The sequence below is a fragment of the Salvia splendens genome, chromosome 19, assembly GCF_004379255.2.
Source record: "Salvia splendens isolate huo1 chromosome 19, SspV2, whole genome shotgun sequence".
NCBI classification, from domain to species: Eukaryota; Viridiplantae; Streptophyta; class Magnoliopsida; order Lamiales; family Lamiaceae; genus Salvia; species Salvia splendens.
In genome coordinates, this window is record NC_056050.1 from 16,421,827 (window position 1) to 16,492,470 (window position 70,644).

General features: G+C 38.3%; 6 protein-coding genes and 1 pseudogene across 18 annotated transcripts; 5 read left to right on the forward strand and 2 right to left on the reverse strand.

Annotated features, from left to right (window-relative positions):
• Positions 1-7,223: 7,223 nt before the first annotated feature.
• On the forward strand, positions 7,224-11,795 carry LOC121779084 (annotated as a pseudogene).
• A 10,519-nt stretch (positions 11,796-22,314) lies between these two features.
• LOC121780313 (protein MAIN-LIKE 1-like) lies at positions 22,315-26,255 on the forward strand. Of its 3 annotated transcripts, XM_042177873.1 has the most exons (8): positions 22,315-22,477; positions 22,704-22,791; positions 22,914-23,034; positions 23,365-23,518; positions 23,821-24,682; positions 24,754-24,841; positions 24,920-25,366; positions 25,447-26,255. In XM_042177873.1, the coding sequence occupies exons 5-8, from the start codon at positions 23,826-23,828 to the stop codon at positions 26,161-26,163; spliced, it is 2,109 nt and encodes a 702-aa protein (XP_042033807.1). In that variant the 5' UTR covers positions 22,315-22,477; positions 22,704-22,791; positions 22,914-23,034; positions 23,365-23,518; positions 23,821-23,825; the 3' UTR covers positions 26,164-26,255. The 3 variants fall into 3 exon arrangements, with proteins under 3 accessions (XP_042033807.1, XP_042033806.1, XP_042033808.1); XM_042177872.1 differs by having other exon boundaries at positions 22,315-22,791; XM_042177874.1 differs by having other exon boundaries at positions 22,315-22,791; positions 23,826-24,682.
• A 642-nt stretch (positions 26,256-26,897) lies between these two features.
• Positions 26,898-29,216, reverse strand: LOC121779085. The gene is made up of 2 exons (XM_042176427.1): positions 28,925-29,216; positions 26,898-27,967 (listed from the first exon to the last, which is right to left on the reverse strand). Exons 1-2 carry the CDS (start codon positions 29,214-29,216, stop codon positions 26,898-26,900), a joined length of 1,362 nt encoding a protein of 453 aa, XP_042032361.1.
• A 956-nt stretch (positions 29,217-30,172) lies between these two features.
• Positions 30,173-33,523, forward strand: LOC121780314 (probable RNA-dependent RNA polymerase 5). Of its 3 annotated transcripts, none has more exons than XM_042177877.1 (5): positions 30,173-30,355; positions 30,684-31,264; positions 32,025-32,137; positions 32,661-32,809; positions 33,027-33,523. In XM_042177877.1, the coding sequence occupies exons 2-5, from the start codon at positions 31,166-31,168 to the stop codon at positions 33,068-33,070; spliced, it is 405 nt and encodes a 134-aa protein (XP_042033811.1). In that variant the 5' UTR covers positions 30,173-30,355; positions 30,684-31,165; the 3' UTR covers positions 33,071-33,523. The 3 variants fall into 3 exon arrangements, with proteins under 3 accessions (XP_042033811.1, XP_042033809.1, XP_042033812.1); XM_042177875.1 differs by having other exon boundaries at positions 31,193-31,264; XM_042177878.1 differs by lacking the exon at positions 30,684-31,264.
• Positions 33,524-42,308: 8,785 nt separating this feature from the next.
• Positions 42,309-45,524, forward strand: LOC121780315 (probable RNA-dependent RNA polymerase 3). Of its 9 annotated transcripts, none has more exons than XR_006045994.1 (4): positions 42,309-44,598; positions 44,715-44,801; positions 44,893-45,056; positions 45,122-45,524. XR_006045994.1 is itself a non-coding variant. In XM_042177881.1 (4 exons), exons 3-4 carry the CDS (start codon positions 44,904-44,906, stop codon positions 45,365-45,367), a joined length of 399 nt encoding a protein of 132 aa, XP_042033815.1. In that variant the 5' UTR covers positions 42,311-43,468; positions 44,454-44,598; positions 44,893-44,903; the 3' UTR covers positions 45,368-45,524. The 9 variants fall into 9 exon arrangements, 5 of the variants coding, with proteins under 5 accessions (XP_042033815.1, XP_042033814.1, XP_042033816.1 ...); XR_006045992.1 differs by lacking the exon at positions 44,715-44,801 and having other exon boundaries at positions 42,309-43,288; positions 43,407-44,598; XR_006045993.1 differs by lacking the exon at positions 44,715-44,801 and having other exon boundaries at positions 42,310-44,349; positions 44,454-44,598.
• Positions 45,525-54,245: 8,721 nt separating this feature from the next.
• On the reverse strand, positions 54,246-54,659 carry LOC121779087. Its single transcript, XM_042176429.1, has one exon. The coding sequence runs from the start codon at positions 54,657-54,659 to the stop codon at positions 54,246-54,248; it is 414 nt and encodes a 137-aa protein (XP_042032363.1).
• A 5,267-nt stretch (positions 54,660-59,926) lies between these two features.
• LOC121779088 lies at positions 59,927-62,165 on the forward strand. Its single transcript, XM_042176430.1, has 7 exons — positions 59,927-60,075; positions 60,478-60,577; positions 60,839-60,904; positions 61,017-61,110; positions 61,303-61,385; positions 61,709-61,815; positions 61,904-62,165. The coding sequence occupies exons 1-7, from the start codon at positions 59,927-59,929 to the stop codon at positions 62,025-62,027; spliced, it is 723 nt and encodes a 240-aa protein (XP_042032364.1). The 3' UTR covers positions 62,028-62,165.
• Positions 62,166-70,644: the final 8,479 nt, after the last annotated feature.

The following is a 70,644-nucleotide window of genomic DNA, read 5'->3' on the forward strand; positions in this document are numbered from 1 at the left end:
TGCAGATGAACAGGATTGGGACTGTCATGGAGAGGATGCTGGAGGCAGTGCGTGATCTAGCCAGTGCCCTAGCGCGACAACCGAACACAAGGCACCCACCACCTCCAGCTACTCGTTCCCCTCAAGGAAGGCATGCCACTGCTCCTACCAGGCCAACCTCTACTCACCCTGCCCAGCCATCAAGGAGGAAATAGTATACCATCTTACCCAGCTCATTTCAGTTTTCAAACACTTTCTGTTTTATTTTTATTTTTGGTCTGTAATTATATGTTTTTATCCATTTCACACTTAGCCCAGTGACTGGTCTAAGTGTGAGAAGTTTATGGATTTCGTGTTCCTTTTATTGCCTGAGTATTTTTGTTTTATTCTTGTTATTCTTGTTTTTTCAGCATGATTTTGATTTGGAGCACTATCTCCCACTTAGCTCAGTGTCTGGTCTAAGTGTGAGAAGTTTTACTTAGTTTTTGTTATACCTGTGCCGTTGCCTAACCCTTTTTCCACTTCATCAAGTCGCTCGAGGGGGAGCTAATATGCAGTGGGAGGGGGAGGGTTAGCCTAATTGAAATCAAACATGTCAAATTTTAAAATAAATAAAAAAAAAACAAACAGACAGACATAATTAATTAGGACAGTATGTATGGAATTTGGTAAATGAAAGATATGAATGCTTGGGGAAGAGTTAGAAAAAGGATACAACATGTTTACGTTTGAAAACGTAATTGCTCAACTTGATCAGTTTGGATGACGTAAGTATGATGGAAATGCTCAATTTAAATCCTTCTGTGAAGCCTCTCTAAAATGTGAGCTACAAGCCAAAGTAGAACACTTTCTACTATTTTTACAAAAAAAATGATAGGCTGCTTTTTGATATTTAGATGAAAATTGCACAAGTAGTGGGGACTAAAGGCATTAGGACTTCAACATTTGAGCCAATTATTTATTTTTCTTTCACAAACCCGCCTCATCAAACAAGGCACACCCCTTAGTAAACCAAGTTGAGCCTGTATACACTTTACCCGTCTTTTGAAACCTTAAACCCAAATTTTTACATTTTATAAACACATGAGAAAAAGGGGTAGAGAGATGGATTATTTCAAAAAAAAGGGGATAGTGATAGAAGGGCCGAAAAAAATGGGTAGCCAGGTTGATCAAGTGAATTAGCCAGGTTGATCATGTAAAAAGGTTAGGTTGATCAAGTGAGTTAGGACTTTACCTAAACACATTACAACCCTAAGTCCCGTTACAACCATAACAAAGACCTTAAGGAACTATCTTGTGCAGTCCGATTCGAGGTATTAAATGTGCAACAATTACTGAGTGAACAGTCCTAACATCTCTGGTGAGAAATGAGTGACTGAGTGAATCCAACAGTTGGTTTAAATTTGAGCTATCTTGACGAACTGACACCTTGATCAAGTGAACGTGAAAGGGTGGAAACATAAGCTGCTGGCAAATGGATTGACCTCGACCTCGGGTATGATTGTTGGAAGTTTATTCGGTTTTATGCATCTATGTGAATATCTGTCTATGTTTTGAGTCTTGTGTTTTTCTTCTTCTTTTACTTTCTTGAAACGAGAAACCATGCCTGAAATCTGCCTTCTCTTTTTCTTTTCTTTTTCTTTATACTTGAGGACAAGTATATTTTAAGTGTGAGCAGTTTGATAAGGCCTATTTCATGCATTGATTTAGAGGGTAAAATGTAGGCTACTTGATCAGTTTTACGCAGAAAGCGAGTGTTAATTGTGCAGGAATGCCGATTTACCAAGGCAGCAAGGCCAAACTGATCATGTTGGCGCAGAAGGCAGAAACGGCTAAAAAGAGTGTGGGTTAATCAAGTTGACGGTGATGTAAATCAAATAATGTTAATTTTACTCCAAGATTTCTCCTAGTTTTTATATTAAATTATATATCAATTAATTATTGTAGTTTAATTATTATTCGTTGATATATATGTAGATGGAAATTGGAGATAACTTAAGTTTGATTTGTTTTTCATGTACATGCTACACGTATGCTACCAATTAATTAAAAAATAAATTAGTTGAGGATTTAAGGGAGATGGGCATAGAAATTAATTAATAAAAAAGTAAAGTAGTTGAGGAAAGGAGGGAGACGTGACCTACTTGGAGAAGGAGGAATTCAAAGTATAAAAGGGGACGCTAGACTTGCCCACGGTTCGAAAACCGGCGGTTCCGGTTCGGAACCGTCGGTTCCGGTTTTGGCGGAAGCGGAACCGGAACCGGACCGTGAGGCTATTTCACGGTTCCGGTTCCGGTTCGAAAACCGGGCGGTTCCGGTTCCGGTTCGGAACCGCCGATTTTCCGGCGGTTTTGGCGGTTCCGGTTTTTGAACCGGCGGTTTCGCCGGTTCAATTATTTTTTTATTTTTTTTAAATTTGAAATTTGGCTTTATACAACAAATCGGAACAAGACAATGCATAATTCAAGCACAAATAAGACGAATAAGGAGAAAATGAAATAAATTTTATTGATTTTGAGTTGTAACGGACAACGATACATTACAATTTACAATACATAAGTATACAATACAACAACATACAACAATGTAATATAATTTACAAGTGTCGTCGGCTCGTCGCCTCGTCGGACTCGGAAGGTAAATTAAAAAAAAATGAAATGGGGGGGAAAAAGGAAAAATTGAAAAGGGCTTGAGATCAACTTAAACTTTCAAAGTTAAACTTTTCAAATTTAAGTTGAGTTGCCTACGTATCCACAATTTTATTGAGGAATCAAAGCCCACGTAGTTCTCTTACCTTGGGATCAACCCTTTTTTCTTGCAAAATGTTGCCCATTTTCTAAGCAAACACATATCAGCACGCTATATACACATTGCTGCATTTCTAATAGGGGCAATTTGATCTTCCAAAGCAATCAATGCATCTCGAACACACATAGTCAGAATATTATTCAAGCATCTAGCATGGAAAAAATTAGTACTAATAGATAGTTTGTTCTGATTTTTTCCATGCTAGATGCTTGAATAATGTTCTGACTATGTGTGTTCGAGATGCATTGATTGCTTTGGAAGATCAAATTGCCCCTATTAGAAATGCAGCAATGTGTATCAGTGTATATAGCGTGCTGATATGCGTTTGCTTAGAAAATGGGCAACATTTTGCAAGAAAAAAAGGTTGATTCCGAGAAAAAATTTCATAGATCATTCAGGATGCGGCTAAGTTGTACTTGAAGATCATTAAAATATATTCCGCATTTGATATTTATCAAATGGGGAATATATTTTAATGATCTTCAAGTACAACTTAGCCGCATCCAGAATGATCTATGAAATAGGGGGGGAAAAAAAATTTGAAAAGGGCTTGAGCTCAACTTAAACTTTCGAAGTTAAACTTTTCAAATTTAAGTTGAGGTGCCTACGTATCCACAATTTTATTGAGGAATCAAAGCCCACGTAGTTCTCTTACCTTGCTTAACTTTTTGGTCGGCAGTGCTCGCCGTTCACCGCCCCCGTCGACTCATTGCTAATGTTGAGTGCTATCGCTTCTGACCTCGTCATCGCCATCGGAAGAAAATTCTTCACCATCACTCTCTACACGGAAGTCGAAATGTCGTGGGGGTGGCATTTCTTGAACCTCTTCTACCTCCTCCCCCTCCTCCTCGTCGTCATCATCATCATCGTCTTCATCAACATTCACAGGGGTTGGACTTTGTTGGGAATAGGCACCGCGACCGGGAGCACCACTACCGGTACCAACATAAGCATCGCCTTGGTATTGAGAGCGAGAGAGAGCAATAGCATGTGCCACATCTTGCTCTTCTCGAGCCTACAAAATAATATTTGTATTGTAAATACAAAATAAAATTATGAACAATAATGAAATGTAATTCAAAATTAATGAAATTAGTAGATAATAAATATTAACCTGCCACTCATCCATGTTCATTTGAGAAATTTCATCAATAACGGATCTCCGAGATGGCCTCTTGGCCTTTCCCTTTCCCTTATCAACACGACCTTCTCGGGATGAAGACATATTGGAATGGTATGTAGAAATGTAGAAATATGGAATAATATATTTTTTTTTGTTTTAGTAATTGAGAAAGAAAGACAACTTATAGAACTACGGGAACAAGTATAACTGTATAAGTGTATAACAATGCGTAATAAGAGTAGCACTTGCGTAATTAAATGGAAGCACAATAGCACAAATGAGAAATTGGAGACAAAGAGAGAGAATTGGGAGATTGAAGAGAGAAACACTTATTAACACAAGAGTGGGGTGAATGTAAATGAGGATAGAGGGGGGTATTTATAGAAAAAAATGAGGGGGAAAATGGAAGAATTCGAATTTGAAATTTAAAAAAAAAAAAAATTTGAAATTTCACAAAACCGGCGGTTTTGGCGGAAAACCGCCGGAACCGCCGGAACCGCCGGTTTCCGGGCCAAAACCGCCGGTTTCCGAAATAAAACCGCCGGTTCGGTCAACGAACCGTCTGCAAAAGCTGCTCCATTGTCGCCTCGTGCTCCGCGCCGCCTCGAAAGCCACTAAACCGGCGGTTCCGACCGGTTTGGAAGATCAGCACCGGCCCCCATCCCTCTGCCTCGATTTAAGCGCCGGAACCGGCGGTTCCACGGTTAACCGCCGGTTCCGAACCGTCCCGAACCGCCGGTTCGGTGACGGTTCCGGTTCGAAATATCTTGAACCTGAACCGGACCGCGAACCGAATTGCGACGGCTCCGGTTCGGGAATATTGCGCCGGTTCCGGTTCCGGAACCGGAACCGCCGGTTCCGGTTCGGCGGTTAACCGCCGGAACCGGAACCGGTGGGCATGTCTAGGGGACGCCACTTTTGGAGCAGGGACTTTTTTTTTGCCAGACGATTTTTGGAGAGCTGTAACTTTGGGAGCCACTTTTTGGAGCAGATTTTGACAGTGGAGAAAAAGAGAGCAGACGCAACTTGGAGAGAAAAAAAACGGCAGAAGCTGGGAAGAATTTTAACGTGAGAAAGAGAGAAGAGAACGGAGAAAATTCCAACCATCATCTGCTCCAAATTTACTCCATGGTTTCTAGGGTTTTATCTCCATTTATCATTGTTCTTGGTTTAATTATGTTAGGCTAAGAATCTTGTGTTGCTCCAAACACATAGTATGACATTTTGATTTCGTGATTTATTCTATGCTTGTTTTTATCTCGTGTTCGTTATTACTACTTATTTGATTGAATGAATTTATTACTTTAGGTGCATCTTTAGTGATAATTCTATAGTCTTGATTTAATGCCTCTTTAGCTTGAATTGAGATGGATTGTGGTGGTAATAAATTATCAATTGGAATTGTTTAGATGACAACTTGATAATGGATTTTGATCTTAGTTACAATTGTACTTTGAATCTCGCGCTTTCGTATGGTTCTTAGGATTATTGAATTTGGTTTAAAGAGTAAGTGTTTAGCTATTCTTTGACTAGTTGATGTTTAGCATGTTTAGTGCTTGCATGTTGATTTATTTTAAATTGTTCCGAACTATGAGATAGAATTGAATGCACAGGATAAATCCGTGTCTTGTCAGCAAGTGTTTGGAGTAACAATTGTCTCACTTGTGTTAATTTGAATTCAACTTTATTTTTCATTATTTTCAGAAAACAAACTTCAAACAAAAACATTCATCTTTACTGTTATTTTTATTTATTTGGAGTTAAACGAACTTACCTTCCCTGTGGATCGACACCTTAAATTACTACACACGAAGCTGTACTCTTGCAGTGAAGTGGTAATATTAGGGATAATTTTGTGAACTTGTGTGCCTATCTATTCTGATTTAAAAAGACCTAAAATTACACATCAAGTTTTGGCGCCGTTGCCGGGGAGGGCAATAGGTTGTTTAACTTTTGTATTTTTTTTTTATTTTATTTTATTTTATTTTATAGGTACCTAATTCGTGTTCTTACGCGTGATAGCCATCTACCACGTCTGGACTCGAAGACGAATGAGTGTTTTATTTGTGGTAGTATCTTTCTAACTCCTTGTGTTTTTTTTTCTTTTTCTTTTTTCTTTTTTATCTTTTAAAGTTTGCTAGTACACATTCCAGTACACACTTTTTCTAAGACTAACCCCGAAGTTGTCGTGAGTCTCGCTTTCGGTAGAATTGGTATATTTGAGTTGTGCTTGGTTTCTTTTCTGTTGTGTAGGTGTTCTAAAAAATTGAAAACAGGAGAAAAAAAACAGTGGATGCGAACCAGATCTAAGGGTACACCGTAATTTGGGTTATTGATACATCATAGAAGAGGACAGAATTCAGCTGTGATTGATACACATCAGGACTATCAGAGTCCAGTGGGAGAAAATCCAATTTTTGAAACAAATTTTGAGAGTAGTAGCAGTGATTCAAAAGCTGAGTCGATGGCCGAAAATAATAACAATGCTCCTACTGTCAGATCGGGAGTTGATCACCCGGGAAATTTCGCCTATGCTACGGATAACATCAGCATCCCACCTCACTACATCAGCTTGGTGAATGGTGGCACCTTGTTCCATGGCCGTGAAGACGAAGAGCCCATAAGCCACCTCAATGCACTCTATGAGTTGACCATGAACCACAGACCTGCGAATGTGCCACATGATAATATCAAGAGAGCTCTCTTTCCTTTTTCGTTGAGAGACAAAGCACGAGAGTGGTACGACTCACTTCCAGGGTACAATGTGGCGACTTTTGAAGATCTGAAATCCAAGTTTCTCCTGGAATATAATTCACCAATGAAGATCGAGAGATTGAGGGATGCCATCACATCTTTTCGGCAGCAAGATGATGAATCTTTTGCTGAAGCATGGAAAAGGTTTACTGAGATGTTGAGAAAGTGTCCCAGCCATGGTCTTGCTCCTGGCCGTGATCTTGTCAAATTTTACCAAGGCTTAAACAACGAAAGCATGGGACTTATAAATGCAAGTACTGGTGGAGATCTTGATAATAAGACACATGAGGAAGTAAGGACCTTGTTTCAAAAACTAGCAGATAATCAAAGAAACTGGTACAATCCAAGGAGAGCGGTTGAGAAGAAAGAAAATACCTTCGGAGCTTCAGTAGAATCTGAAAGAATGACAGCGGTTGAGGCACAACTAGCTAATATTAGCACCCAAATGACATCGGTGGTTAAAGCAGTATCTTCCATGCAGTTGAACCCACAACCTCAAGTTGTTGCACTGGTTAAATGTGGACTGTGTCAAGGTGGACATCACACAGAATAATGTCAAATGATCCAATCCCAAGAAACAGTTGAAGATGTGAATTACATAGGCAATAACCGCCAAGGTTTTAGCCAAGGGGGTCAATTCAATAACAATCATCAGAACTGGAAGCCTCAACAACAAGGGAATTGGAACCAAGTTGGGTCTAATAACAATGGTGGGAACCAATGGCGAAACAACTCCCAACCCCCTGGTTTTGATAAGAAACCTTCTCTAGAAGATCAGATGGGACAGATATTCTCTTTCATGTCAAAGAGTCAAAAAGAGAATGATTTCTTCAAAGAGAAAACAATTGAGAAGTTTGGACAGCTCGAGGCTTCTATGAGGAATTTGGAAACACAAATAGGGCAGCTTGCTACAGCTTCTCATACAAGAACTCCCGGCACCATTCCAAGTGATACAGTGCCCAACCCCAAGGGAAATGAACATTGCAAAACAGTCACCCTGAGAAGCGGAAGAAACTTGGATTCAATGCCTTTAATGGACGACCAAGGTACTTCCGGCATCTCACACGCAGGGGCGGATGAGATGTTAGGCTTGCATTCCTCGCACACAGGGGCGGACGAGGCATGTGAGGGAAGTCCCGCGTTGGTGCAGGATGCCCAACATGGTCAAGAACAGGCTGCATCCGGCAGCAAGGAACAAGGCGATGAATCTAAGTTAAATGGAAGACTTACAACAGGAGAAAAAGACAAAAAGGTCAATGAGACAGAACCTACGAAGAGCAAGTCCAGTATTCCTAACGACATTCCACCGCCTCCATATCCATTCACGAGAAAGAAGCGAGTGCGGCAAGAAAAGAGTTTTGAGTGGATGATGAATGTGATTAGAAAGGTGAATGTAGACATCTCATTGGTGGATCTTTTCACCAATTTCCCGAGATTCTCCAAGTTCTTCAAAGACATGATGGCGAATAAGGAGAAACTTCAGGATGAGGGGATTGTGGCATTGAGCACGAATTGCTCACAACTGATATCTGGAATCATGCCGACGAAGAGAAGAGATCCAGGAGGTTGCATCATACCATGTGAAATTGGTAACACGATTTTCACAAAGTGTTTATTGGACCAAGGTTCAGGGATCTCATTGATGGCATTGAAAACTGCTCGTGCCATTGGTTTGGATGAAAGAATAGAGCCTATCGACATCGCTCTACAATTGGCTGACCACTCCATAGTGAAGCCCACTGGAATTGTTGAGGATGTCTTGGTTAAAATCGATAAGTTCATCATTCCCGTTGATTTTATTGTGCTCGACATGCCAGAAGATAAAGAAGTGCCAATTTTATTTGGTAGACCATTTCTAGCAACGGGAGATGTATTGCTTGGAGCAAAGGATAACTCGGTTACATTCAGAATTAATGGTGAGTAACTAACCATCAATGTTGAGAAGGCGATGAAACATCCTACTGATGTAAAAGCATGTTTTCGAGTTGATGTCTTAGACAGATGCATCTTTGATAAGTCGTGCTATACTGCTAGAATTGAAGGAAGTGAGTTTGAAAAGGGAAGTCTGGAAAGAGACTTTGGATCCACATTCAAGATGAGTATCGATGACATGGATGGAGAACAAGTCGATCAATCGAGCTTAGAGAAACAAGTTGTGATTAACACATGTGTTGCAGATTTGAGACCATCAATTGAAGTGTCTCCCAAGCTTGAGTTGAAACCACTCCCAAACAATGTCAAGTACGCATTCTTGGAGAAAGATGAAACCTTACCAGTTGTAGTTTCGGCAGAACTTAGTGTTGAAGAAGAGAAAAAATTGATAGAACTATTAAAGAAGCATAAACGAGCTCTAGGATGGTCTATAGCCGACATTAAAGGAATAAGCCCAGCAGTATGCATGCACAAAATTCTGCTAGAAGAAGGGGCTAAACCAGTTAGAGATAGGCAAAGAAGGTTGAACCCACTCATGCAAGAAGTGGTTGAAAAAGAAGTTAAAAAGCTATTGAATTTTGGGATGATTTACCCCATATCTGACAGCGAGTGGGTAAGCCCGGTGCACTGTGTACCAAAGAAAGGGGGAATAACTGTCACAGTTAATGAGAAGAATGAAGTCATGGCAACAAGATTGGTTAATTCATGGAGAGTGTGCATGGATTATAGGAGATTGAATAAGGAAACAAGAAAAGATCACTTCCCTTTGCCATTCATGGACCAGTTGCTTGACAGAATTGCGGGATATTCCCATTATTGTTTTTTGGATGGATACTCAGGGTACAATCAGATCACGATTGCCCCGGAAGATCAAGAAAAGACGACATTCACTTGGCCAATTGGTACTTAAGCTTACCGTCGTATGCCATTTGGCCTATGCAATGCACCAGCAACATTTCAGCGGTGTATGATGGCGATATTCAATGACATGAATGAAGATATCATGGAAATATTCATGGAAGACTTCTCTGTCTTTGGGTCATCCTTCGACCAATGTTTGGACAATTTGAGACGAGTTCTGCAAAGATGCGAAGAATCTAATCTCGTTCTCAATTGGGAGAAATGCCAATTCATGGTAAGAGAGGGCATAGTGTTAGGACACAAAGTGTTAGAGTTGGGGTTGGAGATGGATAAGGCCAAGATAGATGTGATATCAAAGTTGCCACCACCAACGAACGTGAAAGGCATCCGTAGTTTCCTAGGCCATGCGAGATTCTACAGAAGGTTTATTAAAGACTTTTCAAAGATTGCAAAGCCATTGTGCAACTTACTTGAGAAGGATGCCAAGTTCGTCTTTGATGATGCATGCCTTAAGGCATTTGAACTGTTGAAAAAGAAGTTGGTCGAAGCACCCATAATAGTCGCACCAGACTGGTCGAAGCCATTTGAGTTGATGTGTGACGCTTCTGACTATGCGGTGGGGGCCGTGTTAGGCCAGAGAAAGGATAAGATCCTTCATGTTATATACTACGCCAGCAAAGTACTCAATGATGCGCAGTTGAATTACACAGTGACGGAGAAGGAAATGCTAGCAGTAATATTTGCTTTTGAGAAGTTCCGTGCTTACTTATTAGGCACGAGGGTGGTGGTCTACACAGACCATTCGGCTATCAAGTATTTGATGAACAAGAGGGATGCCAAACCTCGTTTGGTGAGATGGATCTTACTATTGCAAGAGTTTGATGTTGAGATCAAAGACAAGAAAGGATCTGAAAATGTGGTAGCCGACCATCTTTCAAGATTGGAAGGATTGCAAGAGACGCAAGAGGAAAAAGAAAAAGTCATCAATGAGAAATTTCCTGACGAGCAAGTGTTGCAAGTGACAACTCGGGAAACATACATGCCGTGGTTTGCTAGCTTGGCAAATTACCTTGTCACGGGTATCACACCAGAAGGGCTCTCTTCAAACCAAAAGAAAAAGTTTTTGAGTGACACCCGCATGTATGTATGGGAAGATCCTTTCCTGTTTCGTATTGGCAGCAATGGAGTAATTCGGAGATGTGTGGGAGAGCATGAACACAATCAGATTTTGTCCGCTTGCCATGATTCTGCGTATGGCGGCCACTTTGGAGCACGTCGCACTGCATTTAAAGTGCTCCAATCCGGATTCTTTTGGCCATCGATCTTCAAGGATGCAAAGGCCTATGTTGAGAGATGTGATAGTTGCCAAAGAACAGGCAATATCTCGTAGAGGAATGAAATGCCAATGAACAACATCCACGAAGTAGAACTCTTTGATGTGTGGGGAATAGACTTTATGGGACCATTTCCCAAGTCTAATGGGCAACAGTACATTCTTGTAGCTGTTGATTATGTATCTAAGTGGGTAGAGGCAGTTGCCTCAGCAACCAATGATGCCAAAGTTGTCTTGAAGTTCATCAAGAAACATATCTTTAACCACTTCGGGACACCACGAGCTATCATTAGTGACGGAGGAACACATTTTTGCAATAAGCTTTTTGCAAACCTCCTTAGCAAATACGGTGTTCAGCATAAAGTTGCTACCCCATACCATCCTCAAACTAGTGGCCAAGTGGAAGTTTCGAATCGTGAGATCAAGAGGGTGTTGGAAAAGGTGGTTAAGCCGTCTCGCAAAGATTGGGCGGAAAAGTTAGATGATGCATTGTGGGCATATCGAACGGCTTACAAGACTCCAATTGGAACTTCGCCATACAAGATGATTTTTGGAAAAGCCTGTCACTTGCCGGTTGAACTCAAGCATAAAGCTTATTGGGCTTTGCAAAAGCTCAACTTAGACTATGAGGCTGCAGCCGAGAAAAGAATGTTCGATATGAATGAGATTGATGAGTTTAGGCTACATGCTTATGAGAGTGTTGATCTCTACAAGGAACGTGCTAAGAAGATACATGATGCAGCTATTAAGCCTCGTCAATTTCATGAAGGACAGCTGGTTCTTTTGTACAACTCTAAGCTAAAGCTCTTCCCGGGAAAACTTAAGTCAAGATGGTGGGGTCCCTATGTGGTGCACAAGGTTTACCCTTATGGTGCTGTTGACATTCAAGACCCGAAAAATGACAATTTGTGGAAGGTTAATGGCCAACGATTGAAGGCCTATGTTGGTGGTGAAAGTGGTAAGGAAGCAAGAGAGATGGTCACACTAGAGAGTCCGAAAGAGTAGGCCGAGGATGAAGAAGGTCGAGCCAACGACTATAAAAAAAGGCGCTGATTGGGAGGCAACCCAAGTCTTTAATTGTTCTTTTGTTTTTGCTTTCATATATTGGGGGTTTTGTTTGCTCAATTCTTTCCCTCAATATTTATTTTGAATTGAGCATTTTTTATTTTTATTTATTTTTGTTTTCTTGTGTAGGAGTGAAGATGGAGGTCGTATCTCTGATGTTGGAAAAAAGAGTCACCCAACCCACCCACCCATGAGCTTCACAATGCCAGGGGAGTATCTTTATACCCACCTTATATTTGTCTTCTACCTTGGGGACAATGTAGAATTTAAGTTTGGGGGAGTGTTGAAATTCTGAATTCTGTGTGTGCATGTTAGTATGATTTCCTACTTGCTCATACTTGTTGGGAGTCACTAAGTGGACTTTGCTTTTCCTGTGAACTTGTGCTATGAACTTAGTTGTCACTTATTTGCTTCTGGAGAACAAGGAGTCTTACTTATTAATTTAGGAAAGAGTAGTGTTCTTTGGTGTCCGATTTCTTGAGCTAAGGAGAGAGAACGATTTCGGTTTTGAAAAATGAGTTAAAAATCTATATGGTTAATTTGCATAATTTGAGTAGGACTTGACTATATTTTGTTGATATCGATGCACAAAAATGATCTAGGCATTAGGACTAAAAGCCTCATTGCCAAAATATCACATGCCTGACCCACATAAACCCCTAGCGAGCCAGTTTGAGCCTTATAGCCTAATTTCTTTGTTAAAATTTTGAAGTCACTATACTAGCCTACATGATATATCCTTTTGTTAGCCCTTCTTTTCAGTCCTTGTCACGAAAATTGAGGTGCTAGCACATCTTTGGTTGGTTTCTATTGGTGGCAAGAAAAATGGCATAAGTTTAGATGCTTGTTATGTAATATCCCATTATGCTCGAGAGATAAAGTGCAAAGTTGCTAGGTGAAAAAAAAAGAAGGCGGCCTGTTTATAGAGAAAAAGCCAAGGCTAAAAAAAAGAAAAAAAAAAGAAAAGAAAAAAAAACTCAAATTAGTGCTCGAAAGAAAAACTTGATATGTTATGTTGAAAAATCTTAAGTTTGGGGGTGGTGAGCTGTGGAAATTTCATGCTTAATTATTGTGAAGCTTTGGGAGATGTTGTCCTATGGGATGTGCTAGTATTCTTGATTTTGGTGGAATGAGCTACTAACCAAATTTGATATCCCACCTCAACCAAAAAGCCCCATTACAACCAAAAAAAATAATAAAGACCTTTTGATTTGTGCAAAAGTATTGATATTTTGTTGATGAGTTCTGCTTTGAGTTTTGTGGAAAGACCTTATAGATTTAAAATAGAGAATAGCCGAATGAACTTCTTTTGACGATTTAGCAACGATGGTTTGAGACACTAGAGTCATTGCTTGGACTTGGATTGCTTGTTGGATAACTAGATCTTAGGAAGCTAGTTTGTGTTCATACTTTATTCTAAGTCATGTTCAAAGGAGAATGTGGAGTTAGCTTAGGTAATCTCTTGACTTGTGAGAGTTTGTATCATATGAATTTGGGGATTTCATGAGTCTCGTCAATTTTTGAAAACATTTGTGCTTGATTGCTTAACTTGCTCGAGGACGAGCAAAGACTTAAGTTTGAGGGTATTTGATGTAAATCAAATAATGTTAATTTTACTCCAAGATTTCTCCTAGTTTTTATATTAAATTATATATCAATTAATTATTGTAGTTTAATTATTATTCGGTGATATATGTAGATGGAAATTGGAGATAACTTAAGTTTGATTTGTTTTTCATGTACAGGCTACACGTATGATACCAATTAATTAAAAAATAAATTAGTTGAGGATTTAGGGGAGATGGGCCTAGAAATTAATTAATAAAAAAGTAAAGTAGTTGAGGAAAGGAGGGAGACGTGACCTACTTGGAGAAGGAGGAATTCAAAGTATAAAAGGGGACGCCACTTTTGGAGCAGGGACTTTTTTTTTGGCAGACGATTTTTGGAGAGCAGTAACTTTGGGAGCCACTTTTTGGAGCAGATTTTGACAGTGGAGAAAAAGAGAGCAGACGCAACTTGGAGAGAAAAAAAACGGCAGAAGCTGGGAGGAATTTTAACGTGAGAAAGAGAGAAGAGAACGGAGAAAATTCCAACCATCATCTGCTCCAAATTTACTCCATGGTTTCTAGGGTTTTATCTCCATTTATCATTGTTCTTGGTTTAATTATGTTAGGCTAAGAATCTTGTGTTGCTCCAAACACGTAGTATGACATTTTGATTTCGTGATTTATTCTATGCTTGTTTTTATCTCGTGTTCGTTATTACTACTTATTTGATTGAATGAATTTATTACTTTAGGTGCATCTTTAGTGATAATTCGATAGTATTGATTTAATGTTTAGATGACAACTTGATAATGAATTTTGATCTTAGTTACAATTGTACTTTGAATCTCGCGCTTCCGTATGGTTCTTAGGATTATTGAATTTGGTTTAAAGAGTAAGTGTTTAGCTATTCTTTGACTAGTTGATGTTTAGCATGTTTAGTGCTTGCATGTTGATTTATTTTAAATTGTCCCGAACTATGAGATAGAATTGAATGCATATGATAAATCCGTGTCTTGTCAGCAAGTGTTTGGAGTAACAATTGTCTCACTTGTGTTAATTTGAATTCAATTTTATTTTTCATTATTTTCAGAAAACAAACTTCAAACAAAAACATTCATCTTTACTGTTATTTTTATTTATTTGGAGTTAAACGAACTTACCTTCCCTGTGGATCGACACCTTAAATTACTACACACGAAGCTGTACTCTTGCAGTGAAGTGGTAATATTAGGGATAATTTTGTGAACTTGTGTGCCTATCTATTCTGATTTAAAAAGACCTAAAATTACACATCGTGGAGAACTCTCAAGCCCATCTGGTGCAGATGAACAGGATTGGGACTGTCATGGAGAGGATGCTGGAGGCAGTGCGTGATCCAGCCAGTGCCCTAGCGCGACAACCGAACACAAGGCACCCACCACCTCCAGCTACTCGCTCCCCTCAAGGAAGGCATGCCACTGCTCCTACCAGGCCAACCTCTACTCACCATGCCCAGCCATCAAGGAGGAAATAGTATACCATCTTACCCAGCTCATTTCAGTTTTCAAACACTTTCTGTTTTATTTTTATTTTTGGTCTGTAATTATATGTTTTTATCCATTTCACACTTAGCCCAGTGACTGGTCTAAGTGTGAGAAGTTTATGGATTTCGTGTTCCTTTTATTGCCTGAGTATTTTTGTTTTATTCTTGTTATTCTTGTTTTTTCAGCATGATTTTGATTTGGAGCACTATCTCCCACTTAGCTCAGTGTCTGGTCTAAGTGTGAGAAGTTTTACTTGGTTTTTGTTATACCTGTGCCGTTGCCTAACCCTTTTTCCACTTCATCAAGTCGCTCGAGGGGGAGCTAATATGCAGTGGGAGGGGGAGGGTTAGCCTAATTGAAATCAAACATGTCAAATTTTAAAATAAATAAAAAAAAACAAACAGACAGACAGAATTAATTAGGACAGTATGTATGGAATTTGGTAAATGAAAGATATGAATGCTTGGGGAAGAGTTAGAAAAAGGATACAACATGTTTACGTTTGAAAACGTAATTGCTCAACTTGATCAGTTTGGATGACGTAAGTATGATGGAAATGCTCAATTTAAATCCTTCTGTGAAGCCTCTCTAAAATGTGAGCTATAAGCCAAAGTAGAACACTTTCTACTATTTTTACAAAAAAAATGATAGGCTGCTTTTTGATATTTAGATGAAAATTGCACAAGTAGTGGGGACTAAAGGCATTAGGACTTAAACATTTGAGCCAATTATTTATTTTTCTTTCACAAACCCGCCTCATCAAACAAGGCACACCCCTTAGTAAACCAAGTTGAGCCTGTATACACTTTACCCGTCTTTTGAAACCTTAAACCCAAATTTTTACAATTTATAAACACATGAGAAAAAGGGGTAGAGAGATGGATTATTTCAAAAAAAAGGGGGTAGTGATAGAAGGGCCGAAAAAAATGGGTAGCCAGGTTGATCAAGTGAATTAGCCAGGTTGATCATGTAAAAAGGTTAGGTTGATCAAGTGAGTTAGGACTTTACCTAAACACATTACAACCCTAAGTCCCCTTACAACCATAACAAAGACCTTAAGGAACTATCTTGTGCAGTCCGATTCGAGGTATTAAATGTGCAACAATTACTGAGTGAACAGTCCTAACATCTCTGGTGAGAAATGAGTAACTGAGTCAATCCAACAGTTGGTTTAAATTTGAGCTATCTTGACGAACTGACACCTTGATCAAGTGAACGTGAAAGGGTGGAAACATAAGCTGCTGGCAAATGGATTGACCTCGACCTCGGGTATGATTGTTGGAAGTTTATTCGGTTTTATGCATCTATGTGAATATTTGTCTATGTTTTGAGTCTTGTGTTTTTCTTCTTCTTTTACTTTCTTGAAACGAGAAACCATGCCTGAAATCTGCCTTCTCTTTTTCTTTTCTTTTTCTTTATACTTGAGGACAAGCATATTTTAAGTATGAGCAGTTTGATAAGGCCTATTTCATGCATTGATTTAGAGGGTAAAATGTAGGCTACTTGATCAGTTTTACGCGGAAAGCGAGTGTTAATTGTGCAGGAATGCCGATTTACCAAGGCAGCAAGGCCAAGCTGATCATGTTGGCGCAGAAGGCAGAAAAGGCTAAAAAGAGTGTGGGTTAATCAAGTTGACGGTCAAGCAGTTAGCCGGGGGACCACTGCAAAGCAGAAAGAGGGCACGTATAGCCGATATGCTGGAAAGCAATCCTCAATCAGTTATCCAAGGACCACGGCGAAACAGAAAAGGGGACACGTATCGACGGATAAGACGCGCAATTCCAGCAAGGATGAAGATTCGCTGCCAAATTTGTTATCACAGCTGGAGGTTGTTACGAAGAGCCTATAAATAGAGGGTGCATCGCCATAGCATGAGAGCTTTTTGGCAGTTTTTTAGCTTTTTCTGGATCTTCTTTCTTCTCCCGTTTATTTTCTTTTATCAATAGTTTTAGTTTTGTTTTCGAGTAGAGAGTTAGAATGGTAAACTAGAGAGTAGAAGGGAGCGCGACAGAGAGATCTGACCGAGGACCTCTCGGATTTATAGCTTTCTTCCATTTCAGTTCTAGTTACTTAGTTAACTTTCGCATTTGTTATAGTAGTTGAAAACGATCGCTTTTGTTTTGTGTTCCGCATTTTCCAAGATCTGTTCTAAGTTCTGTTTTAAATCAAAGTTGTTTGTTTTCGGAAATCTTATTGACTGTTTGAGCTCAGTTTAGTCTTAAATACCCAGATCCAAAGTTTGAGCTTGCATAATGTTGAATGGAAAAGTGTTTCGTAGATTCGTAGCATGTTAAAGTAGCTAAGTCATTTATTTTAAGTCTGTCGCTTACCTGATCAGTTTACGGTTTTTAGCATGATTTGTTCCTTGATCAAGTAGATAGTTACATTCTGCCTAGTTTAATCCAGTAGTTTAAAACTCCCAACTTAATGCGTGGCAGCAGCCAAACCCTGTTCACTAAACACACACTCAGCGCACCAGTTTCTCTATGGGATCGACCCCGTACTTGCTGCTTTACCGTTAAAAGCAGGTTGCATGTTAGGGAGTTATAAATATTTTTGTGAGAGAGAGAAGCGTCTTGATCAAGTCGCAACGATATTTGCAAACTGATCCAACCGGTCGGTTATTTTTCCATATAACTTGATCCGCAAAATCTTCTTCTTCCACCAGGTAGGCTGGTAGTGGTTATACTGGTTAGAATGGATGTGGTTGTCTTGGTGGAAAGGTTGTTGGTTCAGGAAATTTTGGTTTTGCGAGTGTTGGGGGTTCTGGTTCGGGTAGTTCTGGTAGTTCCTCTGGTGGGGTGGTATATATGCAGAACTCGAGTTTAGATTTTGCGGGTTTTGATTTTGGGATTGGTTCTGTTGTTGTTGGTTCCTTCCTGCCCAGTTAGATTGGTAGTCTGAATTCGCAGGGCCACAGTTAAGGTTCTAACCTGGAGGGGGGTTCTGGTCTTGATTCTGGTTTCTATCTCTCCATCTGAAATTCGGGTGGTCCCTCCATGGTGCATCCTTGTTCTTCCAAGGATTCCAATTGTTGTTTTGACTCCAATTCCCTGCTGCATTGACTTGCGCTATCGCTTCCATATCCTCCGGTGGGTTATATATAGGACTCTGCCCTCTTTGTTCAGCGATTTGTCCAAGTGTTGGGGAGGGTGGCCCATTCTTCTCTATCGTTGTCAAAAGCGCCTTCTCCATTCTGTCCATTCTCATCTCCATTTTATCCTCCTTCTCTGCCGCCGAGGCACTTGCCACTCCCCATCTCAGCTGGGGTCTCGGGGGTTGTAGTAAGCTCTTTTTGCACTCAAAAGTTTCCCCAGGACTTCCTTAGCGGAGTTCTTCACTGTCAAAAAATGGGCAGTGAAATTTATATTGAAATGTTTAATGATCTCTATGGTGTTTATACAGTATTCAAAGATGAACTGAGGAAGGCAAAGAAAAACAAAGTCGGGAGGGACAAGGAGTCTACCCACTCTGATGTGAAGTCTTATTTTGTCCATTTTGACTCCATTTCGTCCCATGATCATGAGGAAGATTATATTTTGTTTCGAAAATCTGTCAATGAAGCAAGGGGCCTCTTCATGCATGTACACAAGCTACCAACCATAGAAAAGTACATGGCCAGGTTGGCATCAATTATTTTTTCCTTTATTGTTCAGGTAGAACATAAATTTAGACATGTGGAAGAGAAAATAGTAGTAGTTCATTATTATCACTTCACAAAGCACCTATATTACAAGAGACTAAGCCTAACTAGGATAGATAATCAATGTGAGATATGTAGCTACAACCCCCTCAAGCTGGAGCATATATATCAATCATGTCCTGCCTGGAAAACACGATGTCCTGATAAATGTTTCCCCCGACAATTTAGTGAAGACATCTATGATAGTAGCAATAGTAGCAATAGCCGTAGTAGTAACAGTACTAGTTGGAAACATTCAATATGATAGTGATCCTTAAATTAAGTTTGGAATCAAAATTTGGCATTAAAGATGATTTGATGAAACCAGAAACCAAAAACCAAATGAGAAGTTGTAGTAGAAACCGAGCAACGGCAGTAGAGTAGTTGGTGGCAGCGGCAACGGAACATGACTGCGGTGGCAAAGGCAACTGAACAAAGTCGACAGAACATAATAGGGCAGGGAAGAGATGGTTTCAGGCTATTGAGAAACCTAGACCAAGTCATGATGGAGCAATCATTGACAGACCAAGTCTCGTACAGTGCTATCAAAAGCGCGCCCCAGGTTTACCCAGTGCAGGGCGCTCGAGGCTTCACTGGAACTGCCCAGGGTGGCTAGGGCGAGCAAGATCCCGGGGCGAGGGTGGGGCAAGCAAAGCAACTTCGAATCTTTTGTTCCGGTAGCGATGAGGACTTTAGAACCGTTCTTTCTTCCATTAGGGACGTTGACTCCAATTTCTTCCAACAGTAAGACTAGGCATGCACAAACCGACCCGGCCCGGCGGTTAACCGCCGGTTCAGGCCCGCCGGTTCATGAACCGGAACCGGGCTCGGAACCGGCGGGTTGAACCGGCAGAAGGGTTGAAGGGTCGGAAGGGCCGGTTCAGGTTCGGCAATATATTGAACCTGAACCGGCGGTTCAAAACCGGCGGTTCGGCGGTTCGAACCGCCGGTTCAAAGGGTTAAATAGTGTTTCGTAGGTTAGGGGTTCGTAGGGTTCGCGTAGGGGTTTAGTATAGCCGTTGGAACCGGCGGTTCGCGGGGTAAACCGCCGGTTTGAGGGGTAAACCGCCGGTTTGTCGGGGTAAACCGCCGGTTCGGGAGCCGTTTTCTGACGGTTCCGGCACTTTTTCAGAGGCTAGGCCGTAGGGTCAGTGTGTAGGCCTGCAAAACCGGTCAGAAACCGCCGGTTTTCGGTCAGAAACTGGCGGTTTTCTGACGGAAACCGTGGACAACCCGCCGGTTTAGGGTTGAACCGCCATATGTTTTTGTATATGCAAAAACAATTACATAATTGTATTTGTATATACTCTAGTCGATGAAGTATATTTCTCTATACGGCTAAATGAGGGAAACTTTTGACAATTCTACTATATTTGTTGATTGTTAGACGAAACTCAACATTTAAAGTTGAATTGCTAAAGGTGTCCTTAATTTAGTTATGTAGAAAGATCTTCTTCACCGGTTAAGAGTATATATATAATACACTTATACGTTTAAGAACTTCAACATCGTTTCTTGTCATTTGTAATTAGTTCTTCACTAGTAGTCTCATCTGTATTTAAATTTTGTTTAAGACTTCAAGACCGCCATATGTTTTCAATTTGTAATTGTTGTAACTTGTAACGTGTAATTTGTAAACATGCAATTTCAATAAAATTGCAACTTTATCCGTATTTTTTTTCAATTTTATTTACTCACATTTCATAAAAAAACAAACTTGAAAAGTGTAATGTAAGTTGATTAAAATTGAAAAGTTGTAAAATGCAAAAAAAAAAAAATCGTCGAACCGTCGAAAAGGCCCGGAACCGGCGGTTCAAGCCGAAAACCTGCGGTTTTGAACCGCCCCGTAACCCGCCGGTTTTTTGAACCAGAACCGGAACCGCCGGGAGCTAGGCGGGCAGGTTCAGGTTCATACATTCCCCGACCCTTGAACCGCCGGTTCATGACCCTGAACCGGCGGTTTTCGACCCTTGTGCATGCCTAAGTAAGACGATTCCATTTTTATTTGCAAGACTGCAAAAAATTTTCCCTTTTCAACTTTTGCTTTAATGCTTTTTACTTTTTATTATTTTCAGCCACCTTTCTTCTGTACCCTAGGTAAGTTTCTACTTTTCTTAACCGATCTTTAATTTTTTTCTTTAACCCACATGAACATTATTGGTTTTTTCACCCTTTTTTAGCATGTAGGTGTAGATATTCCTTTTATAATTTTTTGTGCAATTATGCAAGTATAAATGGTCTATATCAAAGCATAAAAAAAATAAAACAAAGATGCGCCCCAGATCATCACCATGTGACAAACACAGGTTTTGCATGTTTTTAAGTACTAGATTTGACTTGTTTTAAATGTCAATCATGCAAATTATGTTCTTAAATTGCATATGTTATACATTTGGTATTTTTGACGTGTTTGTTGATAAATGATAGAAAAAGATAGAAAAATGTGAAAAAAGGCCAAAGTGCAGCAGCCTCTGTTCGAGCCCATTCTTCCAGCGATTTTGAAGTCCAGTCAGTACTTACTATACGCCATTTTCTTCGTCTTCGAAAGAGCTTCGCATGGATATCTTGCATGTCTCAATCGGAGTTCTGTGGAGAAAGTTATGACAATTCTACGAACATTGCGCAGTGCAGTCAAAGCTGGCGGGAATTTAGGCGAAAATTCACAGAAGAAAATAAATTATTATATTGTGAAGCCAAATCTCTCCTATCTCTTGTAGGGCACGAAATTTATCAAAAATAAACCTTTTTCCAGCCTATAAATACCTCTGAACCTAATTCATTATCTTCATCACAGAGTCTCCAATCCTTCTCCATCTCTACACCTCTTTCCATTCCATAATACACACATAATTCATCCATCTTCCATTGGAGCGGAGCTCTGCAGATCCAGGCAAGAGAAGACTGAAGATTGAAGATTCAACCTTGGGTTTTATCAATTTCTTTCATGTCTCGTACTTTAATTGTAGTTTTTACTTGTCTATGAGTAGAACATCTTTTGTAGAATTTTTGGTAAAGATATTCGATTGATTTTTCTTGTTAGCTCTTGCAGTTATTTGATTTATCTGGCGCTTTCTATGTTCAATTGATTAGCTACCTCTTGAATACATGTTAGAGTTGATTAGAGTATTCGGGAGACGAAATAGTTGACTTGGAAAAGGGATAATTCACAACTTAATTCAATAGAACTCGGGAGAGTTGAGGTTTTGAGTGAGGTCTTTGATCTTATATGCTTTTAGGAGTTAGGGGTTTAAGGGTTAGAAGGGGACTTCAATCCTATCACCTAATCTACAGGTTTCTCACCTCGGGAGGGGATTTAATCTATAATTGTGATCGACTTAATAGCTCTGGAGACCGTAATTCAAGGAAGTCGATTGTGTTTTGGATCCTAATATTCTACATTCCTATGCCTGCTTTGTATCATTGTTTATATGCTTTCTTTTTATTTGTTTATTTATTTTTTTGTCTAGTTTAATAAAATCAAACCAAAAAACATCCGTGTCTTTAAATAGTATATGACGCTTAGTATATGATAGCCAATTGCAATCTTATTCCCTGTGTTCGATATCCCGGTACTGACCTTTAGCTATACTAGATCTACCCTGTAAACTTGCAGGTATTTTTAGAGCTAATAAATAGTGCATCACCATGGAATATTATCTCATTGCGCTGGTATGCCTTGCACCCCTAACAACACTGTCTTGACATCCGTAGTAGCACGCGTTCCAATCCCAATAGATGGTTTATAATCAGACTCGATAAGAAAAAGGGGAGAGCTAACCTTAAGCAGATCAGCTGGAGTCGTAGAAACGATCTGAGTAGAGCAGCAAGCACACAGTGGAAAAAATCCTAATTTGTCTAAATTAGAGATTGGTTTGAATCCAACTGATACCATGTAGAACAATAAAATATTGACATAGATAGAAAAGTGTGTAGACATATTAGAGAAGAGTAGCAGTTTTGTTATCACTTTACAAAGCATCTATATTATATTACAAGAGACTATGCTAACGAGTATACATAACCAATGTGGGGTACTTATTTTACAACAATTCATATCTATTTAGAGCTTGATCTTCATTATCTTGATGCCCTTCAGGCTTTCCCTTATTCTGTCCAAGACCACAAAGATCGATCTTGATTTTGCTGCTATCATAGTGGAGATAATCAAAGATATACCTTTCCAGGTATGGATGTTGTGTTTCAGCTTGATTTTCGTATGTTCAGCTCCATGATTTTGGTAAAGTTTCTTATTACCCATAGGAGTTGCATAACTATACAATTTATCTTTCTTGTTCCATATGTTTAGGATGAGAATGGCTCTATTATTCTTGACGAGGATGGAAAGCCTATCTTACATACTGATGGAACTGGATATATCTCTGAAGACTTGGCAATGAAGTGTTCGAAAGATTTACTCGCCTCAATGCGTGGGTTTTTTCTTCTTTAGTTCTAGAGTACATTAATCATTCCTCGTTTGTACTGCGTTTTTTTTTTTGTTCCGGATTTGGGAGAGACGCATGACCCTCATGCGTCTCTTTTTAATGAGACGCATGACCCTCATGCGTCTCTTTTTAATGAGACGCATGACTGTCATGCGTCTTTTATAGAGACGCATGAGGGTCATGCGTCTCTCATTTTTTTTCCGTTTTATTTTGACGACGCATGAGAGTCATGCGTCTTAGAAACAGACGCATGACGCTCATGCGTCTTTTTTTTTTTAAATTTGACTGACGACGCATGATTCTCATGCGTCTTAGGGAGAGACGCATGAGCGTCATGCGTCTCTACTTCGAATTAAACCAGCGGCGAAGGCAGTAGCTCCTCATTCACGCACGCAGACATCAAACACTCACGGAGGCGACGATTTCTTCCTAGATTCGGCGAAAGAAGACGATTTCGACTTGTTTTCCGGTAAGTTTCGTTCAATCATTCTACTTGCCTTCCTTATTTGTTGTTAATTTGCATAGATTATTTAGATTTCCCCTAATGTTTGTAAATTAGGGTTTAAAACGAATAGCTCCAATTTGGTTGATTTTTTTGTTGTTTAGTTAAATGTCTACGATTTTAGTGGCTAAATTCATTCTATTGTATAATATTGGTATGTTTTTGATGATTGGTGTTGTGATTTTGGTTGTAAATTAGGGTTTATAACAAATAAGCTAACACATGTCAGGGTTGAGTTTGTAATTGTTGTTTTGTGAATATGTACTTAGATTAGATGGCGACTTCAAGTTCTACTCGACATTTATTGTATGGACTCGAAGACCCGTCCGTGTTAAATATGCAAAAAAATCACATTTCAAATAAACTGATGAAAGGGGGAACAACCCAAGTATTTAAAGTTCGAAGGACTGAAAGTAAGACTTGGGACGCCGTGATTCACGAGAATGTAAGATATTGGCTTGACGTCTTTGGTTTCAAAGGCGTGATCGATTGTGGGAAGCCAATGAAGGTCGACAATGAGCTGATCACGGCGTTGATTGAGCGTTGGAGGCCGGAGACACACACATTCCATCTACCGATCGGTGAGACGACGATCACCTTGGAAAATGTGCAAGCCATCTGGGGCTTGAGGGCGGATGGCGTCGTTTTCACGGGTCGTGACTATCATGACAACTTTCCAGATTGGACCAGCAAGTGCCGCGATCTGTTGGGATGGATACCAGATTCTTCCACAGAGACAAAGCAAGGCGGTTTGCTGATGACCGCGCTGATCAACCAGACAAGGATGCCTCTGGGTGATGACCCGCCTACTTACGTATACATCCAAAGAGCACGTATCCATGCCCTAATTTTATTAGGAGGTCTCATTCTACCGGATACCACGGGGTGTAAGGTGCCATTTATGTGGTTGAATGGGCTTGGGGATCCGGAAGAGGTGAAGAATATAAGTTGGGGAAGCGCGGCATTGGCCTACCTTTATCATTATCTATGCGAGGCTTCCATGGATAAGAGAAAAGAGTTAGGCGGCCCTATGATCCTCCTGCAGCTATGGGCGTGGGAAAGAATGCCCACATTGAGGCCTGCGTTCATAGGACCAAAGGTGCACGAGCCATATACACCATGTGGCGCCAGGTATATATCGAAATATTTATTTATTAATGCATATTGGGTGATTTTTTTTCTTACATCAATTTTATGTATAGGTGGAGAGGAACAACGCAGATAGGAAATGCTCCAAGACACTCGGTTGAGCATTACCGTGACCAATTATCTCTGATTAGACCTGGCCAGGTGAATATTCTTTCGGTTTAGACTTCGTTTATGAACTTATTATGAAATTAATTTGGCATTTGCAATGTTGTTTTGTAGTTTATCTGGACGTCGTACGCACCTTTCACACTGCCTGACTACTGCAATGATGTGAATGGATGCTCTTTGTGCGAAACCTACTTGGTATGTTGGGCCTATGTTGAGGCCCATGAGCCTGGAAGAGTACGCCGACAGTTCAATCGGTACCAGGATATACCTCAGTCCGTAGACAGGATGCTAAGGAACGCCGATCATTTGGGCAAAACTGATCGGCGTGGCAAGAAAGGCAACAACTGGGCAAACACGCATCAGTTCTACATTGGGGAGTGGGACATGAGGTACGAAAGGTTCCAAGCTGCCCAGTATGCCGCATCGATGTCCATGGATATCCCCATGAACCCGGGGTATATGGCGTGGTATAACAGGATTACCGTGACGTACATGACTCAGCCGGGGACACGGGCCACTACTGGGATGAACGAGTCGGCTGCTTCGCTGAGACTATTTGTAAGTTTGTTATATTAAAACATATGCTTTCATGTGATATAGATTGTTTAGTACTGATAAGTGTATCATTTTTTGTCTAGGTTGAGGGGTTTCAGCAGGTTTTCCATTTAACTACGGAAGACGAAATGGACCCACGAGTGCGCCAGATTCGGGAAATTGTTAAGAATGTCCTCGAATCTACGAACAACACGGATGTCATGGAGTACCCCGCTTCTCAACATCAGGATGTGGTCATGCCTTATGAACCAGAAGTAGTTCCACGACGTCGTGGAGTGCCTGGTGTTCGGACTGGGGGACACGGCTACACAAAGCAGTTCAGGATGTCCCAGCCGGTGCCCGATTATGTAGCACCAGAGCCGCAGTATCAAGTGCATGACCCACCCCAGTGGTATTCATACCCGGCGCATGAGTCACAGTCACAGTGGGAGCGTCCCCAGTATTCTCCTAGCCAGCCTGAGCCCGATTGGCATCGTCGCCCATATTCACAAAGCCAGGACGCGCCGCAATGGAGTGGGGCCCGAGCCTCGGTCGATTCATTCTTCCAGAATTATCAGGTAGTGCCTCCTGTACAAGCTGAAGAAGAGGATGATGATGAAGGAGTAGGAGAAGATGACAACATTGTCGAGGCACATGAGGAAGAAGACGTTCAGAGCATCTGTATCCAACCTCGACCTGCTGCAGAGGGTTCATCACGAGGCGGGGTTGGGAAGCTCGTGAGCAAAGTGTACAAGAGATTGTCCTCCAGGAAGAATAAGGGGGTTGAACCGTCAAAATATACTCCATCAGCGTATAAGTAGCAATTTTTCAGCGTATAAGGGGGTTGGATATGTATGTTATGGTTTGGTGCTCAAATTCATGTTATTTATGTTCAATTATGTCATGTTTATCTTATATTCTTCATCAATTGCATCAGGATTCTATCTTGGTGAATTAAATAAAACTAACTATAATTTGCCACAAATGACAGCTTAAAAAAAAGTAAGAAAAGAAAGCTTTAAAAAAAGTAAAAAAACAAGAAAATATATAATTACAGTTTAGATTAAACATCGCCGAGCATACAAGTTAGAGACGCATGAGCATTATGCGTCTCTTACAGAGACGCATGAGGGTCATGCGTCTTATATAGAGACGCATAATTCTCATGCGTCTCTAACTTGTATGCAGGCAGAGTACAGAGAGTTCGCCCAATCGGGCGATTATACTTCAACTATACCTACATTTTTCTTTTATTCAGTGGAATTGATATAAATAATTTCCATTTTTCAATACAACCATTTATTTAGATTGCAAACTCAATCAGTACAAAATATGTCCAAAGTTCAGTTAATACAAAGTCTTCAATTCATTCCAAAGTCTTCAATCCATTCCAAAGTCTTCAATTTCTAACACGCTTTTTGTCCAACACTGTCTTCACGTACACAAGCCCTGTTACAACAGAAAGTGTACGATTTCTCATAGAACGAAAATATAAAATATACAAACATAAAAAAATAAGGTACAAAAATACCTGCGCTGCAAATGTTAATAACCCCTACATAACACGACCGACTGTGCAGTTTCTTCGGTCATGTCCTTCTACGCCGCAATTCCTGCACTTGCGGGGCGCTCTCGGTTCATCTTCCTCGCGGATATCCATTTTATTAGGAATCCTCCTTGTTCTGCCTCGTCCGCGCTTTCGAGGAAGCAACTGCTCAGGGGTGATACGCAATTTCCATCCAGGATTTGCCCAATAGTCTTGGTGTCTTGGTGCTTGAAATGAGACACCATAGTACTGTGCTTCCCATGTAGCTTTGTGGTTGTGTTTATCAATGAGTTCAAAAATAGAGTTACCTCGATCTCTGGCAACGGTGCACGCATGTGAACAAGGGACTCTCCACATCTGCCACTTCCCACAACTGCACTTTGAATCCATAAACTCGACATCTTGTCTGTTATCGCCCTTTGACTTTCCATTTTCAACACGTGGACGACTTCGAATTTGGTAATGACCTAATTCTCGGGCGACTACTGAACAGTAATGCATTTGCCCCTTCGCATCATTCGCAACAAGTTTGTCCCTCGCCCAGGGGGTCAACCGACCTTCGGTTTGTTGTATTTCTGTCTTTCTATCTGCCCACCATTCAACTGTTCGCCAAAATGTCAGATCAACCAAAGCTCTTATTGGCAACTCTCTTACACCTCTCAGTACGTTGTTGTAGCTCTCTGACATGTTTGTCGAGGGCACCCCCCATCTCAGTTCATCATCGTAGCAAAGAGACCAGTTCTCTTTTTTGGCTTTGTTGAGCTCGTGTATCGCAATAAGACTTTCCTCCCGTAGTGCACGTCGCCTTCTCACGTACTTGCGTACTTGAGTTGTGACACCCAATGCCCATATCATGCCTTTTGCTTTTCCTCCCTTACCCTTTAGTTTTGTCAAGATATTTTTCCTCACATGGATCAAACAAAATTTGTGGTGACATATCGGCGGCTTTTTCCATTCATCTGAACGCATAGCCTTGAGGATTCCTTTGTGCCTATCCGAAATGATGCATACCTCCCTTTCGTACTGCACCACATGAATTCTGACATGATCCAAAAACCACTCCCAGCTGTCGCCAGTTTCTTCATCAACAATAGCATATGCAATAGGCAGACATTTCTTGTTAGCATCAACACCACAAGCAACAAGCAGCTTACCTTTAAATCTTCCTCGGAGGTGAGTTCCGTCTATTGTCAAAACTGGTTGGCACTCCTGGAAAGCATGTATAGCAGGCCCAAGTGCCCAGAACACGTAATAGAAGACTTTAGTACGGCCCTGGCTCAACAACTCGTTATGCCTCCACTCAACAATGGTGCCTGGATTCCTATACTGCAGTTCAAGCATGTAGCTTGGCAAATCCCTAAATGACTCCTCCCATCCACCAAATACAATCTCTAAAGCCCTCCTCCGTGCATACCATGCCTTCTTATAACTGACTACCACATGAAATTTGTCATGAACAAAATTTCTTACGGCGGCGGCACTAAACTCGGCATTTTTTAGCAACTGATGGCGAATACACAAAGCAATCATTGGTGATGAAAAGTTAGCATGTCCTCTATCATTACGATGACCTTCACAACTATGACGTCCCCGCCACTTCCTAATCTCCCACATATCATCATGGGCCATGTGTGTAATAGACACTTCCCACCGACATTCATTCGCTTTGTCAGCGTCGGTCTCGCTGATAATAGTTGTCCCATCTTCTGTCTTCCCATTTGGATATTTGCACACGGCATGCCACCTTCTTAATTTACTCTCAACCACCCTAAATTGCCGGTGTTGCCTCAGACTCCACATAGTAATAGCAGTCTTCACATGCAGCTTGCTATCAAATTTTGTTCCACCATTAATCCGATATGGGTGTTCTTCATCCCAGTACATGGTACTGCGTTCATTACCAACTTCAGGTACCTCAGTACGACCACTTGGCAGTTTGCGAAAATATTTCAACCCAGTGTGAACATATTCTGGAAGTGGTTGTTCACCTTGTACGACGGGTTTATACACTACCTCCTCATCACTAGAGTCAGCACCGGAATCATCACTTAAAATATCATCAGACGATGATGACGACAATTCTGGATCTGCAAGGTCTCCTCGTACAACATCAACATCAGCATGCTCTTGTACATTCTCTTGAGTATTCAATCCAACATCTGCAACGTCTGTTTGCTCATTCATACCGCAGTCGATGCTCATAGGTTCAAACCTCGTAGATGATCCAACACCATGATCAACAATTGGTGGGATTAAGGCATTTCCAACAGACGAATACTCAACAAATAATTCAATATGCCGAGTAGAATTTAGAGCCGCATTGAACATATAAAACACACTTTGATCACTGTCAACCGCAGTACATACATAACTCGTACCGGTACCCAAGAAACAATGCCTCCAAGATATTTCGATGATGTGTTGGTTGGAATCTATTCTTATCTTAGCACATATCATTCCTACTAATTCAGATAATGAAACACATGAATCCAATACGATGGAAGCTCTCGCACGAGGAGGATCATAACAAATGCCCACATGAGGAAGTTGATATATTCTACCACCCCAATATAAACTCACGAATACTTGCATGATTTCTGCAAAAATATATATACAAACCAACAACAATTAAAGATAAATTTTTTCAATAAACCCTAAAATAGTAAGTTTACATAAATTTTTCAAAAACCCTACTAATATGCAAATAAACAACAAATAAGGGAGCAATGTTGAAAGATTGAAGGAAACTTACCGAAATATGACGGGAATCGCCAAGAAATCGCCAAGGAAATCGCAACCTTTGTTGTCTGCGTGCGTGAATGAGGAGCTACTGCCTTCGCCGCTGGTTTAATTCGAAGTAGAGACGCATGACGATCATGCGTCTCTCCCTAAGACGCATGAGAATCATGCGTCGTCAGTCAAATTTTAAAAAAATAAAAGACGCATGAGCGTCATGCGTCTTAGAGAGCGTCATGCGTCTGTCTCTAAGACGCATGACTCTCATGCGTCGTCAAAATAAAACGGAAAAAAAATGAGAGACGCATGACCCTCATGCGTCTCTATAAAAGACGCATGACAGTCATGCGTCTCATTAAAAAGAGACGCATGAGGGTCATGCGTCTCTCCCAAATCCGGAACAAAAAAAAACGCAGTACAAACGAGGAATGATTAATGTACTCTAGAACTAAAGAAGAAAAAACCCCTCAATGCGTAATACGGACATTAGTTTTGAGGTCAGTAATCGCCTTTCTTTTAGTACAACTTTTCCATTTTGTTCTCTGTTGTGACTCATTGTTAGAGAAAAGAAGCGAATGGGAAATTAAATCTAACACTAAGGAAATGAAATAAAAAAAATACGATTGAAATGAACGATACTCCTTCACTAACTTCTTGCGCTTGGCTTTTCCTTCACGGCTCCTTTATGAGTGATGCGTATCACTCGTGAGGGGAAATTGGCGCGGTTAAAGGTATTTCAACTATATTTAATTTGTGATGTGTGGAAATTGTGTTCTAAATTTGTGCGTCCAAGTACAGTGGTATGAGTATGAGTGAAGAGTTCAAAGCATTAAGCCTCATGTCATGTGTATTACTTCCTTCTGCGTCTGATCTGTCCATTTTTAATTGGACAATGGATAAATTGTCTATCTTGTTTGTTGATGAAGTTGGCCTTCTGGATAGTTCATAGTTGGTTAATCTAGTTTGTTGGTGCCTTATACCAAGAAAAAATGATTAGCATGTGAAATTAGCATTTCAATTTGGCTTTTATTAACTCAATTTTATGAAATTTCCCCGCAGCTTCAATTTCTTTTCTTGGATGGGCCTGGTTGATATGAAAGCTTCGACCTTTTTTTTTTGCTCTCTGCTCTGTTTTCACCTGGAGAATCTGTGCATTACTCTTTAATTTCCATGGTTTCTGCATTATTAAACTTAACCTTTCCTCACAGGTGTTTAATGACTCCTTCGTATAGCTAATATTTTCCGTACCAGATCTTGAAGCAGTTGTGTTACTTTATCTCACACTTCTGTGAACTTAGTCTCATAATAAAATTGCAAAGATTGATAATGATAAATTCTGAAGGACAATCACACTCCAAAAACTAAAGATGGACAAATTCATCCTGTCCTCTTTATGAACGGAAAAACTAGTAAACTAAAAGTAACCTACCATTGTTTTGTAATTCTATCTTCTGGCAATTCATTCTATTTACCACAAAAAGTTTCTTGTTAGACAGTTTTGACAATTTTAAGTTCAGCATTCTCTATGCTCATATTCAGCTATGTGCTGTTTGGTTTCAATCTTTCAGCCTCTACTGATTCAATGCCGTTTGTTTCATGATGGCTATGCTGTCAAGGGAACTCTGCTTTTAAATAGAAAGGTAATCATACTTCATTTGGTTCTGCAAACACCTAAATTAATTCAAGGGAGCATAAACATAAGGTTAGCAGCCAGAATAGCACCTCCAATGTGGGCCTTTCAGTCATAATCTCATGTTCTAGAATTGGTGCCTTCTATGTAAATTTGCCTGACACCATAATTTTCTATGATATTCTTTTCTGCAAATTGCGGAATACTCCGTATAACCTGTTAAAGGAGCTCGAACCCTGGAACTTTTTTCGGCTGCTTAATAAATTTGTTTTTGATTAAATCCCTGGAAATGGTAAGTCAGTCTAGAGTTATGGGAAGTGGTATTTAATTGTTGATGGGGCTTGGAAGCAGATTTCCTCGTATGTTACTTGGTGGTTTCAAATTGTAAGGATTTCAGTGTGACCTTGCATTTGATTGTGTTGTTTATTATAGTTCGTTTTATATTCTTTATTTGGGTTCCTCATCTTACAGTAACACAGAAAAGAGGGTCACCCTGGTACGTATCTTTTACATTTATTTATTTACTATTAGTTCTGCAGTAGACTATTATGTGCTAGTGCTCAGTGTATCAGCTTATTAACTTTTATAGTCTCCTTTTCTTTTGCCATTGTCTTCTTTTCACATAATATTGTACGAACTTTACTATGACTATGAGGATAACAGTCTAGTATTTCCAGTGGATGTGTGAGGTGCAACTGGTTAGAGATGTTTTTTTTGTTCTCTGGAAGTTGTGACCCATTTCTTCTTCTTCTGGCAATCGATTGCTATAGCTTGAACCAGGAAGAATTCAGATTAGGCCATCAATGATTAAGGTGCCAATGGACGAAGAATTGGAGAGTGAAGAAATTTTTACGTTCAACTCTCTGGAGATTAACACCATTAGGTATCTTCCGTGATAATTCAATTTTTCATACTTCGCTTCCATTTTTCCATTGATGATGCTAAGGTGCTTCATAAGATAAAAGGGTAACTTCCAAATAAATGTATATATGAGGTGACAAACAGGACATGTGTGATGCTACTGGGGTTCTCTGTCACCACATGTATTTGAAAGGTTAATGATCTTAATTAACACAATAAAACCTCCAAACTATAGTTCTTGTATTTCTGAAAATATGTTTGAAATCTCATAAGGTGTTTACGCCTATTTTTTGTTAACACTGTTATGAAGATAAACATCAAGTCAGGTCTCCTCACTTTTTATGGTTGGATTCTTCCTTGAATTATATCTCAATTCTCAACTAATCATCAAGGTTCTGTATAGAGTTAGGTACTGTAACCAGGAGTTCCCTTTTAGTTGATATATCGCTGTTTTGTAGTACTATATATTCAGTTACAGGAAGCCTATGAACCAATGCCTATTTCTCCTTGGGAAATATTTCCTAATTCTTATCTTCATCTATCAGTCACAGACCTAACCGCAGTTATCTTTCAAAATATTTGATTGCTTTGCTGAGCTATGGAGGAGTTCCTCAAGAGTTCTTTCTCAATTTGCTTAATAAAGCTTTAGAAGAGACGCGAAATGTCTTCTCCATTAGGCGGGCGGCTTTGAGAGGTACTTCTTGAAGACACTTTATAATTCATGTCCTAATGGTCATTAGCATGTTTCCTGCTCCCTCGATTTTCTTAAATGAGTTAATATTTCCTAGTTCAGTCCTTCAGATTTTAGCAACTAGCTCTTGCTTCTCTCCATAGAATAACTGTCTCTTACTGGTTTATATGAAAACATTGCTGCAACTTGTTTGTTAATAGAAAGATGGCTCTTCTTGCAGTTGCTTCCCTCCGTGATGACTGGGCTTTTGGTTTTATAGCCTAGAGAATGATTTGCTCTGGGGTACCTCTTGATGAACCGTTTCTCCAACATTGTCTGGGGAATTTGGAAAGTAGCGAGAGAACTAAACTTAAAGAAGGCAGGATACCAGTGAATGAAAGCTTTTACTTAATGGGGACTGCTGATCCTACTGGTGTACTACATGATGACCAAGTCTGTGTTATCCTGCATGTAAAAGTGTGCTTTTTCTCCTGATGCTTTCTTCACAATATTGGTCCCGTGGTCTGCTCAATCCACTTTCGAATGCTTGCATTGCAACTTGCAAGTTTCATATTCTCATCATGTTTTTGTGAGTTATGATTCAGTCATCCTGCATGTTACTTCTTGTAACAAATAAATACATTGCTGAGACAAAAGTAGTAGGCATCTCTTAGAAAATTGAAACACTTTTGTGTTCGACATGAATTTAGACATTGACACTATGTTCGCTCTTTAACACTTTGATCGCTCTTTGACACTTTGCTTCTCCTGATATCTTATTTACGTTTCTTCCCTGAATTTTTGTGAAGATGATATGATGAGCTCTTCTTGTCAAAAAATAATTCTCGTTGATGACTTATTCTGTGTAGTGATAGCGGTCAGATATTAGGGAATGTATTAGTATACAGGAATCCTGGAATGCATTTTGGAGATATTCATGTCATGAAGGCTGTGTATATTAAAGAATTGGAAGAGTTTGTTGGCAATGCCAAGTATGGCATTTTCTTCTCAACAAAAGGCCAGAGATCAGCAGCTTATGAAATGCCAACTGGCGATTTCGATGGTGACATGTATTGGGTTTCCAGAAACCCTGAGGTTAAAATCTATAACTCCTTTCTCCCCGCCACCCACCCCCTCTTTTCTTCTGAATTGACACGTTAAACTGCACATTAGCTGTGGGTTTGTATCTTTTCTGGTGAATAAATGTGTCATAAATTGTTGATATTTGCCCGTTTGCTTTTAGTTCATAGTTCTGTTAAATAAAGATTAAAGTCCAATTTCCAAAATTAGTCTCGTACATTTGACCCAAAAGTTACATTAAGTGTGTTAGCTTTTGGTCCTAAACAATTGTAACTATAATAACGATTTCGTAAAAAATTAACTGTTAACCGCGTTTTGACCTGATTGATGAGGTAAATATGGACTAAAATATATTGTCTAGGACCAAAAGCTAACACGCATAAAACGTGTAGGACCAAATAGGTTTTTAGCGCAAATGTACATGACCAATTTTGGACTTTAAAACACGGTTGACAGTTAAATTTTTATGGAACCGTTAAATATGGACCAAAACATATTATTTAGGACCAAAAGCTAACACACTTAATGTGTAGTACCAAATATATTTTTTGAGCAAATGTACGAGACCAATTTTGGACTTTAGTTTTGAATAAAAGACCTTTTTCAAACAACTTTTGATAGGAGCAAAAGAACACACTATTGTTGTAGTGTTTCAAGCTGAATGAATGAAACAAGTTGCAAAACCTATTTGTGTGCAAAAGTGCAATTCAAGAGGAGCATACCAATCATACATTATAAGTCCAAATAAGTAATGCAATAATTGGTAATAAAATTTCAAGTTATTGAAACATCTTCAGTCATCTTGTAATACAAACTACAATGTCTCTTGAGATATGGTTCATGGATCATGTCTCACGCTAAAGTCTTTGTATATAGAAATCCTTTCTGGGTGGAAATTTTTATCTTCAAATAATGTAATAAGGAATTACACAGATTGGGATTTTCAAATTCTCAGTTTTGTCAGATATTTTACATTTTACATAGAGTGTGTTGAATATTTGGTGGACTCTCATTTGGGCTGGTTTTAGTCTCTGGCCCATGCATTGCTGATTTGGGCCTGGCCCAAGACTCATGACTTCCACTCCAGATACAGCCACGTGTTCTCCCACTTGGATCATGGCTCTCAGCCGTCGGATTGTAGGGTGTGCTTGTTATGTGTGTGAGTCTCCTGATTCTCTATCTCATTCAATACTCTACACTCTCTCTCTTCGGATATATCTCTCTCTCTCTCTCAGAGTTCTTCGACTCTTCTTCTTCTTCCCTTCTTCTCCGACGATTCTCTGGTGATTCTGTGTGATCTTGCACGGTTGAAAGTGCTTCAGATCTTGCTACAGTAATAGAGGAAGCAACTATTTCGGTTGCTGGAGTTGGGTGGGAACTAGGGTTTCTGTTTGGAGTGTTTCTGTGCGAGGTTGTTCTCGAACGGTGTAGATCTGAAGTGTAGGAGTCTGTTAGGCTTAGAATCTGGAGTGTGAGGTCAATCACCGGCAGATTCAGCTGTGCTCCTTTGGATCTGTGTTCTGGAGAATAGGCTTGTATCATCGGCGGGTGGCTGAGCCGTTGATTGTTGTTTTCTTTGTGATTTCGTTCGGTATTCTGCCTTTATTGTACCAGATCCGTTTGGATCTATTACCTTGTGATACTAACAAGGTTTTGTTGAGTGTGCAGGGTTATTGATACTTGTCTTGAATTGATTAAGCACAAGGACTTAGTCTGTAATAGCTATTGTGTATCTTGACTGTAATAGCTAGATCTTTTGTACATATCAGTCGCTTGGTTGATGGTTTGACTGAGCCATCTTGTAACAAGACCAAAGAGGTCTCGGTAAATAGTGAATCCGGAATTCGTCTGATCCCTACAGTGGTATCAGAGCCACGGGGGGACGATTCCGGCACGCCGAGTCGCATTAAGGAGGTGGGCAAGTGGAACCCTCCCTCGAGTAGGGGGTTTGCTCTGGTAAATTGGCTGTGACTCTCTCTGTTTTCTTGTTTTTTCTGTTTAAAGCCACCCTAGGTTTGGGCTTTTGCTGCTGGTAGTAAACCTTGGCAAGGTTTTAGGCTTATCTGTGTTGTTTTCTCTGTGTTTACCTGCTTCCGTGTTTGATTGTTGTTTTTTTTCTGTCTCTCTGACCCCTTATTACCTGGCCACTAAGCACATATACTGCCTAAGTGACCCCCTGCGCCCTCCAAGAGTGAGTGCTTGCGATCTGGGATAGCCTTAGCCAGTGCTGCTCGTGACAGTCAGGGATTTGGGCTTGACCTGTGTGTATGGTGTGTTTCTTTTTGTTCTTGAGAAAATTTTTCTGTTCAGATAGCTGTTACTGCCCTCTGGGTACTTGACTTCGTGTTCTTTTGTGCTCCTTCTGTGAAAATCTGTGTTAGGCCCTAGCCTGCATGTCTCTTTTCCCTATTGTGTGCAGAGTTGTGTGTTCTTACCTTGCTCACTGTGTTTTGGCTGAATTGGTGTCCAAAATGTCTCAGCCCATTGGTTTGGTTCCATTTAATGGGAAAAATGACTTTATGATTTGGAAACAAAAATTGAAGTGTATTTTGATTCAGCAAAAGGTTTTCAAGTCTGTTGATGGTACTTTGTCTGATGATGTTTCTCCTGAAAAGCAAGATGAAATGAATGAGTTGGCTAGAGCCACTATTATTCTCAATTTATCTGACTCTGTGATTAGGAAAGTTGATCATGTTGAATCTGCCTCTGAAATGTGGAAACTCCTTGATACTCTGTTTACAGAAACTTCTATGTCCTCAAGAATGTATTTGCTTGAAAAGCTGTTTAAATTCAAACTTGATTTGTCTAAGGATATAGATGATAATGTGGATAGATTTCAGAAACTTGTGCAAGATATTAAGAGATCAGGTGATAAAACAATTGATGAATATACAAGTATTGCCCTAATGAATGTCATACCTGATTCCTATAGTGATGTAAAGGCTGCCATTAAATATGGCAGAGACTCTGCTCCTCTTGATTTAATAATTAGCTCCCTTAAATCTAAGGAACTTGATCTGAGGGAAAGGGGTTCTGACAAATCTACTGCCAATAAAGTGTTTAATGTTAGGGGTAGGTCTAATTCAAGAGGGGGATATGAATCAAATGGTGGTTCTAATAACAGATCCAACTCAAGGAAGAAATTTAGGTCCAGATCAGTAGTAGGGACCCTAAATCCTTCAGAAAATGTTACAATTGTGGAGAAACTGGACATTATAAAAAGGAATGTACCAAGCCTAAGAAGAATAAGCCTCCTCACCATAATAATAACAGCTCTCAGATTGAAAACATTGCCAGTATGGTTAAATATGAAACAACTGACAATGAATCTGTGTTTATGGTGCATGATTTGTTGAATATCAATGCTTCCCCTATGTGTCCTTATACTTCAAATGACTGGTTATGTGATTCTGGTTGTACTTTTCATGTAAGTCCCTTCAAGGAGGTGTTTTCTGACATGAAGCCTGTTTCTAGCACTTATGTGTCAATGGCTGATGACAAGAAATGTGAAATTCTTGGTATTGGCACAGTGTGTTTAAAATTTAGTAATGGCTATGTGCTTAATTTGAAGGGTGTTAGATATGTTCCAGATCTGTGTTATAACTTGATGTCATGTAATGCTCTTGAAGGTTCTGGTCTGAGTGGGAAGTGGGGGGATGGCTGTATGAAAATCTGTAAAGGTTCTATGTGCTTATTTAAAGCTCAAAAAAGGTGTGGTTTGTATGTCTGCAATGTTGTGCCTCTTACTTGTGAAAAAGCATCTGCTAATGTTGTAAAGTCTGACAAAATTTTGCTTTGGCATAATAGGCTAGGCCACATGAGTGAGAAGGGTATGAATATTCTGAAAAAACATGACATTCTATCTGATTCTGATGTCTGTGGTGAATTACCTTTCTGTGATACTTGTGTGCTTGGTAAACAACATAAAGTGACCTTTCCTACACCTGTTCCTACTAATGTGAGTAAGAATGTGCTTGAATATCTGCATATGGATGTTTGGGGACCTGCTCCTGTGTCATCTCACTCTGGTTCTGTCTATTTTCTCTCTGTTATTGATGATTTCTCAAGAAAAGTGTGGTGTTTTCTGATGAAACATAAATCTGATGTGTTTGGAAAATTTACTACTTGGAAAACATTGATTGAAAACCAAACTGGAAAGAAAATTAAAGGAATCAGAACTGACAATGGTCTTGAATTTTGTAATCAACAAATGGATGACTTATGTGCTGGGCATGGTATTAAAAGGCATAAAACTGTCCCATATTCTCCTCAACAAAATGGAGTTGCTGAGAGAATGAATAGGACTTTACTTGAAAAAGTTAGATGCATGCTTTCAAAATCTGGTTTATCAAAGAAGTTTTGGGGTGAAGCTTTATTGACTGCTACTTATCTGATAAATAGATCTCCCTCTGTTCCTTTATTGGGGCAGTGCCCTGAATGTGTTTTTACTGGAAAATCCTTGAATCTTTCTCACCTAAGGGTGTTTGGCTGCTCTGCTTTGTGCATACTAAAACTGACAAGCTTGAACCTAGGTCTAGGAAGGGTGTTTTCTTGGGTTATCCTGAGGGTGTTAAAGGATATAGGATCTGGCTTAGAGATGAGCCTGGTTTTAAAGTCATAATCAGCAGGGATGTAATCTTTAATGAAAATGAATTCCCATGTCTGAGAATGACTGATAGCTCAGCTCTAGAGAAAGTGGACAGTGACCCCTCCTAGTGAGGTGGAGTCCACAGATATACCCACTCTTGTGGAGCATCCAGTGGATGCTTCAAGTGATGTGGAGCCACCCTTTTGGAACTCTATACCAGTTTCTACTCCTAGTGAAACACCCCTTGAGGGAAATTTACCTGATAATGATGTTAATAATGTGGCTTTACCTCATGATGATATGCATGCTAGTCCTAATAGGGGGAATGCTGCTGTGCCTGCTCAGAACTTGTTGAACAGTCCTTCTGGAATCCAAAATGCTATTGATGCCTCTACTTTGAACAATTATGTGCTAGCTAGGGATAGATCCAGAAGGGTGAATGTGAATAAACCTGTTAGGTATGTAGGATTGATTGCTCTAATAAACTTGGCTTTCAATGTACATGAATCTGATGGGGATGAGCCTCAAACGTATAAGCAGGCTACAAAGTCTAAGTTTTGGGATAAGTGGCATCATGCAATGATTGAGGAAATGAATTCTTTGAAAGTAAATCTGACCTGGATCCTTGTGCCTCTGCCTCTTGGTACCTCTGTTGTTGACTGTAGGTGGTTGTATAAGCTAAAGAATGAGGTGGAGGGGCTGAGGTATAAGGCCAGATTGGTGGCTAAAGGATTTACTCAACAAGAGGGGGTAGATTATACTGAAATATTTGCTCCTGTTGTTAAGTTTACTACTGTGAGGTTAATGCTTTCATTGTGTGCTCATTTTGATTGGGAATTAAAGCAAATGGATGTTAAAACTGCCTTCTTGCATGGTGATCTTGATAAACCCATATACATGAGACAGCCTGAAGGTTTTGTAGATCCAAAGTTTCCTAATCATGTGTGTTTGCTGAAAAAGGCTCTATATGGTCTAAAACAGTCTCCTAGGCAGTGGAACATTAAGTTTAATACTTGTATGCACAATTTGGGCTTTGTGAGAAGTACTTTTGATGCTTGCTTGTATGTGAAGAACCTTGGTACTGTTCCTGTGTTTCTATTGTTGTATGTTGATGACATGCTGATCATGGGTCCTTGTTTGAAAACCATAAGTGCTGTGCAAGCTACTTTAAGCAAGAATTTTGACATGAAAGACTTAGGGGATGCTCAGAAAATTCTGGGAATTAATATTTTCAGGGATAGAAAGAATTATACTCTTGTTTTGCATCAAGAACCCTATGTGTACAAAATTCTGAAAAAATTTAATATGTATGATGCTAAGCCTGCTTCAGTGCCCTTAGCTGCTCATTTTGTGTTGAGTAAAGACCTTTGCCCTCAAACTGATCTTGAAATCAATTCCATGAAGAAAGTTCCCTATGCTAATGCTATTGGATCTGTTATGTACTTAATGGTCAGTACTAGACCTGATATTGCTTATGCTGTTTCATGCTTGAGTAGATATATGTCTAATCCTGGTCCTGTGCATTGGGAAGCTTTGAAATGGTTGTTGAGATACTTGAAGCATACTGCAAAGTATGGTCTGTGCTATTCTAAATGTGAAGAAGGTGTTAAACTTGCTGGATATGTTGATTCTAATTATGCTAATGACAGGGATAAGAGGAAGTCCACCACTTCCTATGTTTTTACTGTGTGTAGGTCTTGTATTAGCTGGAAATCACAACTGCAGCATATAGTGGCTCTGTCTACTACTGAGTCTGAATACATAGCTATCACTGAAGCCATGAAAGAAGCTGTGTGGCTAAAGGGAGTACTTTCTGAACTGAATTTTGTGAAAACTCCTCCTGTTGTGTTTTCTGATTCTCAATCTGCTATACAACTGTGTAAAAATCCTGTTTTCCATGATAGAACTAAGCACATTGATGTAAGATTTCATTACATTAGGGATATTGTAGAAAAAGGTGAAGTTTTTCTTTCTAAAGTGCACACAGATAAGAACCCAGCTGACATGGGTACTAAAGGCTTACCTCTTGAAAAGTTAATTTTCTGTATTAAGTTTTTGCATTTTGATTTTGGTTAAATTGCATGTCCCGGGGGAAAAAAGACCTCAGTTAGCTAATCCACTGTGGTAAGGGTGATGGGTGACTTGAGGCAACAAGTCCTCTTAGACTAATGGGTCTTCAACCCTCTGGTGTCTAGAGGCAACTTGATGGTTCCCAAAAATGCCAGTGAACTTTGTTCTTTGGGGCTGAGGGGGCTACCGTGTAGGCTGTGATGAATTTACACCTTAGCCGTGTGGTGCAAGCTGGTTTCCCATAATGAAGTCCAAGGTGGAGCATGTTGAATATTTGGTGGACTCTCATTTGGGCTGGTTTTAGTCTCTGGCCCATGCATTGCTGATTTGGGCCTGGCCCAAGACTCATGACTTCCACTCCAGATACAGCCACGTGTTCTCCCACTTGGATCATGGCTCTCAGCCGTCGGATTGTAGGGTGTGCTTGTTATGTGTGTGAGTCTCCTGATTCTCTATCTCATTCAATACTCTACACTCTCTCTCTTCGGATATATCTCTCTCTCTCTCTCAGAGTTCTTCGACTCTTCTTCTTCTTCCCTTCTTCTCCGACGATTCTCTGGTGATTCTGTGTGATCTTGCACGGTTGAAAGTGCTTCAGATCTTGCTACAGTAATAGAGGAAGCAACTATTTCGGTTGCTGGAGTTGGGTGGGAACTAGGGTTTCTGTTTGGAGTGTTTCTGTGCGAGGTTGTTCTCGAACGGTGTAGATCTGAAGTGTAGGAGTCTGTTAGGCTTAGAATCTGGAGTGTGAGGTCAATCACCGGCAGATTCAGCTGTGCTCCTTTGGATCTGTGTTCTGGAGAATAGGCTTGTATCATCGGCGGGTGGCTGAGCCGTTGATTGTTGTTTTCTTTGTGATTTCGTTCGGTATTCTGCCTTTATTGTACCAGATCCGTTTGGATCTATTACCTTGTGATACTAACAAGGTTTTGTTGAGTGTGCAGGGTTATTGATACTTGTCTTGAATTGATTAAGCACAAGGACTTAGTCTGTAATAGCTATTGTGTATCTTGACTGTAATAGCTAGATCTTTTGTACATATCAGTCGCTTGGTTGATGGTTTGACTGAGCCATCTTGTAACAAGACCAAAGAGGTCTCGGTAAATAGTGAATCCGGAATTCGTCCGATCCCTACAGAGTGGAATTACATAATGATGGCAGGTTATGCATGAAATTGATAACTATGCATGTTTGTCTTTCCTTCCCCATTTAGAAGTACATCCATCTATTCATGAGTTTATTTGAAGATTATAGGAAGCCAATTACTTTTGATTCGAGTGCATGTAACATTGAAGGACTGAGCTCCGCCCCAGTCAATCTAGTCTGGTGGCACAATTAGGGGCAATATTGGAACTGATGCTTGGCTTGATTTAGTAATAATGCTACTAATTAAGATGCTTGATTAGACTTAATAATTTTGTAATATGTTTTGTGTTATTATTGTGTTGTTATAATTATCATGTTGTGTTATTATTGTGTTCCTACTTTTTGTTTAAATTTATTGTGGTGTTATTATTGTGTTTGTGTTGTTATAATTATCATGTTGTGTCAACACAAACAATATCGCATCACCTTCTTGATCTTGTTTGTACAAATTAATTTGTGCTCATTTCCATGTCACATGGATCCTTAATGGACCGTGTTCGTGTTTGATCCCCGTGTTGAAACGATAATGACCCGACGAGAATCGCTAGCCTTATGTATAAACTACTTGGAATCAAGATAATTTATAATGAAAATGAAGCGGGCCAGTCGTGTCGGACAATAATGTTACAATAAGTTTAGTTCTACTAGTAGGCAAGCTTCAAGTGGGAGCTATTCACACACCATCTTTAGTGGGTAGCTGCCTAGAGCCCCAGACTAATAAAGATTCATTTTTTTTTGTTTACCTATTCCTTAGTTTTCTTTTAGGATATTATGTTTACGTAGTTTATGAATTTTACAGGGATTTGATAATTTTATGTACATAGAAGCCTAAGCATAATAGCATCAGAGTTCTGCCCAAGCTGTTATATAATTAGTATAATTGAGGCATGCCTTAACTTTTATATATTATACTAGTATAATGGTGGTGTTTGGAGATGTAAGTAAACACTGTTGAAAATTTCCTCTTAACTGTATTTTTTTAATCATATTGAATTTTTTTAAAGCAAGTGAACCATGGAGACGTGTGTACCCAGCTCCACAGGCTGAGAAGAAAGATCTGCAGCAGTATTCAAGTTTACAGTTAGAACATGAACTTTTTCAACTATTCCTTGATTCTAGGACACCGAGGTAATCACTTTTGATCACAGATGGGAGTATCTTTATGACGCATGCTTGTTTATTAGTAGTTCTATAAAGTAGTCCATGCACAGTCTATGAATTTTTTATTTCAATTAGAATGACTCATAAGCTATCTTTTTGGAGCATGAGGGAATGCTTATTCATTTTCCAAATTTCAGACCAACTCCAATTCTCCACCAGAACACCAATTTGGTTCCATTGTCACACCATTTAGCTCCAGTTGGGACCAAGTTTGTGCTGGCTTGAATGCAATAACATTTTTGATTCGTAGGTGTGAATGGGATGATTTGATTAATATTCTTTTTTGTTGGTATTGTGAGGGTTGTTGAAGTAGAAAATTTTTGAAGCTCAAATTGCGTTAAAGTGGTGCAAAATCCACGCCATACTGGTCTTATACATTGGAACTATCCTGCAATGGAAACATTTTTTGTCTCCCTCTTAAATGAAACTATCCTGCTCATTAACCAACTAATAAATAGGTAGGAAGCTAAACACAGCTAACGCATCAAAATCCTTGTGTTCTCTTTGATAATACTGTTGTGTTTGCAGAAATTCTAATAGTACTATCTAATTTTTCTGACATTTTCCATGTGCCAGCCACACCGTGGGCATTGCAGCAGATAGCTGGCTCACATACATGGATCGGCTGCTCTCTCTAGGTGTTGATCGTACAACCGAGAAAAATTCTCTGAAAGCAAAAATGCTTAAGTTGATTGACATCTACTATCACGCAATAGATGCACCAAAAGTGGCAAAAAGATAGATTTTGGTTTTATTTAGATTGTTTTGAGTGAGCTGCTTGTTTCATGTAGTTGCCCTTCTAGCATTCCTAAACTATGTTATTTGTTCTCAACCAGAGTTGTTTGATTGTACTTTGCACACACAGACACACTCGTATGCTATTCAAAATACACTATTCTTTTTCAGTATATCCATTTCCCAGAAAATCTGTAGGCTCCCCAAGTCGCTTGAATTTACATCTTTTGCACTTGGAAACTATTAAAACTATGTGTTGTGGTTTTTGCATAATTTCGGAAGCTCCAGCCATGTACATGGCGTAAGTATATTAAGTCCAGCTTAATATTGTCTTAATTTATGCCAGCTAGTTATCTCAAGGATGGGATGTTTGGTAAATTTATGATTGTGGTGACGCTGTCAATTGACAAAGAGCTGATTCAATCTCTATGTAAAGTTATGCAGAGTTTAAATATGACATGGTTTGCCTCAGCTGATATGATTGACAACTTTTGTGAGTCACCTGTAGATAGATCAACATAGTCACTCTCGTACTGATAGAACAAATAGATTTCAATTATTGTAATAATTATTCAACATCTTTGTATACCACAGAAGGTAAATTAAGGATTGTTTGATTTATCTATTACTATTTTGTTCAAGTAGCTATCATAAGGAACATATTCTACTGTTGTTTCACATTAAATATAAAGTAGATTGTATTGGTAGGAAATCATGGAGAGGATTAGTGTGTAGACCGGCTTCATGTTCCGTAGGGGATATTGTGGAGATCCTAAATCCTAATGTCAGTTTACTTTGTTGTTCTTTTTTCACCCTCAAATCTCTCTCAGTTACATATAATTTGTACTACCATGCACCAATAACAAATTATTCTCTTTTGGGAAACAGATCAGTCTACCTGATTATTTGAAAGCAGAGTTGTTTCCGCATCACATGGGAAGAGTTGTCGAGAATAGCTATCACTCCTCCTCCATATTGGGTCTAATATATGACAGAGTACAGGAATTTTAGAATGGTGATGTTCCTGGAAAAGGTGAGTGTTCCTTAAAATCAGTCACTAACATTCCTAGCAAATCATCTTATCATGAGGAACTATTTTTGCTTTTATCATGAATATAGTTTTTTTTTTCAAACTTAAACTGAGTGAAGCAAGGTGGTTCTTACCAACCAAGACTCAATTTTATGTTATCACGAAGTATGCATTGGTTTCAAACGTGAATGGTGATGCTAAGTAAGGTGACCTTGCTCTTGCAAGAAGCATCAGATTTATGGCAAGTACAACGAAATGCTACTACTATATTTATTTATTTGTTTCCTTATGGTGTAGAAATCTGGAAAATGCCACTCTTTGACATTTCAATCCCTGAGGATTATCGTATCAAGTGGAGAGATAGGTACGAGTGCTATTGCGAGGAGATGAAAAACGCCCTACAGTGCGGTGATGAAGCTAAGAGCGATGCTGCTGATGATGTGATCAAAAAGTACAAGCAGGTATGATATTTTTCCGAATGTTTATAGAAAAGAAGGCATTTATAATCAGATATATGCAAATGCAGTTGTTGTACGATGCTCCTGATATGGAGGAAAGTAGAAAGGATACTGAAGTGTTGTATGAGGAATCGCTTGCTGTATATCATGTAACATACGACATGGCGGCCAGCTCTGGTAAGGTGGAAAAATGTGGGTTTGCTTGGAGAGTGGCGGGATCTGCGCTGTGCAGTCTCTATGCCTGGAAATCAGTTGCTCCCAAGGAGAAGCCGTTGATGCTGTTACCGCCGGTCCTGCGCGACTTGTTGAACTAAGCACTCAGTCGGATCCGTTCCTATGTTGTAACGTGGTATTGCATATTAATTGTCTAGGCATTACAACTTATCTTGTAAAGTATGAAATAAATGAGAACAAGGCTTCGGCTTTGTAGGGACATGTTTCGTGTAGATATTATGTTTAAACCCATTCCAACCCTTGTGCTAATTCCGGTCACAACCAACTCCCTCTTCTACAAGTATAAAACCTATTAATTGTTGAACTCAATGGGTCAACTTAAACAAGCCAATACAGATGCAAAAGTTAGTTGGTTGTAAAAGTTTGCTGTGAGAGTGTTTGTCCGATGTGATCGACTCCACTCATTCATGCTTGGTGTGTATTAATGTGAATCACATTTTTGTGATTTTATGCAATTTTAAGTGTTTTTACATACCTAATGTGGTAAGTTTGCTTTTATAATATAGTAACTCGTGGCAAAGTAGACAAAATGAAGAAGATCAAATTGTAAACAGTAATCGCCTACAAAGATTATTTCCAAACTGTTACGATCTTTCGTCGTGATCGCCCTATCTTTGACCGTAACTTCTCATACACACGCAATATCACCAACTCGAGCTAAGAAGAACGAATAGGAATTATATTGATCGAAGAATGTCACACTTACAACGCAAGGAAATCGGGTAGGAACCAATAGGAGCTGTAGATCCACGATCTACAGCTAACATGAACAACACACACACAATTCTCAACAACACAAATGAGCTAGCTTCACTCTTATTTATACTTATTTCTCCCGCGCTAAACTTCATATATCCACGTCAACTCCACGTCAGCGTAAGCATGTGTATGTCACGTGATGATTGCCAGCTGGCTTGAGTTAGTTACACAGCAACTAACTCCTAACTCCCAACGGTAATTTCCCACGGCTTCATTTTGTAGCTCGCCATCTTATGTTGCATGCATTTTACGCATGAATGATCATGCATGCAACAATACCCCCCACTTAAGGTTCCTTGTCCTCAAGGAACCAAGGAAAACGCTCTTTAATTACGTCAGCGAATTCCCAAGAAGCATCGGCAGGGGATCTATCTTTCCAATGGATCAGCCATTTTGTAACCGCTTGATTGTGTCGCTTCACCATTTTTCTATCCAAAATAGCTTGCGGTATAGCATCATTGATATGAGATATAGTTGGTAGATCCGAAATAGGCCCGAGAGGAGGTGCAGCGGGCTTCAGTAAAGAAACATGAAAGACATCATGTATAGTAGCCGATGAGGGTAATAAATTCAGCTTATAAGCTACCTTCCCCATTCTGTCCACGATCTGATATGGTCCAAAAAACTTAGCTTCGAACTTGTGGTGTTTGCCTCGAATAGATTTCTGTCTATAGTCTTGAAGCTTAAGCCAAACCCTATCACCAATCTGAAACTCTCTGTCAAAACGATGAAGATCAGCTTGTTTCTTCATTCTTGCAGCAGCTTTCTCAATATTTCTCTTTAATATGACAATCATCTCCTCTCTGTCTCTCAAAGCAATGTTAACAGCTTCAATCTCTGAATCTCCAGGTAAGTATGGTACATGTAAAGGGGGTGGAAAACCATATAATGCTTCAAAGGGGGTCATCCGAATGCTAGAGTGATAAGTCGTGTTGTACCAATATTCGGCTAGTCCCAGCCATTGAACCCAAGAATGTGGTTTCTCTCCCATAGAACATCTCAAATAGCATTGCAAACATCTATTAACAACCTCAGATTGTCCATCGGTCTCAGGGTGATAGGCTGTAGAATATAGCAGATCCACACCCAATAAAGTCATCAACTCCTTCCAGAAAGCTCCCACAAACACAGCACCTCAATCACTTACAATTTTAGCAGGCATGCCATGTAATTTGAAAACAAAATCCATGAATATTTCTGCTACTCTCTTGGCTGTAAATGGATGGGACAAAGCCATGAAATGATCATACTTACTCAACCGGTCTACCACCACAAATATAGTGTCTTTCCCATGTGAAGTAGGTAAAGCCTCTATGAAATCCATAGTGATATCAGTAAAAATTGCAGCAGGCATAGGCAGGGGTTGAAGTAATCCAGCAGGGGAAGTAGTGTTTGGTTTATATCTTTGACAAGTCACACACATCCTCACAAATTCTTTAACATCCTTCATCATTTTAGGCCAATAACACAAGGCAGAGATCCTCTTGTAAGTTCCCAACACACCCGAGTGGCCAGCTGTTGCAGACTCATGGAATATAGCTAGAATTTTGGCCTTCAAGAACACATCATTTCCAACTACAAGTCTGCCATTTCTCCTTAACTCACCATTTTTCCAGCTGAATTTAGGGTGAGAAGTAGTATCAGTCTGTTTTGCATTCAAAATTAATTGAATTTGTTGATCTGCTTTCCAAGATTCCTTAATCTGCTCAATTAATTCCAAGGGAATTATAAGAGAAGTCAGAGCAAATATCATAGACTCTGGCACCCTAGATAATGCATCAGCCACTGCATTATCACATCCCCTCTTGTACCTTATCTCATAATCGAATTGCATAAGTTTTGTCATCCAAGCTTGTTGAGTTGGAGTTGTCAACTTCTGCTCAACCAAATATTTGAGGCTCTGATGATCAGTTAGGATTATAAACTTCCTACACTGCAGGTAGTGATACCATTTTTTCACTGCCATCAAAATAGCCAGTAGTTCCTTTTCATACACAGACAGAGCTTGATGTTTAGGAGTTAAAGCTTTGCTGATAAAAGCTATAGGGTGTTTCTCCTGCATTAGTACAGCACCAATACCTACTCCAGATGCGTCTGTTTCAACTACAAACTCCTTGGAGAAATCGGGTAAAGCTAGAACAGGTGCAGATATCATAGCACTTTTTAATTTCTCAAAAGCCGTTTGTGCTTCCTCAGGCCAACTAAATGCAACACCTTTTGTCACCTCTATCAAAGGTTTAGCAATGACTCCATAATTGTAAACAAAACGCCTATAATACCCGGTTAGACCCAAGAAGCTTCTAACATGTTTAATCGTTTTCGGTTTTGGCCAATTCTTAACCGCTGATATCTTGGCTTCATCCGTAGCAACACCATTCGCAGAAATGACATGTCCCAAGTATTCCACCTTTCTACACCCAAAATTACATTTAGACTTCTTAGCTAAAAAGCTGTGCTGCTTCATTAAGTTCATCACAGTCCTCAAGTGAAACTCATGGTCTTCCTTACTTTTGCTATAGATCAAGATGCCATCAAAGAAAACCAAAATAAATTTCCTCAAATGCTCTCTGAAGACAGAATTCATCAAGTTTTGAAAGGTGGCTGGAGCATTTGTTAATCCAAATGGCATCACTAAAAATTCATAGTGGCCGGAATGAGTTTTGAAGGCGGTTTTGTGGATGTCTTCCAGCCTCATTCGAACTTGCCAATAACCAGACCTTAGATCAATTTTAGAAAACCAAGTAGCCCCACCCAGCTCATCCAAAAGCTCTTCAATAACAGGTATAGGATATTTATCTTTAACCGTGATAGCATTTAAAGCTCTATAATCCACACACATGCGCCATGATGAGTCTTTCTTCTTGACTAAAACAATAGGGCTAGCAAAGGAACTCTCACTATGCCTTATAACCCCGGATTTCAGCATCTCATCAATCATAGTTTCAATGATATCTTTCTGTTTGGCAGCATATTTATAGGGCCTTATGTTGACAGCATCAGACCCCTCTTTCAAAATGATTTTGTGATCTTGCTCCCTTGGTGGTGGTAATGAACTTGGCTCTGCAAATATAGCTTCATTCTCATCCAATATCATTTTAAGTTCTGGCCATATTTCCTCTGTACTGACCTCATAACAGAAGGAAATTTCCTCTTCTACTGAAGGCATCAGCTGGCTGATTTTTCTTTCATTTTCATCTATTTCTTGCAGGTTGCAGATATGTAAACAATGTAATTGATCAGATTTTGGTGACCATAGCTCCCCTTGCAACTTCACATCCACACCAGACAATTTGAATTGCATATTCAGCTTGTTGAAATCCCATGTAATCTCACCCAAGGTAGACAACCAAGCACCACCCAATATCAAATCATAAGTTTCCAAGTGAATAAGATAGACTTCAGCCTGAAAGGTTGCTCCCTGCATTTCCCACTCAAGGTTACCACATTTCTGATTGCATTGCAATAGTTGTCCATTAGCAACCTCTACAGCCTTAGAGCTTACTGCAGTGAGTTCACACTTAATCTTCTTAGCTATTCTGGAGCTTAAGAAATTATGAGTACTAACAGTGTCAATTAAGATCTTTAAGGCCTTTTTCTGACATATTCCCCTAATCCTCATCACTTGAGGTCCATTCTTACCCCAAACAGCATGTAAAGATAGCTGGAGATCCGGTTCTTCACCATCCCCTGTTTCATCTGCCAAATCTACTTGTTCCTCACTTTCTGTTGTCTCTCCCAACTCAATCAGTTGTATAACATAAGATCTCCTCTTAGAACATTGATGATTAGGAATGAATTTTTCAGTGCACCAGAAACACTCCTTTCTAGCTCTTTTTCCATCCAATTCTTTGGGTGATAGATTAGTGCTAGTTCTAACACCACCAAAACGATTAGGCTCCTTATGACCTCCACTCCAATTGTTATTATTCATCACAGGTTTACTATTAGTAGTGACTGCCAGAGGCTTACTGCTCGAGTAATAGCTGCTATTAGTATACACATTATTCTGCATCACCTTAGGCTTAATTCCCAAAGCCTTCACAGTTAGGTCTTGCAATTTAGCTAATGAGTAAGCCTCAGTCAAGCTCTTAGGTCTAAACATTCTTACTGGCATTTGTAATTCATCAATAAGTCCAGATAAGAAAAAACTAAGTGCTTGATCCTCCCTAATACCAGCTCTCGGGTATAATTCATCAAAAATATCCATGTATGATTGGAGCGTACCTTTTTGTTTGAGATTTCTCAGATCCGCAAGTGGATCTTCATAGGCTTGAGCTCCAAAACGAGCTGCCAAGCATGAGAGATAATATCCCCAATCTACATATGCTTCTTCACCATGTAGACTCAGAAATCCACGATGCCATTGGAGAGCCTTGCCTTCCAAGTGAATTGCAGCTACTCGTACTCTCTCGTCCTCCGGTACCCTGGCTACTTGAAAGAAATATTCTGCTCTCATCGTCCAGCCTTCGAATCTGTCACCATCGAATTTAGGGAACTCATATCGAGTAGATCGTCCCCAATCAGTTCGCCCTTCGCTGCTTCCTTCACCGCTCTCCATCGCAGCTTTCGTTCTCTGATTTTGCAAGTTGATCGCAGCAATCGATTGCGATAACTCAAGAATTTTGGATCCTTGTTCTTGCGTAACTTGCTGCATAACTTGCTCACGCAGCTCACTCAATTTCTGATCCATCAGCTCCATCAATTTCTTCTCCATCTCAACACCTCGAGTTACAATTCCGCTAATTGAAGATCGATGACTCTGGATGATACCACTTGTTACGATCTTTCGTCGTGATCGCCCTATCTTTGACCGTAACTTCTCATACACACGCAATATCACCAACTCGAGCTAAGAAGAACGAATAGGAATTATATTGATCGAAGAATGTCACACTTACAACACAAGGAAATCGGGTAGGAACCAATAGGAGCTGTAGATCCACGATCTACAGCTAACATGAACAACACACACAAAATTCTCAACAACACAAATGAGCTAGCTTCACTCTTATTTATACTTATTTCTCCCGCGCTAAACTTCATATATCCACGTCAACTCCACGTCAGCGTAAGCATGTGTATGTCACGTGATGATTGCCAGCTGGCTTGAGTTAGTTACACAGCAACTAACTCCTAACTCCCAACGGTAATTTCCCACGGCTTCATTTTGTAGCTCGTCATCTTGTGTTGCATGCATTTTACGCATGAATGATCATGCATGCAACACAAACACTCTTCATCCTCGAAAGAGCTTCATCTTGTGGGTGTCTCGTACGCTTCAATTGGAGTCCAGTAAAGAAAACTATGACAGTACAAAGACTGTGGATGGTAGTGACAGCCAATTGATTAAGTTCACAATTCACAAACCAAAGGTTCCGTTGCTCGGAGCTGCGTGCCCAAACTGACTGAACCCGACAACCTTCTAGCTCGACCCAATGACCCCTGGAGCAATTTTTAGCTCTTTTTTAGCATGATTCCTTCCCCACTTTAGATATACTTCACATAATTCAAACTCTATTAGATATCCTTTTCTTTTAAAAGTTCTGTTGAGCTCATAATTCAGATGCTTTTATCTTTGATCCTATCTTTTTTTTAAAAATTTTCTCCTATCTTTAATTCCCTCATTTTATGTTGTCAGAAAGAAAACTATAGGGATTCATACAAGAGATGATTGGAGATTATCTTGATCTCATTTAATAGAAGATTAATTCACCTTGGTATATATATTTAGATTAAAGTCACGTGTGACAAATTTTCTAAATCACTCCTAACTTGTAGCAAAAAATATTTTGAGTGATACGAACATGTTTTTTATATAATGTCTCTATTTTTAAAATTTTGGTTAATATTTATTTAAATTACGAAGTTTGATCAATTCCATAACTTTTGAAAATGGAATATTAAATCAAGAAGTTTCATTTTTTCTCAATTGTCTCATTCACACACAAAATTATCGTCTTTTGAATACTTTAGAATGACGTGTTTCACTAAAATAAATATCTTTCCTTATATTTCATTTATATTCTTACTTCTTTTCTTATTCTATTGAAAAATGTCGTTTTTAATATTACCAAAAGATGCCGATTTGTATACGAACTAAAGAAATAAAAAAACTGAAACTTCGTGATTAATATTCCAATTTCGAAGATTACGAGATTGACCAGATTTTGACTAAACTTAATGATTTAATTGACTATTATCCTTGTAATATTTGATTTTATATTTTTTTCCTTTTGTTATAATTCTGGTATTAACTACTTGGCCCTCGTAACCTTGTACAATTAATGGAGATAAATCAATTAAATCAATCTCTTGATTCATGGAAATCAAATTTACGTAGATGAATATTGTTCGAATTCCTCAGTGAGAAAGGACTATAGGTCTATAGCTCATCTGACTCCAACGATGAATAAGATAACATCTCCGAAATTAGAGACATAAAGTTCATGTTAAAGCTACTGTATTGTTTTCACTACAATAACAAACAAAAAATCGTTAAGAATATTTTTAATGCAATTTAAGACGTTTAGTTGTGTTTATAAACATACCACAAATGCTTCAAAAAGCGTTTTTATTGTTGGTATCTCACCTAAAATTAGAGGACGCAAATGGAAGCGTCCTTAAAAAAAATAAAAGATTAAATTAATATATCCTTAATGTAGGCACGCTTTCTTTTGCGTCCTAACTTATTTTTGAAAATTTTATAACGCAAATAATTGCGTCTCTATTTTTATGTTCTTAAAAGATAAATTTTTTATAGTGTTTAAATGTTAAAATAAAATGGAATGTAAATATACATGTACTCTATTATCAAAGCTTTAAGCCCAAAGGTATACTAATCTCTGAGGCCCAACTTTTAAAGCTAAATCAAAACTTTTATCAGTGTTTAACCTTGCTAGACCTACATTCGTATTTTCCTAAAAACCCCTACCATATAAATATCTATAATAATATAAAATTAATTGAAAATTATTTTCCTGCTATTGAAATTAAAATTGTAAACTTAAAAAAAATGTAGAATCATACGTTTGTGATGTATTATTAACTTAATTATTATTTTCATGTATATATTTATAGAAAAGGAATAATTGTCGTGGACAGAATTCGTAGTACTTTCCCTCTATTATACACAAGAATAGCGACCTTCCAACAACTAATTGACGGAATGACCAAAGAAGTAACACAAGTAGAATAGAAACAAAAACTTGTAATAAAGACAGTGCTTGTTATCCACAAACTATATCAGCTATTAAAGTGATGATGGTAACCCACTTTTCTTGCTATCCAAATATTAATTAGCATCGCTATTTTTTTGAATATTTCATTTTAGATTCCACATCTTACACCAATGACTATATGGACACATAGGGATGCGTGCATAAAATTTATAGTATAGGATTGATAAACCTATATCATCAATAAATGCTAACTACTAATACATATCATAGCAGGAGTCTAGATACATGCATTGAAGCCAAGAAACTACATTTTCGTTTGTATATGTCACATACATAAATAGAATTGATACACTTATTATTGAGAAATTTGAAAAAGGATAAAAACTTGAATTCGCCCATAGTATGTTGGCATGCCCGAGTCACGTGATGTATGATGCTACGTAGTAAAGAGGTAAAGTATAATACTCTATTAGGGAGAAAATGTTGTGGTGCAAACCATCGTCCCACATCTGATAAAAGTTAAAAGTAATATATAAAAGCTATCTTAACTCTAATAGATTGCGGTCTGTTAAAGAGTTTTCAAAAACAAAAAGTTGTCAGGACTTTGCCCAAAGCAGACAATGTTACAGAACTCCATCTATTCCATTAGTGTTTGACACATTTTTTTTTCGCATTCGTTTTAGAAAAATGATAATAAGTACCCCCTCCGTCTTAGTTTAAGAGTCATGTTTTGTCATTTCCGTCCGTCCTAGTTTAAGGGTCTCATTTAGAATTTATCATATTTGGACATAAATTTAACCTCATTGTTGATGAAATTTACACTCAAATGCCATTATTTTCATAAAAATAAAACAAAACAAAATCCTAAACATATAAAAAGTCAAAAGAGTCTCACTCTCCACTACATCACTTTAATTATTACACACTCCAACAACCACTACCTAACTTCATTTATTACACACTCCAACAATTTCTTAAAACTCGTGTCATAACTAAATCTTACTCTTAAACCTTAGATAGATCATTCACGGTAGGGCGACGGCGTCTCCGCCGGCCTCTCCTTCTTCAATTCTCGGTAAAACTTGTTGATAAACTCCTCGGCGTCCTTGTCAACCCCACCGTGGAAAGGGGACGCCTCAACGACGTCGTAACGGCTTAGAATGCCGAAGGCCTTGTGCATGACTTTGAGATCATTATCGTAGTGGTGGTTGTGGCGGTTTTTGCGCTTGGGGACGGGAGTGTTGCTGCAGCTGAACTCGTAGTCTCGGGCCGATACGAAGGCCGTGTTGGCCGTGTCGTTGGATCGGCACGAGTGGTGGTGGTGGTCGAGGATGAGGTTGTTGATGGCCTTGGCTCCTTTTTTCCCTTTCTTTACAAGTGTATTGAGCTCCACCATTATCTTCCTCTTCACCTTGCTTCTCCTCATCATGTACATCGCTATTCTAACCATATTCCATATTTTTGTGGCTATTTTTGGTTGTCTTTTTTCAATTTCCATTGTCTCGGACTTTTCTCTTTTCTTTTTCTCGAGAGAGTTTTTTTGGTTGGTGTACAAGTGAGAGAAGGGAGCAATCTATATATAGCTATAGGATACATATTAATTAATCAAAACTTAATAGAATTAATTCAAAAGTGTGATACAAAGTTATTAATGGACGAAGAAAAGTTGAACGATAAAATATTATGTTTGGCGAAAATTTAAATTCTCATTAAAAGAAAGGTATATGAATAACTAGTATTATCAACCGTGTCAGACATAAAGATTTTCAAATAATAAAAATAAATGTTAAGATAAGTAGATAAAAAAAAGAATAAAAAAATATAATGATATTTATAATTACAAATATGTGTTAATTACAATAAGCATTCATAACATTATAAATAATTAAAAATATTTTAAACAATAACAAACAAAGAAATGATGTTTATAGTTAAGAATATTACAAGAGTATCATTATTTATTGTGACAATTCTGGTGTTGTGGTAAACTCGAAAGAACCACAAGCTCATAGAGCAAGCAAACACATAGATTGAGCAAACACATAGAGAGGAAGTATCATATCATAAGGGATATAGTGCAGAGAGGAGACATACAAGTGGTCAAGATTGCATCCGAGAACAACCTGACAGATCCTTTCACAAGGCATTATCGATCAAACCGTCTGAACGCCATGTTGAAGGAATGAGAGTTCGACTCATTCAAGACCCCAACTCGCTTTCAATATAAGTGGGAGAATTAGACGTATTGTTCATATTATTTAGTATACTTGAAAGCTGTTTGAGTATAAGTGGGAGGTTATTAGAGTTTTGTATACTAAAAATCACCTTTCGAGTGATTGAATACTGTAAAAACTCTTATTTTATTTTCCGAGTAATAAAACAGATTATTTTGTCATAATGTTGTTATGTTTTTACATTTAAAGGTTGTTCTCACATATTTGAATGTATAAGAAACAAACAAGTCCAAGTCTTTGTTTTAGTAGACCGGCTGTTGGCGTCGTCCACTTTAAGGTAACACAATCAGTTATGAACAAAGGAAAACAGAATTTCACAACCGAGATAGACTTTGACTACCTATCATGAAAGGTTGCAATGTCATTTCGTATATGTCCATGCCTTAACGAAATAAGATGACATTAATGTGATATAGAACATAACAAATCTAATAGCAAGACAAGTCTTTATGCTATCTACTGAAAGACGGAGGTCTTGATAAACTACCATTTCTTAATCAATATATTTAGCATTGAGCATACGTTATTGATTATGCATTACTTTGATTTATCAAAAGGTGCGGGTTTTCGCAACCCAAGAATCCTGATATTTTGGGTAGTTATAATTAATATCTAACGTTGCTAGGATTACTATTAAGTTGAATCGTGCCCCAGGTGAGTCAGGCTTGATAATGTCCTCAAGAGGAGCTCGAAATAAAGTTTTATTATTCGGAACCTAGCTAGTTGGAATTAATTATTCCATAAATAATAAATAAGCATTTCTTGTTGAGTCCACTCTTGGAGTTAATAAGATATTAATTAATTAAGACCATAGCTGACTTCAATTAATTAATGGACATTTAAATCTTAAGCATGGGAAATAATTATTTGAACAAGGAAACCCGTATTACTTATAATTTCGGATTTGGATAGGTAAATCAATATTATTACTGTAGTGGCTGATAATAATATTCCAATTCAAGCTTATATTAAATTGGGGTTCAATTTAGTAAGATAAAAGCTAAATTGGTGTGGCCGGCATACAAACCTCCATAGATCCCTGGCTGGGCCTAATATGTAACTTAATATTTGAAATTTTCGTCCCCTTCTCTCTCTCTGAAGGAGGCGCCGATTTCTCTACTTGTGTGAGAATTCTGTCTTCTTTATTTAAGTCCTAGTATTTTGATAAGATCAGTCCACCCTGACATCGAAATACAGTTTGGGAACCAGTTAGAAGATTTGTGGTCTAGTATTGAAGATCATAACGTGGAGAAGTAGCAGGCAATCTTCGATTCTTTGGAGAATCAAGAAGGTATTAAATCCTCTCCGTAGAAAAGCATGTTTAAGGTTTCAATTTAATCCAAAGCATGTATAATTTAAGTTTTGAGCATGATATTGTATTAGATTTCATTACCTAAACTTATTATTAGACGTATAAAATTAGTCAACTTGTATTGAACTCATATCAAATGGCTGAAAATGGTAATCCATTCGATGATCTAGACTTGTTATTCAAATAATTCCCATTAATATTCATACTTTGGAATTAATGCCAAATCTACAAAAATGAGCTTGCAAGATTAGACACAGTGAAACAGATTTGTCATTGACATTGAAAAGTAGAGGCACTACTACAAAATATCGTTATTGCTAGCAATGAATGACAAACACCTCGACTCCAAAAGGTTGAGGCGGAGCTGCCGTACCGGGACAGACACACCTCCAACCCATGTCCATTTCAGTTTCAAACTTGACATGAAAAAAATGAATGTCGTTACTTCAAATGAAAAATGTATTCCCATGTATTAAATTCTCATTGGATCTGCAGCTAGATAAATCCAAAATTCAAATTTTAATCCAATGAAATAACCCTTCATGAATCCAACCCTAAGCACTATTTACAAACCTGTATTCTTGCAGTAAAAGTAAGTAATATTATAGATACTAAATGAATCTATTGCATAATGAAGGGAAATATAAACTTGTGACACCTTGATAATGTGAACAAAGCTACTTTAACACTAAAGGCACTGAAGCTTCAAGTAACTTGCAATTAGAAAAGTTGTTCGAAATTTGATCCATGACACAATCATTACTATCGATAGCAGAAATTCACAAGTTCAAGGGGTCAAATTGGATTCTCACCAATATTTAATTAGACTTTAATCTATTTTTAGTTCGAACTTTTAATCTATTTTTAGTTCGAAATCTGCCCTATACTGAGCCATCATTACTTAGGCTTTAGGGCATTGGATTCTCACCAATATTTATATCGGACTTTAATAATTTAGTGGGCTTCAACGTGTATTACGGCCCACTATGGCCCAACATTGGGCCCATACTGTAGTACACTAAGTTGGTTAACAAGCAAATTGTAGGCATCAAATTCATTATCCGAATATGTTGTCGACCTCACCGTCAGCAATAAGAGTCGGAAAACCTATCAAATTTAATATCTGTCGACCACTCGGTGCTGCAACCTTTACCCAACCATTTGAGGTTCACTTAGGTTTTTGCCTATCATCATTGCCACGACAACTGATGACCCACGAGCTGACAACAGCAACGAAAGACCAGCAAGTTTTCACGACATAAAAATGTGATAATCTAATTGCAACGTTTTTCAATATGATTGAAACTTGAAATGGTAATTACGTGTGAATATTATTACTTTCAATTGATTAATTTCTTTGAGTTCAAAACTTATTTTTTTATTTGAAATAGTAAAATGTTTGGGAAAAATTATTAGGAAGGTTTGGTTTGGTTTGGAGTCGAGGTGTTTGTCATTCATTGCTAGCAATAACGGTATTTTGTAGTATTGCCTCTACTTTTCAATGTCAATGACAAATCTGTTTCACTGTGTCTAATCTTGCAAGCTCATTTTTGTGGATTTGGCATTAATTCCAAAGTATGAATATTAATGGGAATTATTTGAATAACAAGTCTAGATCATCGAATGGATTACCATTTTCAGCCATTTGATATGAGTTCAATACAAGTTGACTAATTTTATACGTCTAATAATAATGTGCACGCAAGAGAAAAGTCCTATATTCATGTATATATACTAATTCCGATACTTTTAGAAGAAGATAGTAATTATAAGTAGGAGTATGATGAAATTAATGTTTGTTTTCCTGTTAGAACAATTGTATCGAACAAACTTACACCCTGCCTATTTTTTTTGTGTTAGGTTCACACATCATGTGATCGATAAAAACATATACTCCCAAACTCTACAATGTCGAATACAAACTATGATTTGAATTCAAAGAAATTAATCAACGGAAAGTCATAAACTTCACACACAATTGCCAATTCAGCCATATTTCAAAACGTTGTAATTAGAGTATCACTTCGCGGTTCACATGCGCTATTATCGAAACATAATGGATAGATTATCGCTCTTATGATAACATTTTCAATGACATCCAAATCTCTCATAATTTGGGCCCAACGTTGATCTATTAGTGGGCTTTATTGTACATAAAACCCCATAAATTATTAAACCCCAATCAAACAAAGTTTTTCTACAAAACAAAACGTACACACAAGTTTTTTTTATCTATATTCTATAGACTAAATTTATACATAAAAACTTTATTAATTCGAATTCCACTAATGGCTTGTCAATTAAGTTGAATGCAACTTCAATCAATATTTTTATCTTTTTGAAAAATTCTAAAGAGAACTCAAATAAAAATCAATAAGTATTTTCTTATATTGAATATAAAAATAATTTATTAAATGGTGAGGTGTTTTTCTGAATTTTCGTCTATGAAGATTGTGTCTTAAATTACCTAATAAGAGTATGGTGGTGTTCGGTTGCCATGACTAATATCATGAGACTATCCATCTAGGATTAAGTTCTGGGATTATTTTAGTTGGAGGGGGAGGCAATGACTAATTATCATGAGACTATCCATCTGAGATTAAGTTGAAGGGTTCGATCTTATGAACCAAAATGATACATATTTAATCATGAGATTTAAGCTTGCCAATCAAACGCGCCCCCTATATGAATTAAATAAATCATGAATTAAATACTCACGCATGCAACTCGATTGATGATTACTCATTTTGACTTGGCCAATAAATATTAATGAAATAAACCAATCCTAAACTAATACTCAGTCTGACTTGGCCAATATTCATATTTTATTTAAATTATCCATTTCTATGCAACAGATATTAATGAAATAAACCAATCCTAAAGTAAATACTCACACATTGACGATTACTCAGTCTACTTGGCCACTAATAATATTTTATCTAAAATATCCATTTTTATGCAGCAAATATTAAGGAAATAAACCAATACCAAAAACTGACCCACGGAATCTTGCCGCCTTTTCCTCGAGTTATTAAGGAAATAAACCAATTTAATATATATTCAGAGCTGTTCCTGAGTTTCAAATCGAAGCTACATCCATTCTGCGCGGTTCGTGAGTTGGATTTAATATCGGCGTTGGTTTAGTTTTACAATTTTATGGCTGCGGCTGCGGGCGATAGCAACGGCGACAAATCGGTGAAGGCGAACGCGGTACAGCCAAAGCGACGAGAGCTCTTGCATAATCCTGGATTGTCGCTTGAGTGGAAGCCCCATGAAGAGTCGGCGCTGGAAGATTTGCTGGAAAAGTAAGTTTCTGTGAATGTGAATGTGATGATGTAGTTGCTTTGTGTTTGAATTGCTCATTACGTCTGCTTTTGATGCGTGGTTTCTAGCTATTGGATTGTTATTCGCAATTTCGCATTACGTAGCAGGATTTGCTTGAATTTGAGAATGTGGATTGTTGAAGTAGTGATGATTTTGATGTTATGGACGTATAATGCCATTTAACGGGGAATTGGTTATTTGCTCATTGTTTTTCGATTTACTGTCTCGAGGCTATCCATCGAAACCGAGTTGAATTTTATCTATTTCACTTTTCATAATGTAATGATGCTTAAACTAGGAATAATGTGTAAAAACATAACTGCAAATTTGTTTAATACACACTGAAGGTTATAGTTGTTATACTTATCATTTACCTGCTGCAGATATGCCTCAGAAAGCACGCCTACCGTTTATGTTAGAATTGCTCAAGCTTTAAGAAGCAAGACAGTTCGGGATGTTGCATTACGCATCATATGGATGAAGGTGAGATATCATTCCCTTCAATAAAGTTTCTATATTACATGATGACTGATCTACAGTTAGTTCCCACTCATTGATGAAAATTATTGAGTCTATATGAAGAAGGAATTGTAAACTGAAATCCAAATTAATGTGTTTCTAGAATCTCCTTTCTTCAATATATGATGGGTGGTGAACATCAGGAGGCAATGTTGATCAAAGAAGAGGCAACTTTTATAGATCTGATTTATGTTATTGCTAATTCTGTGGTTTCCTGTTCTGCAGAAAAAGGAGAATGGCAAGAGAAAGAAAGAGGATATTGGTTCATCGAGGAAAAATGAATGCAAAAAGGTACATGTAATCTTGACATAATCAGCTTGTAATGGATATTCATCAATGTACTTATATTTATAATATGTTGAACTGATCTAACTCATATTCTCGCACAATTTGGAAATTTCAGGAAAAAGGTTCAGATGCATTGCCGGAATCATCTCAAGTAGCAAACCATGTCAATGGACTTGCAGTGGACGTGGACAGTGTTGACAGATTGAATGGTCAGTATTACAGCATATGCTGTTATGCTTCGCTTACTCATGTAGAAAGAAAATAAAGCTAAGTATGGATTCACTTGAAAATTAATTCTTCTTAGGTGTTGATTTTTCTTGAGTTCTTGTTGACATTAGTTTTCTTTCAGAACATTTACATGTCTACAAACAATATTGACCGTTTGAACATGTGATTTTCAGCTATCGATGATCCTGCTAGACAGATTCTCAGGAATAATGCTTGTGCCTTGGATCAAATTTCTAACAACTTGTCTGCTTGCAAGGTACTTGCAGCTTCAGTGCCTTTAGTGTTGAACTAGCTTTGTTTATATTATCATGATTGGTATTAAAAAGCATACATTTTCCAATAATTGTTAGTGGATATCCAATATTCATTATGGATGAAAATCCATGAGTAGGGTTGCATGACCATTTTTGAATCAACTTAGTTGGATTGCTTTAAATTTGAAGCAGAATTAACCAAAGCATTATTCTTCTATCATTGTATCCATGAATTTGTTTGCCTTCTCAAATGGTGATGAAATGGCACAAAGCTGCTCGCTAGAACGATAGTACTGACTACATCATGGTTGCCTATTTCGTGCAGCTTGATGAGAACATCCGCCTCTTCACTGAAGCCCGAGCTAATATCAATTTAATCTTAAAAGAGTACGTCCAAAAGCCCCGAGGTGATATCAATTTAATCTTAAAAGAGTAAGTCCAAAAGCAGTCTACTACTCATCTATTGTTTTGATTGATCCTTTGTGACATTCTAATGAATCTGAAAGGTGTTTTTGTGCAGTTTGAGGTTGGAAGACACGGAAGAATTTAAGCAGTGGATGCCGTTTTTTCCGGTCAAGCTGAACGACGACCTGGCCAACTCCATTCTCCCTCCCTTGAACACAGATGCAAATCAAACAGCTTGATCTTAGGGTTTCACTAGTTTATATTAGTACTTCATTATGCACAATAGGTTCATTCATTATCCATAATATTACTTTTACTGCAAGAATAAAGCTTTGTAAACACTAAACAGTGTTTAGAATTGGATTCGTGAAGGGTTATTTAATCGAATGGAAAACTGAATTTTGGATTTATCTAGCTGTAGATCCATTGAGAATTTAATCCATGGTAACATTTTGCACGCAAAGTAATGATATTATAATCTAATTCACTTTTTTGCTTCTCAAGTTTGAAACTAAAAGGGACATGAGTCGGAGCTGTTGTCAGTCCCGGTGTGGCAGCTCTGCCCCAACCCTTTTGTTCAACCCTAATTTTGTAGATCATATTAATATTTACTAATATAAAATTTATTAAATGTTGAAGTAAATCCATATAAAATTTATTAATTCATTTTAATCCGTCTACCATTAAGTTATAAGATTATTTTTATTGGGGGATGATAATTATAACTCATTATTATATGATTATCCATCTAGGATTAAACTGTAAGATTCAATCTAATAAACCAAACATAATATATACTTATTCAATTATTAAATATAATACTTTTAATTGAACGGATCCTAATGCAAATTCAATCAATATTGTTATCTTTTTTGTTAAGGGATTTACTTGAAAATTGATAGTGGCAATTATGTCTACTTTCCTACATAAAAAAAAGTCCGAAGAGAACTTGAATAAGAATTTAATCTTTTCTTATATCGAATATAATTTTTTTTACTAAATGGTGAGGTGTTCTATAGAATTTTCTTCTATGAAGACTGTGTCCTTAAATCACATTATAGATTCAAAGCAAACTTTAATACTAAAAAATTAGTACTACTACTAATAAGTATCATGAATGAAAAATGGTCAATTTTCTAAAGATAGTATTATTAAAATAGTAGAAATCTATACATATATAAAGTTATGAATATTTATAAATTTTGTCTTCATTCTAAAATATTTAAAGTTATGAATTCAATTTGAATATTTATGAAATAACTAATTCCTTCCAATAACTATTGGATGCAAAAATGCTTTTGATATTATCATTCAATTTTGGAGATTCCATGACCAAAAGCGTTTTATTCAGCTAACGGTTCAAATGAAAAATGACTTATCTTTGATTACTACTCTCTCCGTCCGCAAATAGGAGTTCTGTTTTCCCATTTTAGTCCGTCCACAAATAGGAGTCGCGGTTCACTTTTACCATAAATGGTAATAGGGTCTCATATTCCACTAACTCATTCCACTCACGTTTCATTCCATTAACTTTTTTCCACCCACTTTTCTTAACATTTTTTAAAACTCATGCCGCCAAAAAAGGAGACTTCTAATGGCGGACGGAGGGAGTATAACGTATTTCTCCATTAATTGTGGATTATTATTGGAATTTAATCCAATAAAACCCCCTAATATAAAGTAGCGTCAACCAGAGCCATTATTGCTCATTTAATTTAAAATAAATGAAATTAGGCTCACTAAAAGTTAATAGAAAAAGAACGCCAAAAGAGAGAATTTAAAGTGCTACTAGAAATTCTATAAATACCAAATCTATTAATCAAAAGTTTCATGACCATGGTGGTAAAAATATTGTTGTCGGCAGTGATGTTCATGTAATGGCGCGGCTACCTCATGCGTGTAGCATTCCATACAAGCTTGGCTATCGACAACACAACAGAGTACACTACACATCCACCTAAACTTCGGGCGGCTGACGACTAATGGCGGATCCAGAACATGAAATCCGTGGGGTCGAATATAATAATAATAAATACTCCCTCCATTATAAGTTAATTACTTTAATTTTTGGGATGTCCACATAAGTGAGTCATTCCCTCTAAAGTAAAAAATCTTTCCTCTTACTTTATTTTCTCAAATACTTTATTCTTATAACTCCTACTTTTCTCTACCTCATACTTTACTCTCTCCACTTTAACTCTTTAAAAAATAATTCCTTAAATCATATGTCCAAAAAATTATTTAAAAATCATTATATTTTAAGTAGTCACTGAATATTTATATATACAATAGCCATTAAAATTCTTAGTACCAAATATTTCAAAAAGTTTCAAAAAATGAACAAAAAATATAATGACATCGTAGTTGATGAAACGAAAATTATAAAAATAATTATGCTTAGTTAATCTACAAAATGAGCCAACCTATTTAGTTAATACTAGCTACAAACATTTTTGGAGGTCCAACAGATAAGAATAAAATAGGCCCAAATATTTCAATCATATTTAAACTTATTAAAGTAACCATAGTCTTTTTCATCCTTCCAACATCAGTTCCTGAAATTTCTGCATCCCCTCCCCTTATCTCTCTTTCATCTATTCTTATTAGTATTGTTCCTTTCTCCTCGCGGAAGGCTTCGGGTAGAGTTGAAGCTGCCGTGGGATCAGTGACGGAACTGCACTAGGTCAAAGGTCGAAGACGATGTTTTCCAGCAGTGTTCGGTGGACGCGCGATCCAACCTGGATCCGCCGCTGCTGACGACTATAGTTCTACCAAAGTCGTACAAGGGCGACAGAGAACGACAACTAGTGGAGGCAGAGTAAAAGTCGATGGAAAAGTGAAAAGTTCCAGCGGATGAGTGATGAAGAAAATAGAGAAGACACAAAATGAGAGGGAGGCACTCAACTCTTCGTCTCTTTTCAAGATAAGGGTTTTCGGAAATAATAGAACTCGAGAAAAATAAATTAGGAGTACATCTTTTAGTTATGGAGATCAACATTGACGCAAATAAATAGGCTCCACCATCTTCCACTTTAAATGCCGTTGTATCTCAACGGATTACCATGAAAGGAAATGATTTAAAATTAGATTAATATGGATTAAGTAATTATAGTTGGGCTACAATCAGGGGCGTATCTACACTATAAGAGGGTAGGGCTTAAGCCCTTACCCATTTTTTTTTAATTTTTTTATTTTGTATTTATAAATTTTTAAAAATTTTAAAAAATCATGTTAAGCCCTTATTAAGGTGATGCTAATGTAGAACAAATTATCTTGAAATAATTAATAGAAAGGGCTGAGATTAATGAAAGAAGTAAAAATTTGCAGAGCATTAACAATGGTGGATGATTATTGTGAGGAAGAAGATGACTTTAAAGTTAAATAATACATATATAGTTACATAAAATTAAGCCCATCACAGGAAATAAATGAAATTCAGCCCAAGAAGTGTTAGACAAGTGAGTATAAATAAAATTCAGCCCATAAAAAGGTCCAAAATAAAATTTGTTTTCAGCCCAAAATTAAAAATACTACTCAAAATAACTAATTAAAAATAACTCAGTAACAAAAAGTAAATAAAAAATGAGAAAAGCAGCAAAACTGAAAATCCCCAATTCCAAAATATCTCTGAAATGTCTCTTCGCCGGCGGTGCCGCATCGCTCTATCGAGGCGAGGCACGACGCTGCGGACAGCCGCCGCCCGCTCCATCCGAAGGCCCGGAACGCCTCTTCTCTGTTCTACACGGCGACACCAGCGTTGCTGCCTGCTGCACGGAGACACGGCGACACCAACGCGGCAACGCTCCTCTGCTCGACTGCACCTCAAGCCCTAGTGGAGCCCTTACTGGCAATTTTTTCTTAATCCGCCCTTGGCTACATTTATATTAGTTCATAAGCCCAACAATCATGGAACCCTAATGACTCTTCATCTATATAATGGTTATTTATTCTCCATTGTGGGGTATGAGAAATAACGTAACAGTACAGAGAAAATATGTAAAGCTTTGTAGAGAGAATTCCTAGCATACTTCTACGGAGCAATTGTACCGGGATAGTTCCTGCATCGGATTGGATTGCACGTGGACCTCGATTGTAGTGGATTCAACTTGCAGGATACAATCGTAGAAGAAAATAACACAACAAAGTAAGATCTAGTTCCGTTGTATTTTATATGCTCAACTTGCAATATGATTATGAATCTAGATCTCTTATTCTTGTATGCAATTTTCGCTGCGCTCATGAGATGAATACAAGAATTCCTAACAGTGGTATCAGAGCCCGGGGCTCGATTCATAATAGATTTCGTTTACTAATTAATTTGTGGATGATTTTGGAAATCAAAATTCTTTCAAAAATTAGTGTGATAATTGGAACTTGGATTCCAACACAACATCTGTACTAAGAATGTTTTGCAAACCAAACCCATGACCTCTAGGGTGATACTTGAACTTGATTTTGGAATTCAATAAAATATCGAATATGATTTGTAAACTGTAATTAAGTTTTGAAGGTTTTGGAAAATTGAAATTGGATTTCAACTAAAAGATAATAATATATTTTTCAACCATATTTGCAATTGAATTTCGAAAATTGAAATTGGATTCCAATCAATTTTGAAATTAAATTTGAGGAAAAGATTGGTTCTGGGAACAAATCACCGTCATGTTGAATGAATCTTATTGAACAAGTTCAACGGAGGTGATCGGTGCTTGGCACTGGAGGGGATGCTAGTGGTTCGGTGCCGTTGCGGCATAAATCCAGCCAAAACATTCATCTCCACACAACCATGCTATACTTTGCTCGATCGATTGCCAGGAAAACGAACCTGGAAGAGCCGCTTCTGGAGACGATGTGACTGACGAGAAGGAGAAAAGGAAGTCAGCGCAAAAGCTACTGCCTCAAACCCTAACGGGTCTCAGGACTGGATCGGGTTATACCCGATTCGGGCCGCGGGTTTAAGCCCACCGTGAGGATGTATGTGCTGGTGATATGACTGTGCAGTAGCTGCACTACTCTTATTTGATTCATTTAATTTGTCTGTGAAATTTTATTTAATTTTGAATGAATATGCATCTTGTTAGTTTGGAACTGACGGTAATTGTACATATTATATTAATTTGGAATTAATATAGATCAGAGAGTTAATATATTAATTAGATTAATAGATTGTGATTCATCGTTATTATTTTAGAAATAATAGTATTGTGTATCTTTTATTGATTTTGAATTAATCATGTACAATTATTATAATATAGATTATTATTTAAATTCATTAATTCGATTACTGAATACTGATAATAATAAATATATTGTTAATATTAACTTGGAATTAATATTAAATATGTGATTATGTTAATTTAGAATTAATGCATACATTTTTAAGCCCACAATTAATTAGAGAATAAAATTAGATTTTATTTATTGATTATTTGATTTTATATGTGATAAGCATGCTATTTGATTTTTATGCTTATTTATTTAACTATAGTAGTTAGAGACCATTTTATTATCTGGGTAGGCGGCGCCCAGTATGTGTAGTCCGTGTTATACTATGTCTGAGTAGGCGGCGCCCAGTATGTGTAGTCCGTGTTATACTATGTCTGGGTAGGCGGCGCCCAGTATTTGTAGTCCGTGTTATACTATGTCTGGGTAGGCGGCGCCCAGTAATTGTTTGAAATTTAATATTGGATATTATATTCACATAACTAGTATCACATTTTTCCCCATAAAATATAAGTCTTGTTTTTGAAACAAACACATCGTCCATCATAATTGTTTGGTGTTCCTAGCCTTTTCGACCATGGATTTTACGCCAAAGTGTTTACTCTAAATTTCAGGTATACCAAAAAATTCGGTACGACATCAGTATGATGTTTTATCTGTTGGTTTCTGGGATTACAAGAGATAACAGTAGGGCGTAATACAACCCAAAAGAAAGAAAAGGAGAAACTGAACTAATGAAATTACAATAGAAATCGAAACAACTAAACCAGTATGATAGCCGAGTCGAGGAGGCCTCTTCCCGCAAGACGAGATACGCCCCGGTAGTGCTCTCGGTTTGGCGTGTCGTCCCCAAAGCCGTAAACATGCCCACGGTTCACGAACCGGCGGTTCCGGTTCGGTCGATGGCGGAACCGGAACCGAACCGTGAGGCTATTTCACGGTTCCGGTTCGGAACCGCCGGTTTTCCAGCGGTTTTGGGGTTCCGGTTTTCGAACCGGCGGTTTCGCCGGTTCAATTATTATTATTATTTTTTTTAATTTGAAATTTAGCTTTATACAATAAATCGGAACAAGACAATGCATAATTCAAGCACAAATAAGACGAATAAGGAGAAAATGAAATAAATTTTATTGATTTTGAGTTGTAACGGACAACGATACATTACAATTTACAATACATAAGTATACAATACAACAACATACAACAATATAATATAATTTACAAGTGTCGTCGCCTCGTGGGACTCGGAAGGTAAATAAAAAAAATATGAAATGGGGGGGGGGGGGAAAGGAAAAATTGAAAAGGGCCTGGGATCAACTTAAACTTTCAAAGTTAAACTTTTCAAATTTAAGTTGAGTTGCCTACGTATCCACAATTTTATTGAGGAATCAAAGCCCACGTAGTTCTCTTACCTTAGGATCAACCATTTTTTCTTGCAAAATGTTGCCCATTTTCTAAGCAAACACATATCAGCACGCCATATACACATTGCTGCATTTCTAATAGGGGCAATTTGATCTTCCAAAGCAATCAATGCATCTCGAACACACATAGTCAGAATATTATTCAAGCATGGAAAAAATTAGCACTAATAGATAGTTTGTTCTGATTTTTTCCATGATAGATGCTTGAATAATGTTCTGACTATGTGTGTTCGAGATGCATTGATTGCTTTGGAAGATCAAATTGCCCCTTTTAGAAATGCAGCAATGTGTATATGGCGTGCTGATATGTGTTTGCTTAGAAAATGGGCAACATTTTGCATGAAAAAATGGTTGATTCCGAGAAGAATTGTACTTGAAGATCATTAAAATATATTCCCCATTTGATAAATATCTTATTGGTAAAAAAGTGGGGGGAAAAAAATAATTGAAAAGGGCTTGAGCTCAACTTAAACTTTCGAAGTTAAACTTTTCAAATTTAAGTTGAGGTGCCTACGTATCCACAATTTTATTGAGGAATCAAAGCCCACGTAGTTCTCTTACCTTGCTTACCTTTTTGGTCGGCTGTGCTCGCCGTTCACCGCCCCCCGTCGACTCATTGCTAATGTTGAGTGCCCTCGCTTCTGACCTCGTCATCGCCATCGGAAGAAAATTCTTCACCATCACTCTCTACACGGAAGTCGAAATCCGGCTCTTGTGCTCTCATGTCCGCCTTTGCCCAATCGTCAAGTAACATAGTGGCTTCCATGTTCTTGGCGGAGAGATTGCTCCTTTTGTCGTCTAGGACACAACCGCCGACACTAAAAGCTTGTTCAACGGCGACGGTGGAAGCGGGAACGGCGAATATCTCCTTAGCCATGATGGAGAGTATCGGAAACTCTTTGTCATGTGTTCCCCACCAATTTAGGACGTCAATTTGTTGAGTAGGAGGACCTGCATCTTGAAAAATAGAGCGCGATTCCAAATATATATCTAATTCACTAGTCGCTCTAGTCCTATTGGTTGTAGTACCGTATAGATCTTGCAATTGTGATACTACGTCGGGATCAATCATGATATTGGTAAAATCCCCTCCACCAAAATCAAATGTAGACGGACTAGGAGGAGCACGTACCTGGTGAGCGGTGTTATACCGCATTTCATATTCCGCGTAGAGAGAACGAAGTGCACTATCTAACCTTAGTTTGATTTCATCAACATCCGGAATACTTAGTTCGAAGCATTCTCCTCTTGTCAAGCCCATTTCGCGGAGTTGAGAAAAATCCAAAGCGTGCAAACAACCATAGTACATGTCTAAAATTTATTAACACCATGCAACTTCCACTTTGGATCCAAGCATTTTGCAATCAAAAACACATTTGGAATACGTGAAAAATATTTTAACCATTTTTCAACCATGTAAAACAAAATAGCCTTCAACTCAATGAATTGAGTATTTTTCACACAAGTTTTAAAACCAATTGCCACATACATGCAATGCTCCAAAACGCGCACAGAAGTAGGATAATAAACACCGGATAACTCAACAATGGCATTTTTGAAAGCGCGGAATAATCGAAATAAATCCATGCTGTGGTCCCAACAAGCGAGTATCAAAATCAAATCAGAAGGAACATGAGGACAACTTCTAAAAAAATCACATAAATACTCAATGTGGTTCAAAGTCGACTCCAACATATCATATGTCGAGTTCCAACGAGTTGAAACATCCAAACGAAAGTTGGTGTACCTGCATTGCTTACCATGACAATATCTCTTCCAAGCTCTACCAATAGGAGCTTTGTTATGAATCAACTTCACAGCAGTTCTAATAGGATCAACATACTTTTGCCACAAATCGATCGCATCTTGAACACACAAATTCAAAATATGGGCAATACATCGCACATGAAAATATTTACCATCAATAACAGGAGAACATGCACTGATTAGTTCATCTATGCTAGCAGTGTTAGCGCTAGCATTGTCAAAACCAATTGAAAAAATTTTATTGATCAATTGAAATTCATTCAAAACTTGAATGATCAATTGAGCAATTGCTTGTGCAGTATGTGGTGCGGGAAATTCCCGAAATGCAATCAAACGTTTGTTTAAAGTCCAACTGTGATCAACGAAATGCACAGTGATGCCCATATACGAATTTTTACAAAAACAATCAGTCCACACATCAGAACAAATAGAAACTTTATGC

Excerpts from the sequence above, each read along its gene's own strand:
- LOC121780313 (XM_042177872.1), top strand. The coding sequence starts at position 23,826 with ATGGCGACTTCAAGTTCTACTCGACATTTATTGTATGGACTCGAAGAC. Across the intron at positions 24,683-24,753 it reads TATACACCATGTGGCGCCAG|GTGGAGAGGAACAACGCAGA; the intron begins GTATATATCGAA and ends TTTTATGTATAG. Across the intron at positions 25,367-25,446 it reads CTGCTTCGCTGAGACTATTT|GTTGAGGGGTTTCAGCAGGT; the intron begins GTAAGTTTGTTA and ends TTTTTTGTCTAG.
- LOC121779085 (XM_042176427.1), bottom strand. The coding sequence starts at position 29,216 with ATGTTCAATGCGGCTCTAAATTCTACTCGGCATATTGAATTATTTGTT. Across the intron at positions 27,968-28,924 it reads TATTTTAAGTGATGATTCCG|AAACTGGCGACAGCTGGGAG; the intron begins GTGCTGACTCTA and ends TTGTTGATGAAG.
- LOC121780314 (XM_042177875.1), top strand. The coding sequence starts at position 30,317 with ATGCGTATCACTCGTGAGGGGAAATTGGCGCGGTTAAAG. Across the intron at positions 31,265-32,024 it reads CTCTGCTTTTAAATAGAAAG|CTTGAACCAGGAAGAATTCA; the intron begins GTAATCATACTT and ends CGATTGCTATAG. Across the intron at positions 32,138-32,660 it reads CTGGAGATTAACACCATTAG|TCACAGACCTAACCGCAGTT; the intron begins GTATCTTCCGTG and ends TTCATCTATCAG.
- LOC121780315 (XM_042177879.1), top strand. The coding sequence starts at position 44,904 with ATGCCACTCTTTGACATTTCAATCCCTGAGGATTATCGTATCAAGTGG. Across the intron at positions 45,057-45,121 it reads TGATCAAAAAGTACAAGCAG|TTGTTGTACGATGCTCCTGA; the intron begins GTATGATATTTT and ends ATGCAAATGCAG.
- LOC121779087 (XM_042176429.1), bottom strand. The coding sequence starts at position 54,659 with ATGTACATGATGAGGAGAAGCAAGGTGAAGAGGAAGATAATGGTGGAG.
- LOC121779088 (XM_042176430.1), top strand. The coding sequence starts at position 59,927 with ATGGCTGCGGCTGCGGGCGATAGCAACGGCGACAAATCGGTGAAGGCG. Across the intron at positions 60,578-60,838 it reads TACGCATCATATGGATGAAG|AAAAAGGAGAATGGCAAGAG; the intron begins GTGAGATATCAT and ends CCTGTTCTGCAG. Across the intron at positions 61,816-61,903 it reads ATCAATTTAATCTTAAAAGA|TTTGAGGTTGGAAGACACGG; the intron begins GTAAGTCCAAAA and ends GTTTTTGTGCAG.